Source organism: Pyrus communis, chromosome 2 (assembly GCF_963583255.1).
Source record: "Pyrus communis chromosome 2, drPyrComm1.1, whole genome shotgun sequence".
NCBI lineage: Eukaryota > Viridiplantae > Streptophyta > Magnoliopsida > Rosales > Rosaceae > Pyrus > Pyrus communis.
The window spans coordinates 3,809,155-3,879,638 of NC_084804.1; the positions used below are offsets into that span (position 1 = coordinate 3,809,155).

The 70,484-nt window shown below is 37.6% G+C and overlaps 8 protein-coding genes and 1 pseudogene across 14 annotated transcripts in view; 3 read left to right on the top strand and 6 right to left on the bottom strand.

Annotated features, from left to right (window-relative positions):
• The first annotated feature begins 1,543 nt into the window (after positions 1–1,543).
• Positions 1,544–4,622, top strand: LOC137724819 (low-temperature-induced cysteine proteinase-like). Its single transcript, XM_068463501.1, has 5 exons — positions 1,544–2,093; positions 2,987–3,219; positions 3,312–3,449; positions 3,549–4,073; positions 4,248–4,622. The coding sequence occupies exons 1-5, from the start codon at positions 1,586–1,588 to the stop codon at positions 4,386–4,388; spliced, it is 1,545 nt and encodes a 514-aa protein (XP_068319602.1). The 5' UTR covers positions 1,544–1,585; the 3' UTR covers positions 4,389–4,622.
• Positions 4,623–11,207: 6,585 nt separating this feature from the next.
• Positions 11,208–15,244, bottom strand: LOC137726401 (cyclic nucleotide-gated ion channel 1-like). Its single transcript, XM_068465327.1, has 6 exons — positions 14,176–15,244; positions 13,717–13,932; positions 13,336–13,622; positions 13,075–13,192; positions 12,716–12,982; positions 11,208–12,505 (listed from the first exon to the last, which is right to left on the bottom strand). The coding sequence occupies exons 1-6, from the start codon at positions 14,392–14,394 to the stop codon at positions 11,960–11,962; spliced, it is 1,653 nt and encodes a 550-aa protein (XP_068321428.1). The 5' UTR covers positions 14,395–15,244; the 3' UTR covers positions 11,208–11,959.
• Positions 15,245–22,069: 6,825 nt separating this feature from the next.
• LOC137726575 (uncharacterized) lies at positions 22,070–26,508 on the top strand. Of its 4 annotated transcripts, none has more exons than XR_011067649.1 (5): positions 22,070–22,315; positions 22,721–23,865; positions 23,960–25,846; positions 25,944–26,133; positions 26,410–26,508. XR_011067649.1 is itself a non-coding variant. In XM_068465510.1 (5 exons), exons 3-5 carry the CDS (start codon positions 22,867–22,869, stop codon positions 25,974–25,976), a joined length of 2,919 nt encoding a protein of 972 aa, XP_068321611.1. In that variant the 5' UTR covers positions 22,070–22,315; positions 22,492–22,643; positions 22,721–22,866; the 3' UTR covers positions 25,977–26,508. The 4 variants fall into 4 exon arrangements, 3 of the variants coding, with proteins under 3 accessions (XP_068321611.1, XP_068321610.1, XP_068321612.1); XM_068465510.1 differs by adding an exon at positions 22,492–22,643 and having other exon boundaries at positions 25,944–26,508; XM_068465509.1 differs by having other exon boundaries at positions 25,944–26,508.
• Positions 26,509–34,663: 8,155 nt separating this feature from the next.
• LOC137723013 (secreted RxLR effector protein 161-like) lies at positions 34,664–35,386 on the bottom strand. The gene has a single exon (XM_068462170.1). It carries the CDS (start codon positions 35,384–35,386, stop codon positions 34,664–34,666), a length of 723 nt encoding a protein of 240 aa, XP_068318271.1.
• Positions 35,387–37,169: 1,783 nt separating this feature from the next.
• LOC137723076 (uncharacterized) lies at positions 37,170–37,715 on the bottom strand. Its single transcript, XM_068462232.1, has one exon. It carries the CDS (start codon positions 37,713–37,715, stop codon positions 37,170–37,172), a length of 546 nt encoding a protein of 181 aa, XP_068318333.1.
• Positions 37,716–38,182: 467 nt separating this feature from the next.
• On the bottom strand, positions 38,183–38,764 carry LOC137723093 (uncharacterized). Its single transcript, XM_068462256.1, has one exon. It carries the CDS (start codon positions 38,762–38,764, stop codon positions 38,183–38,185), a length of 582 nt encoding a protein of 193 aa, XP_068318357.1.
• An 861-nt stretch (positions 38,765–39,625) lies between these two features.
• On the bottom strand, positions 39,626–43,370 carry LOC137726827 (myb-related protein 1-like). Its single transcript, XM_068465782.1, has 7 exons — positions 43,197–43,370; positions 41,696–42,071; positions 41,326–41,402; positions 41,166–41,202; positions 40,750–40,930; positions 40,103–40,499; positions 39,626–40,016 (listed from the first exon to the last, which is right to left on the bottom strand). The coding sequence occupies exons 2-7, from the start codon at positions 42,000–42,002 to the stop codon at positions 39,828–39,830; spliced, it is 1,188 nt and encodes a 395-aa protein (XP_068321883.1). The 5' UTR covers positions 42,003–42,071; positions 43,197–43,370; the 3' UTR covers positions 39,626–39,827.
• A 10,867-nt stretch (positions 43,371–54,237) lies between these two features.
• Positions 54,238–56,190, bottom strand: LOC137723152 (plant cysteine oxidase 4-like; annotated as a pseudogene).
• A 10,101-nt stretch (positions 56,191–66,291) lies between these two features.
• Positions 66,292–70,484, top strand: part of LOC137726091 (protein MALE DISCOVERER 1-like) — a 5,566-nt gene continuing 1,373 nt past the window's right edge. The window contains exons 1-10 of one of the 4 annotated variants that reach the window (XM_068464958.1): positions 66,292–66,667; positions 66,829–67,319; positions 67,422–67,554; positions 67,722–67,793; positions 68,425–68,568; positions 68,649–68,825; positions 69,418–69,519; positions 69,616–69,677; positions 69,761–70,174; positions 70,297–70,484. The exon at positions 70,297–70,484 is cut by the window's right edge and continues 3 nt beyond it. In XM_068464958.1, coding sequence (XP_068321059.1) covers positions 67,220–67,319; positions 67,422–67,554; positions 67,722–67,793; positions 68,425–68,568; positions 68,649–68,825; positions 69,418–69,519; positions 69,616–69,677; positions 69,761–70,174; positions 70,297–70,484 — 1,392 coding nt within the window. In that variant the 5' untranslated portion in view covers positions 66,292–66,667; positions 66,829–67,219. The remainder of the gene's footprint in view (positions 66,668–66,828; positions 67,320–67,421; positions 67,555–67,721; positions 67,794–68,424; positions 68,569–68,648; positions 68,826–69,417; positions 69,520–69,615; positions 69,678–69,760; positions 70,175–70,296) is intronic. The other 3 variants (XM_068464959.1, XM_068464960.1, XM_068464961.1) reach the window with 3 other exon arrangements.

The following is a 70,484-nucleotide window of genomic DNA, read 5'->3' on the forward strand; positions in this document are numbered from 1 at the left end:
CTATTCGTCGCTTTTTAAAAGCTATTTTCATGTACCTTTTTTTAGCTTCTTGCCTCGTCTTTCTGCTTTTTTAGACTGTCAGATTAAATAAATTTATCGAAAATATGAGGTTTATTTGCTTAGTTTCGGATTCTAGGATGCTTCGTAATAGAGGAAATTTGATTAAGAAATCACTTGTTAATTTGTTGAGATAGTTGAAGGATCTCGAGTCTGAGTCCTCTTATGATTTTTTCGTTAGGTAGAAGACCTTCGATATCCTTGCTGTCAAAGTGAGTAAGTGCCATTTGGGCATTTTGTTATGGCTAGCTTTGCATCAGCGTTGGAAATTTGTAGTTCTAGAGCCTTGTCGCTTTACGTGTGCAGAGGCACTCATCGTCGGGCGACGATATTTTGGGGAATGAGTGTACTTTTACGTAGCGTTTGAGATTTCTACTCATCGTTCAAACTTAAGAAGACCTAATTTAGACACTTCGGTTGTCAAGAAGTGCTTTTAAACTATTTAGAAAAAGTCTCAAAAGAATGAGAAATTTTTCATTGTGACCAGAATACGGGTGATACACCACGTGTTTTTATACAAGTATTGGAAAACTTTATTTTTTAAGTTATTAACTTTTTAACACACAGATCTCTCCATTTGTATAATGACACGTGGTGTAGCACTCCGTGTTCTCATCACACTAAAAAATGAGTATAACATTCATTATGTCAGAGTGATCGCATGATAACATTGTGAGACAACCTAACCCAAAACTTTCTCCAAAACAGTCTTGCTCTCCCAAGTTTTTTATTTTAAGGACCAAATGCATATTAGCCATAAGTTTGCATTAGTTTAGATCCAAAGGCTGAAAATATTTGATAACTTAATAAAACAAAACCAACTTAAAATTCAAGAACTACTAGAAAACTCTTTTTCTTGTGTTGTTGTGGCAAGATTACATTATTAAGTTGTCAATACTGTAAGCCTTTAAATATTTGACATTCGATACTCACATGTCCTCAAAATGAGGACCTTAAGAGAGCACGATCCTTCTTCAAAATCACAAAATGAGATTGAGCCCTACATCTATTATGGATGGGCCTAAATGTTCTCCTCATTGTACTCCAACCTATATTTGAGTCCTTTTCAATATGGGGTCACAGGACCACATCCAGGCCATTCCAACGTCCAGCACGGATATTACCCACCTATTTTGGTACGGTACACTACACCTTCCCAAGTATCTGGTTGATAGAAATTTTCAACCTTCAGCTTCCAGTCGGGTGTTGCAGACAGTTGAATGGTGGGTCTCTCTCTTCCTTCCAGTCAGCCACTCTCAAGTCAAGGGAGCTGAACAGTAGACGGGTAAATATTTCAACTCCCAGACCACCAACAAAATTTGGTACTTCAACAAATTAAAAAAATATCAAAAAAATATCTCAATAATTCGATTTCTTGTCATCCCTAGAATTAAAGCAGAAGTAATAGTGTTTGTGAATTGACTGGTAGGTTGCGTCTTCAGCAGCTCAGCTGCTCTCACCATATATACGTCTCCATGGATGTGGATGAAAATCAAGCATCTTTAGTGGAAACCCAGTTGAGGAAGTCATGGGTTCCCACAAAATTCAATTGGGTTTGGCTCTTTTCATCTGGGCATCACTGGCGTGCCTTTCTTCTAGTCTCCCAAGTGAATACTCCATTGTTGGGCAAGAAATAGTGGAACACTTTCCTGCAGAGGAGAGAGTTGTGGAGCTTTTCAGGCTGTGGAAGCAGAAGCACAGGAAGGTGTATAGGCATGCTGGAGAGCATGAGAGGAGGTTTGAGCATTTCAAGAAGAATCTCAAGTTTGTGTTGGAGAAGAATGCAAGGAAGAGGGATGCAAAAAATGCCCATCGTAGTCAGAGGGTTGGGTTGAATGGGTTTGCTGACATGAGTAATGAGGAGTTCAGGAAGACTTACTTGTCCAAGAAGGTGCAAATGCCCCTTCTCAAAAGGGAGAATCTTAACCTGGTGAAGAAAATGGGGGGGAAACCGGTGAAGTCATGTGATGCTCCTTCTTCTTTCGATTGGAGGAAGAAGGGAGTTGTGACTGCTGTCAAGGACCAAGGCAGTTGTGGTATGTTTCAAATTCATTTATTTCATTAGGTACTGAGTGCATTTCGATTATTTACAAGTTTATATGAATAGTTCTGAATATTTTGTGGTAAAAGTTTGGACTTTTAGAGGTCAGATATTGCAGATGTGGGTTGGACTAGTAGTGCGATATCTGGGTTAGGTGCGTTGGTCAGCGCAGTGTCATACTGTCATCCCTTACACTCAAGTTCGAATCTCCTTTCCGTAAATTAGTTGGGAAAAAGGGATCAGATATCATTTTAGGATAGATGCACTAGATGAGCATTGGTTCTTCTATCTGGCTTTTGATTGCACATATATGCATAGTTTACTAACTATAAGCTTGTTGACATACATCTTTAATTCTAAAGAGGCTTCACACTTAAAGTTCATGATAACATAATTGGTTAAAAGGGGAGATCTTGGATTCAACCAGTTGAATTGATGAACAATGTTTCTAAAGAAGGCCATCTTTAGTGGTCATCATTCATTGACTTTTTGGTTTCTCACAGTTTCTACTATCAATGATGCTATCAAAAGTCACATGGTCAAAATACTAAAGACGCTTAAGATAGTTAAAAAGGAGTTTGGTTGTAGTAATACATGGTAATAAAATATAATAAGATAACTTTCACTCCTTAGGAGTTGGGATATAAGTTTGCAAATGTCTTGCAGAGCTGGCTTCTGCTGTTTTACTGAATAAACAAGTTTCTTGGGGAAATGATAATAGATAATCTTTTTCTCTTCTTCAACTTTGGAAAAGAACGTTTATAGTGTTCATATGAAATGACATATCATCCGCGGTGCTGCCAAATTGTAAACGTCGCACCCTGCCTAAATTGACATTCATGCTAAGTTTTTCGATCTCTTATACACTTCTGGTTTTTGTGTTCACAGGAAGTTGTTGGGCATTCTCTAGCACTGGAGCTATTGAAGGAGTCAACGCAATAGTCACTGGAGACCTCATTAGCGTTTCAGAACAAGAGCTTGTGGATTGTGACAGCAGTAACGAAGGATGTGACGGAGGCTACATGGACTACGCTTTTGAATGGGTTATTAGCAATGGTGGTATTGATACGGAAACTGATTACCCATACAGCGGTGTGGATGGTACATGCAGCATCACCAAGGTCTGGTTCCTCACTATAGCTTATAATGCTTCTGTCTGGAACAAATTTTATCCACTCTTCATTTGTTCTAATTTGTGTGCTGCCTTACACAGGAGGAAACCAAAGCCGTCTCCATTGACGGATATGAAGATGTGGGAGAAACAGACACTGATCTTTTATGTGCTGCTGTTCAGCAGCCCGTTAGTGTTGGTATGGACGGTTCTGCTTGGGATTTCCAACTTTACACCGGAGTAAGTTGAATTTGTGTTTGCTTTACTTGTTGCTTGGATGTCTGAAACGTTAGCAAGACATAATAGATAAAAATGTAATGTGATTCACCATCCACTCAGGGTATCTACGACGGTGAGTGCTCCTCTGATCCAAACGACATTGACCATGCAGTTCTTATAGTGGGGTATGGTTCTGAAGGTGATGAAGATTACTGGATTGTAAAGAATTCATGGGGGACTAGTTGGGGGATAGACGGATACATTTACATTAGAAGGAACACTAGTTTACCATATGGGGTTTGTGCAATCAACGCCATGGCTTCATATCCTACCAAAGAGTCATCTGCACCTTCCCCAGCCTCTCCACCACCACCTCCTACGCCGCCGTCACCACCGCCACCACCATCACCACCGCCTCCACCACCATCACCACCGCCTCCACCACCATCTCCTTCACCAAGTGATTGTGGGGACTTCTCCTATTGTCCACCTGATCAAACATGCTGTTGCCTCTATGAATTTTATGGCTTCTGCTTCATCTATGGTTGCTGCGACTATCAGAATGCGGTTTGCTGCACTGGAACTGAATACTGCTGCCCGAGTGATTACCCCATTTGTGATGTCTCCGAGGGCCTCTGTCTCAAGGTACAGAAATTCTCCTCATCTTTTATTTCAATAACTCCTCGTTCGACACTGAAAACCAACATTATAGTAGTTGTAAGAAGTTGCAAACTACTACTTAACCAATGTAGCAAGTTGTGAAGCGTATTAAAAAAGAAACAATAAGTGACTGATGTCTCTCGTATTTTCTATACGCAGAGTCACGGAGATTACTTGGGAGTATCTGCAAAGAAGAGAAAAATGGCCCATCACAAGTTCCCATGGACTAAAGAGGAGCAAACAGAGAAGACATACCAACCTCTGCAGTGGAAGATGAACCGGTTCGCTGCAATGCGCTAAGAGCGGGAAGAGAAGTTATTGTTTCTGTGAAGTTTGAAGTTTGCTGTTACTACTGCTATTTATATTTATGTCAAACAGGAATTTGTTCATCCTGTTTTTCTGAGTATGTTCTCATGAACATTGATTCCGTGGAACATAAGCTGTAAGGAAAACCAGAAACCTAAACATTTAGGAGGAAAGTGATTTTTCTCTGCTTGATGCAATGGACACAATAAATTGATTGATTACAGTTAATGTTTGAAATGTGTTTTTTTCTCCCCCAATCTTGTAGAACAAGGTTGAAGGCAGATTGAACAAAGTTGTTGTCCTGGCTTTGGAATATATCTTCTTTAAATTAGGTCGAAAACACTTCAATGAAAAACAGAGTACGGCTGAAAAGAACTCAGCGGCAGACAGGCTTTGCCCTCCTATGTTCTCACTCTGGAAACATGACCATTCTTTGTTGACTGGTTTTCAAATTAACCGTTTTAGTTTTTATTTTAAACAAAATTAAAAACACGAAAATAATTTGACTATTTTCTTTTGTTTTATTGTTGCTTTTTTTATTTTATTTTATTTGTACTTGCGTTTTTTTGGGTCAAATTAGGATGAAAGTGCATGTTACAATAGACCTCATAATACAGACATTTTTGAAATGTTAATGACATCTTCTTTTTTTTTTCCTTACAAAAGATAGGATAATTTACGTATTTGTATTATTGAGATTTTATATTGTTTTTCGAGAAATTATATTAATTTATTTGAATTTAGATTTAATCAAACTAGTTACGAAGTTTGAATTTTGGAAATTAATTATCTAAAATCCGTAGACCTTTCGAGGTCATGATTTATATTTTTGAATAGATCTTGAAAGCATTATCGCATAGGCGAAAATTGTTTGCGAATCTAGATTGTAACGGTATAGTTATGAACCCTTGAAGTCATTTTACAAAACTTTAGATGTTAGATTAAATAAACTCCCACTTTGTGGGAATTTGGCCCTACGAGGTATGACTTAAAATTGGATCCAATCAGACAAATGGATGGAAGGGAGTTCTGACACACCCCGACCCAGAAAGTCCACTTGGACCCTGAATCGAGCTGTGCTGGCCGACACCTGGAAGGTGACGAAGCCATAAAATGTGATAGTGTATAAAAAGTGAATAAATTTGAATCTAAAAGTGTCTAAATACCAGAGTGCGCTACGAGTGGGAGCGAACCCATTTCACACGCGATGTCAGAGCATAAGTAAGGTACAGTAGTGTGGGTAAGAATCATACCCTTAAAAGTAGCCACCAATACTAAGATTAGCTATATATCCTTGTTGATACGAACTCAGCAGTTAAAACCTGAAGGGGTACAAAACAGAAAGTGTGAGTAAGCAGTAAAACCAAGCTTCCCAAAACTATTACCTTTCTAACAGTAATAACCCCTCACTATAATTCCCTTATCGTTTTCTATAGGACAGTACAACATATATACATATGTCCAAACCATACTCAGAAATGACCAAAACCACGGTTTGCCATCAACTCCACCATACATTAATAAGTAGGCCAAATGAACTTAATCAATACAAAGTGATATATCAGTTAGAGTCATCTAAAATGACATGTACAACTTATCTATATCTCATCAATCATGGCTAGCATATAAGTCGGAGTCACCTATAGTGACCTGTACGACTTATCCATATGTCATCAATCATGGCTAGCATATAAGTCGGAGTCACCTATAGTGACATGTACGACTTATCCATATGTCATCAATCATGGCTAGCATATAAGTCGGAGTCACTTATAGTGACATGTACGACTTATCCATATCTCATCAATCATGGCTAGCATATAAGTCGGAGTCACCTATAGTGACCTGTACGACTTATCCATATCTCATCAATCATGGCTAGCCAATAGCTTAATAAGTATACCTGCACACGAGTCGGAACCACCTAAAGTGGTCTGTACGACAGGACTGGGTGTAAATAAATATGCTTAAGTGCTACGATCACGTGAAGACTGTGCGAATAATCGCGGGTCACCTACGAGTCGGAACCACCTAAAGTGGTCTGTACGACAGGACTGTGCACCTACCTTGGATCCAAGGTGAGCGTAAGGTGCAGGAGGTGAACATCACGTGAAGGACTGTGCCCTGGCCACGGGCGGGAGCACTAACACCGGGGTGCAGGTTTATGAGCTCTCAATGCATCTCAATATAACATGTGCAACTCATGGCAACCAGTACGACATTATCGAAGTTGCCTAACAAATAACTGTAGTCATGCTATAACGCAATCGATTCAACTAATACCATAAACTCACCTGAACTTACCTGGGTGTCCTGCGTTCACCTTTGCACTTGAAAGCATTCCCAATAATTATATGCAAGTAATATACATATGGATATACCATGATGCAATCTAATACTCAACCATGTCGTAGCATTTTCAATTATAAACAATACGGTGTGAAGTGTACAATCAATAACGCCATACTCCTGAACTACTTATTTTCAGGGATAATTATCCATGACAACCCAATTAACACTAATTTAACTAACTAATTCACAAAACTAAAACTTGCCTTTACCAATTTCCTTTGCATTACTCAATTTCCCAAACAAGACTTTTGTCTCAAATATTTTATGGTTGCATCTAACGTCTCGTTAGACTGCTTACGTACCCTAAACAGGGATCAAACCATTCGTAGTTCATATAGGTACTTCAAGCATTCACAATAATTATATGAAGGTAATATACCTAATCAATTTAAAAGTGTCGATAGAACTCTCAATAATATGTACGATAAAAAGGAAAAGATCCACTCACCTGGAGTCCACGCTATGATTCTCTAACGCACGCATCGAGACGTCCTGAATGATTGGTCCCTGTGACCAATTATCAAATCACATCTCAGAACTCTTATCCGTAGAATAAGTAATTCACATAAAACACAACCTCAACGACATTCTAAAATAGTTTGAGACCCATTGACCATAAGTCAACAGTCGATCAAAGATTGACGGTAGGGTTTACAACCCTGTATAACTTGACCCGGAAGATCCACATATCAGATTTTCAATCCACAACTCCCAACGATCCACAATATGTTTCTAGAATAACATATTAAAATTTCATTACGATCCAACGGTCAGATCTCCGCCAATTGCCTAAAACAAGTGGCCGTGAACATTTATTTTACTAACTTACAAATCCAATTCAGGAAGATCCGTAAGTCGGATTCCCGATCCATAAATTCCTATGATCTTTAAATATTACGTATTATAATGTATCCAATTTTGGTGATGATCCAACGGTCGGATCATCGATTCACATTTTTATCAAGTAACGTATCGTAACGAATTTAGGTTCCAACGATCAACCTACGTCATTCAAATGACAAAAATGAATTCAAGACATTCGACATAGCCTAAAAATAGCATTGGCGGCCCACTGGCCACGCGCCGCCGCGGGTGGCGGTCCGCCGCCCCGACTCGCCGAAAAATCCAATTATTTCCAAAAATTCTCAAACTTCACAGAAATGAATATCTCAGTGAGTGGAGCAATTTTCATACCTTCCACGAAGTCCAAAAGTGGACGGAAGATGGTCAATTTTGCCCACAAAGCCGACGGGTGCCTAAAACTTCCCGACGTCGATTCATCGTCTACGGTGGTCCAACGGGGTCAAGGTTGGTTGGGTTTTGCTCCTGGGATGATGGGCTACAAAGCCCAAGTGGTGGCATCAGCCATCGCTTTGCCGATTTGCCGGAAAATCGAAAAGGGTGGCCGAAGCACTATTGATTTTCGTCAACTTTCGTGGCCTCAAACCGCCACATACCATGGTTAATCAAGGTGGTTCTTGGGTGGGTTTTGTAGAGGGGAATGAGAGCTTCAAGATGGTGGTGGTGGCATCGAAAAACTCCACCGGAGTTGGCCGGAATCGGCCTTGGAAAATGGGAACTCATGGTGGGTGTGGGTGGACGAGAAAGCCACTTCCTTTTTCCTTTATTTATTTATTTATTTTTTCCTTTTCTTTCTTTCCTCCATTTCTGATTGGGCTTCACCCCACAAAGTGGGAATTTAATTTAATTAACACTAAACCTTGAATAACCAATTTCGAACGTCCGTAACTATACCGTTATAATCCGAACTCGCAAACGGCTTTCGCCTATACGTTCGTACCAACAAGTACTACGAGGATATGCTAAAAGAATAAGTCCCACATCTCTCAAGTCGATGGTCAACGGAAGTCAAAGTCCTTACCTCTAGGGCAATTTCGTAAATTCACGCTTTTAAAATAAAATAAAAACGTAAAATTTGGAACGGGTTGTCACAAATTCCCCCCTCCATTCCCGTGACCCATGTAACCCGGTTTCCACCCGGCTTAATTCCAACGATTCCGCCATTTTTCCCGTTGAATCACCACCATCCAACACATGCAAAACTCTCAGTAACTTCCTATCTTCCATTTCGAAAGGTTTAAGGTCCAATTTCGTGTAGAACTTCACCCGAACATCGAAGGTGCTCGACGGTTATTCTGCCGTTCCGACAAGTTACACCACCTACCACCACCCTTAATCAACTCCCCTTGCACCCAGGAACAAGACCCAATCAGTTGTAGGGGTGTTGGAACATCGAGGAAGTCGAATCGAAGAGCACCCATCTTAGGGTTTCCGGCTGGTTTGAGTGAATTTGGGGCTTTCCCCGGCCAGATTAGACTTGGCCACATGTATGAAACTTGCTCTACTCATCAAGATCTACATTTCTGTGAAATTTGGTAATTTTTGGAGTTAGTCGGAAAATAGGGTTTCCGTTCGCCGGAAACCGCCACACGCGGCGGCGGGTGGCCAGTGGGCCGAAAATGCCTTTCTAAGTTCAATTAGATGTCCTGATTTTGTATTTGATATTCGTATGATGTGGATTGATCGTTTGAACCTAATTTCACTATGATACATTACTTGATTAAAATATGAATCGATGATCCGATTGTTGGATCGTTACCAAACCTTAATACCTTATAATACATAATATTTGAGGACCATAGAAACTTACGGATTGGGGATCCACCGTATGGATCTTCCCGAATTGAATTTCTAAGTTTGTAAAATCAAACGTTGGCCGTCACTTAAATTTGTAATTAGCGGAGATCTGACCGTCGGATCACGATGAAATTTTAGTAGGTTGTTTTAGAAGCATAATGTGGACTTTAAAAAGTTATAGATCCGAAATCCAATGTGCGAATTTTCTAGATCGAATTATGTAGAATTGTGGACCCTACCTTTGACTAAGAGTTGACTTTTGGTCAACATGTCTCGAAACGTTCTGAATACTAAAATTAGTACTACGGGAGACTTAAGTGAAGTCTAATGGGCCTGCATTGGTTAGAGAGTGACTTGAACATATGTGATATGGTTATCACCTTGATTTCTTATGTTGGTATCATCTGTGAATATGACTTGGTTTTATAATGTGATTTCTATAGAAATGTGATTTTATATATATATATATATATATATATATATATATAATGTGATTTCTATAGAAATGTGATTATATATATATATATATAGATATATTTAGCCATAGACCTATGTTTATTAAACATGATTTGGCTTGTGTACTGATGATGATCGTGATATGTGATTTGACGTGCATATTTGAAAGGTGGTTGATTTGCATAGATGGTATGATATGATGAAATGTAAGTGACTTTAATATATGTGAATATGAAATGGTTTTATAATTATGTTTCCTATAAATTGTTAATTTTTATATTTAGCCATCGATGTAGTTTTATGAAGTGGGATTTGACGTGCATATTGGAAATATGGTTTGTTTTGTATGATTGGCTTGATGTGATGAAAGGTGAGGGCTAGTGGTGGACCGTTAACCCATTGTTATGGGGTTTATTGTTTGTTGCTTCAAAACGTGTTTCACCCCTCGTTTCATTATTTCATTTCTTGTTTCGTTGAGCCTTTATAACTTGAGTAACTTGATTCATATGTTGTTTCATTGATTGGTTGTTATGCGTTATACTCCACAATTCTGTTGAGTGATGGTCCGGAATCGTATCCTGGTTTAGATTCCGTTGAGTGATGGTCCGGAATCCTTCCTACTCCACCCCGTGATTTTGTTGAGTGGTGGTCCAGAATCGTATCTTGGTTTGGATTTTGTTGAGTGATGGTCTGGAATCCCTCCTACTCTACTCCACGATTTCATTGAGTGATGGTCCGGAATCATATCCTAGTTTGGATTCTATTGAGTGATGGTCCGGAATCCCTCATACTCTACTCCACGATTCCATTGAGTGATGGTCCGGAATCGTATCCTGGTTTAGGTTCCGTTGAGTGATGGTCCATAATCCCTCATACTCCACTACGCAATTCCGTTGAGTGATGGTCCGGAATCGTATCCTGGTTTGGATTCCGTTGAGTGATGGTCCGAAATTCCTCTTACTTGGTGTTTTGGTTCCGTTGAATGGTCTGAAACCTAATGTTGATGGATTTCGTTGAGTGATTCAAAATCGCATCATTTGACTTATTGGTTCCTTGGATTCGAGTCAGCTTCAAAGTTGTAGGTTTCGACCGAACTGTGTTCCACTAGCCCTGCATTTTGGTGTATTGTGTTTTATTGATGATGTGAATGTGGACTTATGTTGATTGTGATTGTGGGCACTATGAGTAGATTTGTTGATCAATATGGCTAGAGAATATGATTGTGCTTCGTCGTTTGTTCTTTGAAATATTGCATGATATGCATTGTAGTATATTGTTGAGATATAACAATTTATGTGATGAATATTCAAGTGTAGTGAATTGACGAACTACGAATGACTTGATCCCTGTTGAGGGTACGTATGCAGTAGTCTAACGAGGAGGTTAGATGCAACCATAAAATACACGAAAATTACAACGCAATTCGAATATTGAATTATGCTTTGTACATATCCCGGGGGCGGGGTATGTTAGAGATACGGATATTTAGTGATGTCACGTGTTGATCATGAATGTATGTTGAGATCGGGGCATGACAAAATGAGCTACAAGACACTTGCCACTAACATCTCTCTTTTCAGAAACTGAAAATTGTTTACCCAAAAAAACACAAAATAATTCTTCCCGTCCATCCTCATACGAAACTCTCTTCTTTCTACACTCATTCACTCTCTCCAACCCCTAAAAAATAACACCAACTTCATCCTCTTACAGGTTCGTATCCGCGAATTGTCTGGCAAGTTCGGCAGCTACTACCGAAATATTTTTCAACTACCTTCGGCATACACCTCCCGAACCAACCCCACAAGAACCTTTTTGCTAATGCTCGGCAGAAAATAACACAACGAACCTGTGAGAGGATGAATATTGTGTGCTCTTGAAATTCTAATTTGTTACTTATATGGACCTTGTCTTCCTTCGGATGGAAACAAATGATTTAGTTAATCCTCTCCCTTCTTAAATTAGTAAGGAATATTCTGGAGTTCTGAACAGATTTCTGAACGTGAATTCTGCTTAGTTACAAATATAAGTAGATAATATGACACACCATATGTGCTGAAATAATATGCATCAATTTAAGTACACAAGTATTGATCGAACTACTTGAACTGACCTAGAAGAGGTACTTCATCCGTTATCTTTTTATTCCCCATTTCTCTCAGCTGGGCAAGATGCACAGCCCGTGCCTTCTTTTCAAGATGGCGGCGCCAACTTTTTTGAAGCGAAGAAGCTGCAAGATGCTGCTTCTGAGAGGGCGGAGTGAACTTGAAAAAATGCAACCAGTTTTTGGAGACTATAGTTTTCAAGTCGTAAGCCCTTAGAACAAAGGCTTCAACATTTGTGTGGGACTTGACAGACCTGGTCGAGATCGGTAAGGCAGTGAAGTAGCTAACTTTCGATACCCAGTTTAGAAGTTCTTCTCCGTAGAAATCACCTTTCTTAAGACAACGAGTGCTTTCAGTATTATTAGTGTTATTATTATTACTAGATCCGTAGCTCCATACAATGCCTTGCGTGATGAATAACATCTTATCAAGTGGTTTCCCCTCTTTAACAATGTAGGTATCCTCAGTGAACATCACTGGCTCAAGGCTTCGACAAATTTCTTTCAGCACTTTTTCATCCAGGGTTTGAAACATTGGCACCTACAGTAAGATATATTAAGAAAAAATGAAGCGAATAAATACGACAAAATAGCTACTAAGGAACACAAGGGAAATTCTACGGTACCCCTTGAAAACATTGAAGGGTATTAGTAGAGTACTAGTTAACGACACGAGGCTACTAAAGTGATGCTTCCATATTGCATGTATCCAGAACATACTTAATTCAGAGAATTGGAGTAATTAACTTACTTTTTTTAGAATAGACCAGCTTAAATAGAGTTTGATTAATCTTCTATCTTCCACGGAAACAATAGAGATGATACTCTTCATATTAACATCGATGTTTTTGTCTCCTTCTAGATGTATTTGTAGCCTTTGTATCATCACCTTCTTCATACGCTTAGGGATGCCAATGCCATTTTCAGATAACCAGCGTTGGATCTCTAACTTTTTCAATTCCATCTGCCGTAGAACTTTCCTCTTCGCTGATGATTTAGTTACCCTATGCGTCCATATCTATTACACAGTGAGGTCATCAGTTCATTAAATCCTCAAATATCAAAACCAGGAATGAGGGCTAGGGTTCAAAGATGTTATTGGTCACCAACCTGCTGCAAATTTCCACTGAGGTAAAATATAAATAGTAGCAAGCCAAATAAAGAAATAAAAACGGCAAACAGATTTTCCATTGCGTAGTTACTGGTCTCGAGGTTTGATCCGAGAGAACTGCATGCAAAAATCACATAGAAGAAATAATATCTGAAGTATAATTAAATTCAATGATCGCAGAGCCTGGAAGTAAGAAAATCTTCAATAACTTCTTGCGCATCGTTAACGGAAATTCTTTGCTGCCCTATCCATGTACAAACCTTAGATTTCGAAGTCCCCACCAGAAACAATGCAAAATCTTTCTGGGAAAGTCTGTTGACTCCACCACACCAGATTGAAGAGCATCAAGAAATATCCCAAAATTGAAAACCTTTGCATCTGACGGATTTATAGGGCATAAATCATTTAGGGTTGTGATCTTTTGGAACAAACGATCATTGCAATAAAAAGTACTAGGTTTACATCCATTTTGATCACTTTGACAAGCGAGTTGCCAGCAAGTTGACACTCGTTGCATAGCTAAAAAGTACCAAAAAGCTCCAAGTACCTGAAGGACCAACGAGTAGTGCGTGAGTTAATGATTGTACAGGATTTGAGCTGTTTTTGTTTTGAAAAGATTCATATATGTGAACGAAACTTACATGACTAGTAAGGATGTAAAGGAAGAGACTGAATCCACCTTTGAAAAATATCCATATTCTAGTCTCGGTTGTAGGAGTCTTGTTGAATTCTTTACATGCTACGTAGATGCGAAAAACCCGTGGGACATATTGTAACAGAGCAAAAGTAGTCATAAACTCCTTAGCAAGCAAAGAACTTGAACCCCTCGTTTTTGGAAACAATATAAATGTTAAAACCTGGCATAACATTGGATAACCAACAAATATAATCATAATTTGGAATTGAATTAACTAACATATTGGTAAGTCCGAATTTCACATAGATGTACGTGTGTGTGTACTCAGAGAGATCCCTCTTGTGAGTCTGTGAGTATGTTATATCATAAAGGATGAATGTTGCAAGAAAATCTCAGACGGAGCCCGAAATACCATGTTAGGAGCGGCTATTTAGACTCAGTATGTAATAAAGAGTTGTCGTACCTGAGGTGCAGGAAGAATGGCCAAAATGTCCATTATAATGTATGATTTCCAAGCCCACTTGCCCAACATTGCCAAAGGATTACTGACTAATATCCTTCGTTTTGCCAAAATCACGATCCAAATTTGAAGGATAATGTCAATTACATACATGAAATCTGTAAGTAATCGTGATACAAGAGCTATAGTCTTCAACTTTTTATCCAACTCGAAGCACTTCATATTCTTATTGACGAAAGGAATATAGAAGAATAAAGGATCCACCAAGACTCCAAATGCACATGATATTGCAAATATTTTCTTCCACGTTACGAGGAATGTTAGCCCACGTACATCTAGAAATTTTGGATTAATTGGTAGTTCTTTATGGGCTCCATAATATTCTTCATTTGTCTCATGTTCGTACTGTTGTTTAGTACTGGAAAAAAAAACGCTATAAATACATATAATTTCTATGTAAACTAAATTTAAGATTTCTTTCAACTAAGTTGAGACAAATACTGCTACTTGGTAGATGAAAGGCTTAATTGGAGATACGACCCTATTATTTGATGCCACACTTACGTAAAAAGGGAAAAAAGAAATAGAAAACTAGATTTTAATCTCTAAATAAGATGAAGTTTCGGAAAATATCTTATACAAAATTAAAAATTGATTTTAGTCTCTAGACACTATTTGATGCCAGCATACGTATTTAATATCTCTTTTTTTATTTATAATTTTATGAAAATATTATAAATTTTAATTCTCATTATGGTAGCATCTTATATAAGAAAATAGGATAAATTACATTTTACCCCCTCAGGTTTGAGGTTAATTTCAATTCTTTACAACATCTTTAAAATATTTCAATTTCATACATTTACTTATCATTTTATTTCAATTTCATATATCCGTTAGAAAATCTGTTAAGTGATGATGTGGAAAACATATGATCCACATTTGTGCTGACATAGTTGTCACATTTGTGCCACGTGGCAAAAAAATAACTTTTTATGCATTTAAATTATAATAATATTTACCATATTAAAAAAAAAAAAAAACAACCACCAAACAAACCCAGAAAACCCCCCGACCCACTTCTCCATCTCCTCCCTCTTCACCTCCCATCCTTTCTTTCTCCCCAGACCCACTCCTCCCTCTTCGCCACCCCGACCCACCTTCATCTTCGAGGCCCCAGCTGAGACCTTCTAGAGACGACGGCGTCGAAGATCGTGAATCAGGCGAATCTTCGAAAGGGCGTGGGGTCAATCGGTGCTCCGGATGCTGGAGAAAGGTCGGGTTGACTGGATTCCGGTGCTGGTGCGGCGAGCTCTTCTGCTTCGAGCACCAATACTCCGATCCCAAACCTAAGGAGGTAAAATGTAATTTACCCAAGAAAATATTTTCGTATAGATTTTTCGGTACACTTATGTTTTTGCATATTTTCTTATCTGCCACTAATTCATTACAATATGTTCAAGTCCGAACATTTCGGTACACTGGTTAGTATAATATGTTTAGGTACGAAGATTTCAGTACACTAGTTTAATATAATATAATTAGGTACTGACATTTCGGTACACTAGTTTAGTATCATATAGTTAGGTACGGAATTTTCGGCATACTTATGTTTTTACATATTTTCTTATATGTCACTAATTCACTACAATATATTTAGGTATGGACATTTCGATACACTAATTTAGTAAAATATATTATGATACGAACGTTTAGGTACACTAATTAGAGAAAGTTAAATAAAATTAATGAATTAAAATGTGTATAATAATAAATTTAAAATTTTAATATAATAACATTAAATAAGTTATCTATTAAATATAAAAACAAAAATATAATATGAATTTGAATTAAGTACACACATTAAGGAACTAAAATCAATATTCAATCTAACACCTGATTTTTATTAAATTTTAATTTTCCTAAAGATTAAAGTTCAAAAACCCCAAAAAGAAATGCATGGAAGCTGAGCTCACAACTTACCTTTTCGAGTTCTCCACATCAAACGTTACTTTACACTTAGCCATCACTCAGTACCGGGGGCGTTATAGCAGCGATACCCTAGATGGTTGCTTGCATGCCCTTTTACACGCCTTCTACATAACACAGAGAGAGAGAGAGAGAGAGAGAGAGAGAGAGAGAGAGAGAGAGAGAGAGAGAGAGAGAGAGAGAGAGAGGAGGAGGAGGAGGAGGAGGAGGAGGAGGTTGGGGGGTGGGGGGGGGGGGGGGGTGTGGAATTTGGACAAAGTGAAGAGTTGCAGAAACTGAATAAACTTGCTAGCATTCTGGAAATTACCAAGTGATGATCTCGAGACCGAAAAATTAAGACTTTTCTCTTCCACAAATGAAGACAAAGTTGTTCGAATTGACTATAATGGAGACTCTTCTCTTCCATATAAATGAAGACTTTTCTCTTATCGCACGATGCACGATGAACAGATGTGATTGAATGATCTTTGAAATCCTCACAAATAGGATTCGGTGAGAATTAATAAAAGGGGTTAGGTAGTAGTGGTAAAGCCAATCACAATAAAAAATTGGTTGAAATGCAGAAACTGAATAATCTTGCTAGCATTCTGGAAATTAGCAACTGATGATCAGGAGATCCAGAAATTAAGACTTTTTTCTGCCGTATAAATTGAGATAGGCTAGTTGTTCGAATTGACGGAGATAAAAAAACGAAGACCAAGACTTTTCTCTGCAATGGGTCTTCTGATCTGTTCCCAATGGCCAAGTCTTTTTCTAGTCGAAGTAGTGGAGGCTTTACTTCATTGATAGTACTAGTAGAGCGATGCTAGAAGAGGTTACACCGTAAAACTAAGTAATATGGGGAGTTGTCTGACCTTTTATAACTTTATACAAGGTTTCCTTTCAAGGATGTGACTCTTTTATCTTCACATATTAACACGCCCCCTCATGTGTGATGAATTTTCAAACCAAATACGTGAAAGCATCTCCAATGGGAGTCCCTATTTAGGGACTCCCACCACCACCTTTGAGTACTCATTTAAGGACTTAAAGGGAATCTTTGTGTTCCTAAAGGAATATTGCCTCCAATGGGAGAGTCCTTATAATAGAATTCCTAAATTTGAATTTTTTGCAATTTTGTGTGATAATTTGATTAGGTGCACATTTTTTTATTTAATTTAACATTACGTTCTCGTAAAATATTTTTGTGAACATTTTAACAGAAAAAATTTCAAATTCTGAACCAATTTTTTTCTTTACAAAAACGTAACTAGAATGAGTGAATTGAGTGAGTGAATTGAGTACAAGAGATGAAGTTGTGATAAGTTTTGGTTAGATAATTTGGTATTTAGAGGAATGATGAGAGAACAACATGAGAGAGTAACCCAAATTGAAATTATTAATCTTTCAACGGAGACAATATGAAAAGAGAAAAAAAAATTTGAAAACCAACATGAGAGAGTAACCTAAATTAAAATGGTTATCTTTCAATGGTAAAAAAATTTGAAAAACAAGAATCAATTTGAACCCTCCATTTTAAACAGTTGAAATGAAAAAGAAAAAAAAAAAGACAAGGCCATGTGACTGGGACCCACGCCTGCTTTTCCACTTAAATTGTCCTATTGGATCTACCATTTCAATTCCTATAGTCCCTATATGTGAGTACATACACCAAGTATCCGGCGAGTCCCTATACTTTAGGGACTCACTTTCTAATCCATTGGAGATTCATTGTGTCCCTATATTTTTTTTTATACTAATTTTATACGGTGGTTGTCCCTATATAGAGACTGTATTAGAGATGCTCTATGCATCAAGAATTGGGTGGTGTAGAGCACGTGTGGTTGTTGAGCTTCATACGTGGCGAATTTTCAAGTCAAATACATGGGCATCAAGAATTGGATGACTTGGAGCACGTATGGCCGTGGGCTTCACACGTGGTCAACATGACCTGACACCATAAAGAAGTTGATGTTCCACCATAAAACCAATTAACAATATAGGGAGTAGTCCAACCTCTTATAGGCTCTTGCAAGGTTTTTCTTTTCACCAACACGTGACTCTTTTAAGCTTAACAATGAGGCACAAGTCAACGTTATGAGAAGTTGGATCTTTGATTATGTTTTAACTATTAAGATTTTAAAGAGTTAAGTCCCGGCCCACAACTAATGACACTTATCACTTTCAACAACTAGCATTTTACCGTCATGATTTTGTAATAAAAAATCACAGTATAATTAAAAGTGCAACCACAAGATATACGACAATCAATTTGCATTTTCTGATATGAGACTCTTATAATCCTTATACCTTGCAAGTAGCATAACTTGTGTATTGATTGAACCACCACATAATCTTCCCCTTTGTAACAAAAAACAAACACATGGTTGATAAGAGCAATTGCTAGAGTCCCACCTCCATAAAGAGGTCTAATTATCTCACTGCGTACAGTCGATTTAGTTGTGAGACATGCATCTCTCGCTTTCTACAATCTATTAGTGATATCAAAAGTCACACGATCAAAAGCATGAAAAATGCTTTAGAAAGAAGTTAAAAAAGGGTTTAGGTAGTAGTAGTAATGCAAATCACAATCAATTGGTGATAGCTTTCTCACTGTTGAGAATATAAATCTCACATCGGAAAATATGAGTTTTCGTCTTAAAGCTTAATCGGGTTGAGCTTAAATAGGTTTATCTTAGCCAAATCAAGGTTCGGACTTTGGTTTCAACCCTAAGACCCAAGCCCTATGATACCCAGCAACATGTCATGTCTAAACCTTCTCCCTACCCATTTCTAACATGTTCTAACATGACTAGGATTGGCTAGGGACAACAAGTGCAATGCATGGACAGTGAATTGGCATCTTGGAATACTCTGTCATCACCATCACCAGCGCAAACACCATTATTCACTACCACAATTAAAACATATCCAATACTTAAATGGTAACCAACACAAACGCAACCACCGTGAGAACCATTGCCCCATGTCAACCTGTTCTAAAAAAATTACTTTGCCACTTAGTATTATGGTCTAGTGGTATTCCTATTCACTTGTAAGTGAGAGGTCTTATATTCGATTTTCATTAAAGGCGAACTTGAACTGCAATATTGCTAGCTCATTGTGAAGTTTAACCCACATCACTACCCCTTAGTATGGATAATATCTGTGTCGGAAAAATTTTTTTTACTTTAAACAGTAAATTATATTTTATTTATGTAAAATTGTTTCACCCATTAAATTCATCGTTGTACCAAAAGAAATGTGTTGGCATAGATAAAACTGTATGTCCTACATGGCTTGGGTTAGAATCCTTAAGATAGGCCCAAATTTCTTTGTTTGTTAATTTGTCAAATTTGAGGCCTTTAGATAGGCCCAATTTTATGTTTTTCTGTCTTTTTTAAAAAGGCCCATCTCAAACACATTAAACATAAACCGTTTGGCAATTTCATCCTACTTATAAGCTTAATCATTCAATCAGCTTAATCGCAGGTAATTAACTAGAATCTAATCGCTACCTTCAACATATTATTCACATTAAAGAGTATAACCTTTAATTAATTTAAAAGAGTGGTAATCTGTTTCAAAATAATAATAATAATTTTCTCCTTATTTGAGATTTTGTTCTCGCATGATCTTCGTGTAACATAAGGTTTAATAATATTATTAATGTGAGCATTCTGAAAAAACTTTAGTTTAAGTTATGCTATAGAAAGAAAAAAAAAGATGATTATTGAGTTTTTTTATCTCTTGCAAAGTATCCATTCTTTAGTTTCTTTTTTCTTAATCTTGCAATTCTCGATTAGCTCATACGAGTGTTTGAAGTTTACTTATTGTTTTGTGATTAGTGATGTTTTATTGTAATATTTTTTAGATCTAGTTTACAATGACTATTTGCTATTTGAGAGCAGAATTATTCATTATATGTATTTGTGATGCCAATTTTTTAAATGAATGAAATATCTTATTTTGTTTTAGAAAATGTTTTTTGGTATAAATCTTTTATTGATTGTTTGAATAAAAAGAAAAAACCAAATAAATAATAAATAAAAGATTGCTTTTAAAATGCAGTCAAAGTTGGTCTCCGCAATTTAAGGGCAATCAGGAGAAAAGCATTGGTGGTATTATAATTTGATTGACAATCATTTTAGGGTAATGTTGGTGAGATTAAATTTTTAAACGAAATTGTGTAAACTAAATGACTGTTATTAATAAAAAATAAAACGTTAATCGATAATTAATTAATAATTCGATTATCTACAACCACATTATTTGATTTGTAAATTTAATTTAAAAAAATTAATTTCCCTAACATCACTCATCTTTTTAATTAAACCTCCCATGTTAATGTTATGTTATGCATTTTTACTTTTTTGGTGACAAATTTCAAATCCCAACTTTAAAACCTGTCGACAAAATCAAGCATCCGGAGAAAGTGTGAGAGAGAGTTGCATCACATGCAAATGGGTCCAAGTCCTCCACTTTCGCTATGAGTCATCAAGTACTTTAGCCACATCAAATGAAATTGATTTTTTGTTGCATCTTAGGTGTGTATAAACTAAGAATAGTTATAGACAAATTTCAAACCCGTATTTCATACACATTTTGAGTTTGAATTTTGATGATGATGAATCACATGATAGTGACTAGAGGGAGGTTGAAATTCCTCCGTGAGTCTTCCTAACTACTGGAATGATGGAATGCCATGACGAAACCATCAGCCGGTCCCTTAAAAAAAAAAAAAAAAAAAACTAAGAATGGTTAAGCAGTATTAGCACTTGGTAGATCAAGTGATTCTTTAAGAAGCACTTTCAAAGTCATTTTTGTTGAAATTTTGGATTTTTGATAAAAATAATGTTACGATTCTAACAAAAATCTCTTTAAAAAATAAAAAAAACATTTTTATTATGAGCATAAGCGTTATTTACATAAACATTCTCTAGTCAAACTTTATCCGAAAAATCATATTGCAGATTTACTTATTTGACACGAGAAATAAATATTCTGATTTTTTAACTTTTTCAGTGTTTACTAACATATGTAACACCGTATGAGTATTTCAATTATTTCGATTCCTAGACTTCCCCATGATTATTAATACATACATAATAAAAAAAACATGTAACCACCACACTACCACCCTTTGACTCAATAACTCAATCATCAAGAAGTAATTGATCTCGCTCCCATTTATGTTCTTCCCAATTCTTATTTCTCTAATTTAAGGTTTTTTTTTCTTCTAAATAACCCTTAATAAACGGCAATCACTGTGGAAAACATGGAATAATTGCCAAAGATATATAAATGCTACGTGGTGGACGAAGAGTCGTGACTGAATGTTGAATAAACAAGTCGGTCGGTCGGTCCACTAAATTTGGCAGATTTGATGAGTTAAAGGAGCTTTGGATGAGCAAGTAGCAACTGTCACTGTTGCTCAACCGTTACGTCCGTGACCACACCTCCCTCTCCTCCATCGCATGGCCTCTCCAGTCTCCAGTCTCCATCCATCCCTATTCAATTATTTGATTTATACGACTTTCTTTTCATTTTTTGGGTCAAATTAATGCCACTTTCATAAATAACCCAGCAAGAATCAGCAGATGCATAATCCCATATCAAGAAAGATGAAAACTTCAATGGGACCACGCATGGGAAAAAATTTATGAGCGTCGGGAATACAAATTATGTAGTGTATTATGTTACGTATTGTAATAAGAATAAACAATAAAATTGATAAGTTATACTCATAAGTGTAATGATAAGAAAACAAATTTCTAATTAAGTAAAATTATAATTTACGTAACCGTGTTCATAGTACACTGAAAAATGGTATGGGAAGAAGAAGAGAGGAGCGGTATGATCGATCCAACGAAAGTACTGTACAATGTTGTATTTAGTTTTATCCTCTGCATGTGTTTGGTCACATTCCATGTCCGACATTACATACACACTCAATAAGTAAAAAAAAAAAAAAAAAGCACTCTCTCACCTTCTTCCACCTCTCTCTCTCTACTCATTTTCTCTCTCTAACACCTTCCTTTCTTGGCTCTTTTATTTTCTTTGTTTGCACTCATTCCCCACACTAAACGGCATCATTATCGGAGCCCAAATATCATCAGGGCACACAGGCTCGAAGCAATCTCCCTCTGAAGCAAGAGAGTCTCAACTTTCACAGGTACGCCTCCTCTCTTACTTCTTCAATGGAGTTTTTGATAAATTTCACAACTTTTTGATGCACGACTTCAATGTGTAGTGGCAGACGGTGTAAATTATGCGTGATTTTAAATTCTTGGTTTTCTTTGAAACATTCTGGTATTGCTGTTTCCCTTTGTTTTCTTTGATTTGAATTAGGATGATGTTGGAATGAGACAAATTTGGATTGGGATTCACAGTAAAGTTACTTCCTTTGGCACACATTCAAAGTTTGTTCTGTCTTATATTCTGTTTGTTTTTTATTCACCAGAAGTAGTCATTCTTTTGGTTATGGGAGTTTGTCAGAGCAGGTAAAATTCAGCTCATCTACTAAATGCTTATCTGTGAAGTTGTTGAATTTTTCTGAACTTTTTTCTTTTCTTTTCAGAAGTGTTTATATTCGGATAATGCGAACGGATTTACCATCATCTGTTGTGCCACCCCTGTTGTTAGCAATTGGGGTTTTGTTCTCAATCGGTGAACTTTAAGTTTCCGAGGGATTGGACAGAATTGGCTTGATAGAAATCAGGATTCATGGAGGAAAGGAAACTGAACTTGAATGCACCTTTTCTGTCCGTGAGGCGGATTGCTACAACACCGGTGATCGCAGATAGAGAGAAAGAGAAGATAGTGCAGAGGCCCGACGGGCGGCACAGTCTTCCTCCTTATAAATCGGACTTTTGCTTGGAGCAGGTGACAGAACCGGTTGCAGTTCCTTTTCACTGGGAGCACATCCCCGGAAAAGCCAAGGTAGGCAAAGAGGCAGAGGCTACAGAGGAGGTTTCGGTTACTCCTAGGCTTCCACCCGGAAAGCTTATAAATGTTACAAAGCAAAGTTCAGAAAGGGATCATGGAGATCAAAATGGGGCAAGATCACCGCACTTTAATGCGTATTCTACGAAGGAAAATGTGAAGGAATTGAAGTGCTCAAAAGAGGTAATGAACCAGAGAGGAGCCTCGGAATCAGAGGACGAGGATGATATTTATTCGGATGCACTTGAGACAATTTCCCCTACAAAGTCTTTCTCCTTGAACTGTAGTGCAAGTTGTCGGAGTCAATCTCATGGTGCAGATGCAAAGTCATCTATAGCCTCCGCTGTTGATCCACAAACCCGGGACTTCTTGATGAATCGATTCTTACCTGCAGCCAAGGCAATGGCTTTGGAGACACCTCATGCTGCAAAGAAGCAACATACAGCTGCACCTGAACAGCCAAGACAAATCACGAGGGTAATCCGTGAGGATACAAGGCCCTTACCAAAGGAACAAAGGTCTCAAATGGAACTGCAACACAGACAATATGAAGAGGAAGAAGAAAGTGAAGGGGAAGATGACGAGTACGATGCCTCTGGCTCTGTTTCAGCAAAGGGTTGTGGGTTGTTTCCCCGCTTATGCTTGCGAAATTCTTTATGCCTCTTAGGTCCAATTCCAGGGATGAAAGTTAAGACCCGGGCTCTCACGTCTTCATCCTCTGGGGTTGCAAGACCTGAAAAATCTGCTTATGGTCGGTCTCTTAGCCAACCACTCAACAAGGTTATTAAGAAACTATCACATCTCTAGTTTCGTTCATTTATTTTCCTATAACTAAATCATATAAATTACTGACATGTTGTATGGTTTTAATTAGCATGCTTGGGATGCTGCTTATAAGCGCAAATCAAACTGTGGAGTCCAATCAGGTGAATTGCTGAAGTTGGACAATAAGAAGGCTGGTGAGTCCAATCGCTTTACACATTCTGGTGATCTAAAGAAAGGTAGCTCATCTCCCTTCGGGAATTCACGAAGGGCTTGTGTATCCCCCTATCGGAATAGAGCACCTTGTGGAGTCAAATCAGCAGAATTGCAGAAGTTTGACTACAATCAGGCTGGTGAATCCAGTCGCTTTACACTCGTTGGTGATCTAACGAAAGGCAGGTTATCTCCCTTGAGGCATTCACGAAGTGCTTGCATATCCCCCTACCGAAATGGAGCACCTTGTGGAGTCAAATCAGCAGAATTGCAAAAGTTTGACTACAATCAGGCTAGTGAATCCAGTCGCTTGACACTCGTGGGTGATCTAACAAAAGGCAGGTTATCTCCCTTGAGGCATTCACGAAGTGCTTGCATATCCCCCTACCAAAATGGAGCACCTTGTGGAGTCAAATCAGCTGAACTGCAGAAGTTTGAGTATAAGAAGGCCCGTGAATCCAGTCACTTTACACACTCTGGTGATCTCAAGAAAGGTACACTATCTTCCTTGAGGCATTCACGGAGTGCTTGCATATCCCCCTATCGAAATGAGGCCCCTCATGGAGTCCATTCAGCTGAACTGCAGAAGTTTGAGTATAAGCAGGCTTGTGAATCCAGTCGCCGTACACATTCCGGTGATCTGAACAAAGGTAGGTTATCTCCCTTGAAACATTCACGAAGAACTTGCATAACCTCCTATCCAAATGAAGCACCTCGTGGATTCCATTCAGCTGAATTGCAGAAGTTTGAGCATAAGCAGGCTTGTAAATCCAGTTGCCTTACAAATTCTGGTGATCTAAATAAAGGTAGGTCATCTCCCTTCAGGCATTCACGTAGCACTTGCATATCCCCTTACCGAAGTGAAGCACCTCGTGGAGTCCATTCAGCTGAATTGCAGAAGTTTGAGTATAAGCGGGTCGGTGAATCCAGTCGCTTTACACATGCTGGGGATCTAAACAAAAGTAGGTCATCTCCCTTCAGGCATTCACGAAGTGGTTGCATATCCCCCTACCGAAATGAAGCACCTAAATCTCCATTTCCAGTAGCAGGGTTTCTTGGCGTTCCCAGAGAAGAGAATACCAAAGCCAATAGTAAGTTCAATTTGCATAAAAAAGGTGGTCACAGCTCTCAGGAAGTAACAAGCCTTCAAAGAAATAATCAAGGGCCAGGCTCTGAGAGCCCTATCGTTGAGAAGACGCTGTATGTAGATACCGTAAATGTTGCCAAACTATCTTATCTGAATTCCAGTTCTTTCGATATAAAAGAACAAGTAGATTGTGCTGGTGAAGATTTTGAGACCTTATTAAAGAGAAGAGAGATGGAAGAAACTTTTTCTGCAGAATCTCCGTTTCAAGACATCAAATGCCTGAATAATTTCGAGGGTGGTGGCAAATCGGAAACTGAAGTATTCGAGTCTGTTGATGACAAATCATCTTCATTATGTGACATACCCCACTTCAAAGGCCAAATAGTTGCAATGAAGGACTCTCTGCTGGGAATTGGTCAGGAAACTGAGGCATTTAACTATTCAAACTCTGGTGCTAATGGAAACCTGGATACGAAAAGTGGTCAGATTATACCTGTACAGTCTCTTCTTCCCCCACCTCTACCAAGATCACCTTCCGAGTCTTGGCTTTGGTCTACCCTTTCGTCAATTTCTTCGAGAAATTCATTTTCACACGCCCATACGAAAAGGCTGGAATTGGAGACATCCTCCATGAGTACCAAGTGGGAAACCATTGTAAAAACTTCCAATTTGCGTCATGATCATATGCGCTACTCAGAGGTAATAATCTCACCATCTTTCATTGTCACATTATTTTGCATACACTAGAAGTTTTCTGTGACAGACGGAGCTCTAACGTTTTTATCTACCTTGACAGGAATTAATTACTCATTTTTCTCAGCAATCCTAGAGTTAGATTTGCCCCAGTCTTCCAAAATTTTCTTTTCTTTTGCTGGCTTCATTTGAAGAGTTTGTTTGAAGGCGATCGGAGGTAGCTAACACCGGCTGGCCAATTTATTTTTGCGGAGGCTCTCTTCCTCCAATTGCTTTTGCTCATTGTATACTAGGTGAGTGACTTGGTTTTTCCAGATTTTGCATTTGCTTTTTTCTAGCTCCAGTTGAGTTCTTCTCTTACAGATTCCTTGTAATTGAAGTAATTCCCATATCAATAGCATCAAATGTATTGGCTTTGATATTTTTAGCAGGTTAATCACTCTAAAGATGATCATTCATTTACATTTTGCTACTGATCATTAAAAGATTTGTATATTTCAGTTTTGTAGTTTATTTGCTTGTGTAAAAATATTTGTATATCGATCTATTTTGTGATGGCTTGTCCCCAGAGCTGGAAGGCTAGTGAAGTATATAGGATGGGTTTGTCCCTAGAAGGATGAATTCAAAGACATCCTCCCTGTTATGCTATAGAAGCCCCATGTTATTTTGTGGACTGTCCGACAGTGAGACACTTGAAATGAAACCCTTGGGCAACTTTGAGAGCCCATGCTTGAGTGCCTCAAAAGGCTCAAATGGTTTCATTAAAAATATTATTGTATGATCTTCGAACGTAATCATGTGATATACAAATCTGTATTATAATATTATCTAACGGTGTTTCAATGTTTGCAAAATAATTTTTTATTTTATCATTTTAATTGACACGAGAAAGATGGACTTGTCTATGCATGGATTATCTGTTTCCTCAAAAAGGAGTCAATTACTATTTTCAATTTTCAACTTTTTGTACTTCACCTTTTAACTCGCTCTTTAGTCAAGCAACCAAAACATTATAGTACTTTTAATATTTTGATTTAGGTGATATTTACTTTAAAGTTAAACTTTAAAGAGTAGAATATAGTTTGTAATCTCAACTCAATGATGAGCGAGGCATTGAGCATTAATATTTTTAGGAATAATACAAAGCAATCCGTGTGGAAGAGGAATACAGAAAACATAATATACAATCAGAACCAGACTAGAACTAGGAGTAGAACTTGGACTTGGATTAATCTTCAGTATTAGGCGTGTCTATATTGGAGTGTGATTGTTCTGCAACAATTGGAATCAGACTTGGTTTATCACTCCCCTACAAAATGACCGTGTGACCACATACGGGAAGTTTGGACAGGAACGAAAACCGAACAACAGATAAACCCTTTGTAAGGAGATCAGCCAGCTGGTCTGTGGAAGAGACATAGTCGTGGAGGAGCAAGAGGAAGATGTAGTTCACGAAACAAAGTACGATACCAAGAAAGAGCAGCAGTGGTGTATGCAAGTTGGCGATACTCAGCTTCCGTACTTAAACTAGAGACACCAAGTTGTTTCTTTGAGCTCCAGAAGATGAGATTGTCACCTAGGAAAATGCAATAGCCACCAGTAGAGCGTCGATCATCAGGGTCACTAGCATAGTCTGCATCGGCATAGGCAGTGAAATGAAGAGAACTGGGGCAATATATGATGCCATGATTGGGGGTAGCTTTAAGGTAGCGGAGGATTCGCTTAATAGCAACCCGATGAGTTGTGGTTAACTTATGCATAAATTGACAAACCTGATTAACAACGAACGCAATATCGGATCGAGCGTAGAGAAGATATTGCAAGGCGCCCACAACACTACGAAATTCAGTGATGTCAGACAAGGGTTCACCATCACTTAAATTGAGGCGATGTCCATTAATGGCTGGTGTGGAAATCGGTTTACACTCAAACATTTTGGTGCATTTGAGAAAATCAGTCATGTACTTTGTCTGAGTGAGATGAAGACCGGTGCTAGTGCGATGAACTTTCATATCGAGAAAATAATGTAGAGGGCTAAGATCCTTCATTGAAAACACTTGACTCAATTGATGAATTAGACGTGTAATGTGGGGTAAGCTATTTCATGTAATAAGGATGTCGTCCACATAAATCAACAGGTAAATAGCCACATAACCATCAAAGAATGTGAACAAGGACAAATCAGCATGTGACGATATAAAGCCCAAAATTTCCAAATGGTGAGAAAAACACAAAAACCAAGCATGAGGCGTTTGTTTGAGACCGTAGAGGGATTAGTGCAATTTTCAAACATGAGAGGGATGTTGTGGATCGATAAAGCTTGATAGTTGCCGCATATACACCTCTTCATTCAATGTTCCATGTAGAAACGCATTTTGGACATCAAGTTGACGAAGTGGCCAATTAAAGTGAATAGCAATGGGGAGAATTAACCAGATAGTTGCATGATGAACAACAGGACTAAACGTCTCACCGTAGTCCAAGCCTTCTTGTTGATGGAACCCATTAGCCACTAACCATGCCTTGTAATGCTCTATTGAACCATCAGAACGACGCTTGATTTTGTAAACCCATTTGTTGGGAAGAATATTCATATTGGGTTGAAATGGCACCAAAGACCAACGTGCCATTCTTTTGAAAAACATTGAACTCGTCAGCCATCGCCATGCGCCATTCTGAAACCTTATTAGCTTGACTAAAACATGTAGGCTCAACAAAGTCGTGATCAACAGTAGTAGCAAAAGCATATTTCAGATTAGATTTATGAAGAGCAGCTTTGGCCCGAGCAACCGTTGAATGAGTCGAAGCACTTACCTCGGAAGTAGATGGAACCCTTGTACCGGAGGAGTGTGCAAGTGGCAGCAGGTTTGCAGGTGGTGTCTAATTCGGAGAATGAGAAGATAAGGGTGGTGGTTGGGTGGGAAGGACAGGGGGCTGGACTGGAGGCACATGCTTGTTTCTGCATGTATAAACTAGCAAGGAACGCTGAGTTGCAGGCTGTTGGTTAGGGACGGCTGAGACTGCGGGAACAGGCAGTGGGGCTGCGGCATCTGGTTGTGGAGAGGGCGCAAAGGCAGGGACGGGATGATGTGATGGGCCAATGTCAAGGACTGGATCCACAGACGAGGAGAGTAACGATGGCAAAGTAACAATGGGTTCTTTATATGGAAAGCTGTTCTCATCAAACACAACATGGCGAGAAAGAAAGACACGTCTCGTAGAGGGATCCAAACATCGATAACCATGGTGATTCAAAGAATAACCTAAGAAAACACAACGCTTAGAACAAAATTGCAATTTATTATTATTAGACGGACGCAAATGAGGAAAACATGCACAACCAAAAACCTTAAAAAAATTATATTGAGGAGGTTTATTAAACAATTTTTCATACAGAGAGATATGTTGTAAAAGACGAGTGGGCAAACGATTAATTATGTAATTAGCAGTGTGAAAAGATTCGGCCCAATGAGAAGTGGGTAAATCGGATTGGGCTAAGAAAGTAAGTCCAGTTTCAACTAAATGTCGATATTTACATTTGGTCAAGCCGTTTTGTTCAAGATGATGGGGGCATGTGAGTCGATATAAAATGCCATGAAAACCATGATTAACAAATTCACCACCACCATCAGTTTGAAAAGCCTTAATCTTAACACTAAACATATTTTCAACCAAGTTTTTAAAAGTAACAAAGGTGGAGAAAATATCGGATTTTAACCTTAGTGGATAAAGCCAAGTATAACAAGAGAAATCGTCCACAAATGCCACATAATACTTAAAGCTAGAAACTAACAAAGAGGATGAAGACCAAACATCAGAATGAATTAATTCTAAAGGAGAAGAAGACATGGGTGGAGATAAAGAAAATGGTAATGTATGGACAAAATTGACAAAATTTACTAGAAAACAAGCCTTTAATTGGCAATATATTTGCAAAAATTAAATGTTGTAAAATTGAAAATGAAGGATGACCTAACCTAGAATGCCACAAAGCATCAGTTACACGTTTACCTAATAAAGCAAACACACCATGAGTTTGATAAGAGGAACGGCATGGGTAGAGTCCATTGTTACTATCACTTCTCGACCCGTGAATAAAGACTATCCACAAGTTAGGGTGTGAGCCATATATTAGCTATAAAAATAAATTCTACAACCAAGATATGGTGGAAAATAAAATAAAATTACAACGATTATACCGTACAACATATAACAAAATCTTACATAAAATTTTTCGAATACGCAGCAGAATAACAATAATACACAAACTAATTCACAACAAAAAGTACAATAATTAAATTGTAACAATTCTTTCGAATGCATATATGCAAGTGAGATGCATGAAACATATGCAAATGAGATGGATGAATGTACTCACTCCCTTCTAATCCCGTCAACACATACCTAAGGCACCCAAGCCTGCACGTCCCATACCATGCTTATACCACTTGGCTCCGAATACCTTAGAATATGAGTTAACTCCTAGTCATCCCTTAAACCCAAGTTTTATAGTTAAATTCTCAATTTCCACTTTATTATATAGACACTTCTCTCGACGCCCAATTATATATTCAAGCCCTTCCCCCAACGCTTGACATATACAAGATTTCATTATTTTATAATCAACCAATTGCATACTCAAGCCCTTCCCCCGACGCCTGACGTATACAAGGTTTCATTATTTTATATTCAAGGCAAATTTCAGCCCTTAAATATTCTCACAACTCAAACACTTTACACAAGTCAACACTTAACACAACATAACTCTTTTTCTTGCTTTGCAATGCATATGTATATGTATATGTACTGCACATAAAGATTAATAATCACTTACTTACCATATATAAATATAAGCATAGATTAAACTAACTAGTAACAAATGTAATAATATTTGATGTCATCATTTAAAATATTGATCATTTACCACTCCACAGAATTACCATCGTCTTGTTCACTTTCTTCTTGCTAGTACCTGTTATTAGTTTAGACAAGAATTAGACATCCATGTTAGTGAAAAAAATTGAAAGTGAAATAAGTATCTCAAAAGCAACAAGGCATGAAACTCTACTTCTCGCTTTTCCCCTTCCAAACCTCTTTATATATATATATATATATATATATATATATATATATTTCAACCCACCACTTCTACTTCTTCTTACCTCATTTCCTCTATTTTCTCACCCACAAACCGGATCATTTTCTTCTACCCGACTCTCATCTTCCTCCCACATGACACTCTACACTTTAATGTCTTTTTATCATCTTTTTGCTTCTCCTTTTATTCCCTCAAGCACCACTGCTTAATCCTTTTCTTTCAAATTTCTATCTCCTTTCTTTTCTACAAATCTACCATCCTCCTCTTCTTCCTCCTCTCTCTCTCTCTCTCCACAAAACATCATCATTTCTCTCCATCAACTCCACAATTAAAGGTATGGTACTAGACACTTTGGATGGAACAGATGCCTGGATTGTTTATGTATAAAGTTGTAGTTCATTTTGAAACTCAGTATTGTTCTATTAATATTGGTTTGTTAGAATTTTGGTTTGGAATTTGAAGTGAAGAATTGTCTTCGAGATTAAGATGAAAGCTTGCAAATACTATAATAATGGACACAAAGATTTAAGTGGTTCACCAAATCAGCTACGTCCACTAGAGTTGCATATGCATTAGTGTTTTCCCTATTTAAGAGAGATTTACAAAAAACATTGAAGATGACCTAGAGCCTTTACATAAGGCAAAAGAAAGGGATGGTGGGGAGAGCGGTCTGAGAAGGAGAGATCTTTCTTGTTGTTGCTAAGTTCTTGCTGGTGTATCTTTTTCCCTTCCGTGTTCTTTCCTCCATCTGTCTTTATGGAGAAAGAAATGGAATCCTCAATTAAGCATTTAATGACACGTTTCACTTGTTTTGCAACACTTGGACATCAATCATTGGAAACATTAGTAATTGATCATCATTACAATGCATGTGGACAAATACATAAAGGCCACATCCAAACTCTAAGGGATGTAGAATCCCACCTCTCCAAATTTGGGGGATGAATCATCACCAATCATTACCCATGATATGTGGTCCAATAGAAAGAAAACAAATGTTAAGCTAATCATTAGCCCTATTATGTGTTCCAATAGAAACACACCAAATGTTAACCTAATCATTGATAATGGTATGTGTTCAAATGGCAAAGAGACATGTGTTAAGTTAATCAATATCATGCAAGGTGGATACAAGCATCTAAGGCCACATTGAGCTTTAGCTTAAGTTTTATTCCTAGATCAAAACACATGGGTAAATCTACAATCAATAGGCATACAAATGGAGTTTGATAAAAGCTTCAATCTCATTGGAGTATTTGGAATCTTGGTTGAGTAACACTGAGGATAGAAATATTTTTCAAATGATTGAGATTCCCCTAGGCTAGTGAGTAAGCACTCCTAATACCACAAAATATTGCCTCATGCATGCTAAGAAGCCAATGTATACATTCTATAGACTTCCTACCTCCACATTTAGAGTGGTGAATAATCACCAAATCATTAACTCCTAATGATTACAAACTTGCCAACTCATCTTTAAGAGAAAATATCAAGATAAAACTATTCATTTAGTCCAACCTCAAACTCTCGACCCTTTGTGAGAAAATCAAGCCATACTCATCATAATCATCTTCTCCAACTCAAACTAAAAACATCTCTAATCACATATGAACATGAAATAAATACTAGCTAGTTTTTGAAATAATTTGTAGCAAAAAGGATTTTACATTGAAACTATTTTACATATCGAAAGTAGGTTCTTGCATAAAATAAATCTAATAAAATCATTACATAAAAATAATTACCCACACACACACACACACACACACACACACACACACATATATAACCATTTTTCTTTTTTAAATACTGGGTATTACAGTTACTCCGGCCTTGTAAAAGGGTCATCCCCGTTCGTGAATCCTGCACACGATAAAAACGGGGATGTAAGGTAAAGAAACAATTATTATCATCTGTAAAACAGTTCAAAGAAATTACGTCAGTGGAGTCTTGAGGACAAAAAAGAGTATTAGGCAAACGAAAGAAAGCAGTTTTAGTGTGAAGAAACAAGTCACCAATTTTGGAGATTTGCAAACCTGGACCACCATGCACACCACGAATTTGATCAGTTCCATAATACTCACGAGGATTGTGAAGTTGTCCCACGTTATTGGTTATGTGGGAATTGGCGTCGAAGTCAAAGAGCCATTGTTATACAGACGGGGCAACATGAGCAGTGGTAGAACCACAAGACGAGGGGGCAACCGCATAAGCTTGAATACGAGACGAATGAACCCTACCTTCATATGACATGTTGAGGTGATTGAAGCAATCAATAGCCGAGTGACCATAAAGTTGACAAAGCTGACACTGAATACATCCAGATGAGGAGAAGGCCAGTGATGCTAGAGTAAACCCACTATAACCAGGAGCAGGGTCGAGGATGCCATTGGAGGAAAAAGGGTAACCACGGGAAGGGGCTGCAAAAAAAGAAGAAGATTGAGAAAAAATTGAGTCACCATTATAGTTGCGGGAATAGCCACCTCCACGAGAATAGCCACCACCACAACCACTACAAAGCGAACTACTGCGGCTGCGGGAGGCACCACGCACAATATTAAAAGCAGAGGTGCCGACATAAGAGGGAAGAGAGAAAACGTTGTGACGTTGTTCTGCACTCAAGAGTAAAGCTTCCAGGGCATCGTAGGTGATGAGAGTGTCACGAACTTGTGAGGAAGCAATGGTGGTCTCATACTAAGGACCTACCTTGCTCATAATAATGGCAACTAAATCAGATTCAGAAACGGGGGCCCCAGAGAGAGCAAGATTGTCGGCAATCACATTAACTTTGTCGAGATAATCAGCAATAGAGAGATCACCACGAGAGGTTTTCATTAATTAAGTACGCATTTGAATAATACGATTCTGAGACGTAGAAGCATATCGTTCTTGAAGAGACGACAAGCAGAGGCCGAATCAATTTTGTTGACAATTGTAGAAAGACCTTTGGGAGTAAGAGAACTAGTAATCCAGGAGAGAATCATCTGATCATTTTGTATCAATTCACCATACAATGAATTGACTTTGGCAGTGATTTTACAGTTGGCATCAAGAAGAAACACAGCAGGGCAGGGAGATTCGCTAGTAACATAGGACAACAAATTACGGTTGTGCAGCAAGGGAAGAAACTGGGCACGCCATAGGGTGTAGTTGTTGCGGTTAAGCTTGATCGTGAGAAAATTTGTGACAGAAGGAGCAGCAACAGAGGAAGAAGACGTCATAGCTGTAGAAAGAAAAAAAATTAATTTGAACCTTTGTCGTTAGATGCTGGCTCTTGATACCATGAAAGACAATAGAATATAGTTTGTAATCTCAACTCAATAATGAGCAAGGCATTGAGCACTAATATTTATAGGAATAATACAAAGCAATCCATGTGGAAGAGGAATACAGAAACATAATATACAATCAGAACTAGACTACAACTAGGAGTAGAACTTTGACTTGGATTAATCTGATAAATTATGAGAATGTTTTGAAGTTGATATTTTTGGGGGAATGTCAAACACACAGAAGAAGAAAAGGTTTTCAGAGGAATGTGCAGAGCTCTCACAGAGAGCAAACACATATTTTTTTATTAAAATATCAGCACAACACTTTCCTTACAAGCTATATCAGCCCTTGATTCATAAAACAGAAATCTAAGCATACACTTGTCCTATGAGACTAAGCATTCTCTTAACTGTTGGTTCCTTCCTTCTCAGCCATTAGATCAAAACCAAATTTCATTTAATTCCAACACTCCCCTTCAAATGAATTCTGGTTTTGATCCCAAACATTTCTCTGAGATAGACAAATCTTTCTTTTGGTAGAGCTTTGGTGAAGATGTCTGCCATTTGATCCTGAGACTTGCAGTAGATCAGTTCAATGGTATTCTCCTGCAATGCTTCCCTTATGAAATGAAACTTCCTTTTGATATGTTTAGTTTTCTGGTGAAAAATAGGATTCTTAGTCATAGCTATTGCTAATGTGTTGTCACACATAAGTGGTGTAACATCCACTTGCATTTCACCAAAATCCTTTAACACAAACCTCAACCATATAGCTTGAGAGGTAGCCATTGCAGCACTCACATACTCTGCCTCAGCCGTAGACAGTGCAACACTTTGTTGCTTGACGGAGGCCCAAGAAAATATTCCAGAACCAAATGCAAATGCATATCCTGAAGTACTTCTCATGTCATCTTCACTGCCACCCCAATCACTGTCACAGAAGCCTACTAGGATTGCTTCTTCTCCCTTCTCATACTTGATTCCATAGTCCAAGGTCCCTGAGATATACCTGAGTACTCTCTTAGCAGTTCCCATGTGAATTCTTGTGGGATTATGCATGAACCTTGATAAGAGACTGGCTGCATACATAATGTCAGGCCTTGTGGCAGTCAAGTAAAGTAGACTCCCAACCATTTTTCTGTATAGACTTTCATCAGCAGGTTCAGAACCATCCATTTTACAAAGTTTCTCATTTGTGATCAATGGTGTTGTCACATATTTACATCCTTCCAGATTGAATCTTCCAAGCAATGATTGTGCATACTTCTATTGATGTATGAAGATTCCAGTAACATCTTGTATTACTCCAATTCCCAAGAAGTGATGCAACAAGCCAAGATCCGTCATCTCATATTGTCTCATCATGCCTTTTCTGAATTCTTCAATCATTTCTTCACAATTGCCAGTAAAGACCACATCATCAACATATATGGACACAATAAACATATCAGAATTCTCACCAGTTTTTGTATACAAGGTAGCTTCACTAGGACTTTTGTTAAATCCACTTTTGTTGAAACATGAGTCTATCTCACTGTACCAAGCCCTGGGGGCTTGTTTGAGTCCATACAGAGCCTTGTTTAACTTATACACACTCTCTTCTTCATTTGGAACTTCAAAACCTTGTGGTTGATCCACGTACACTTCTTCCTCCAAAGTGCCATTTAGAAAGGCTGATTTAACATCTAATTGATGAAGTTTCCATCCCTTTTGAGCAGCAAGATCAACCAAGATTCTGATGGTGTCTAACCTTGCCACTGGGCCAAAGGTTTCATTGAAATATACCCCCGGTTGTTGTGAGTAGCCTTTGGCAACCAATCTTGCTTTGTTCTTCTTTATAGATCCATCCAGATTCAGTTTGGTATTGTAGATCCATTTCACACCTATCACAGGTTTATCACTCGGTCTATTTACTAATTTCCAGGTAGAGTTTTTCACAATCATAACAATTTCTTCACTCATTGCTTTCTGCCAAGATTGATCCATTTCAGCTTCTTCAAAACTCTCTGGTTCAGCAATACAATAGTTACAAACTGCATTGATCTCATCTAAACTCCTCATTTTTAATGGAGTTGTTCTTGGGGAAGAACCCTGCAGTTCTTGTCCTTCTGCATTTGAAGTAGTGGACTGAGATCCTTGTGTTGGTGTTGAAAAATCATTTTGACTTCCACCTTGTATAACAGGTTCATTCTCAATTTGCACATCAGCTTGTGCTTTTTCCATTGTTAATGGAAATGAGATGGTGTCAATGTTCTTGGTTTCCCAATTCCATGCTTCATTTTCTTTGAACACCACATCTCTTGAGATAATTACTTTATGTGACTCAATATTGTAGAGCCTATAGCCCTTCTCACAGCTTCCATAGCCTACAAAGACACACTTGATACTGTTGATTTCAAGCTTGTGTCTTAATTGAGATGGTATCTATGGATAGCAGATTGATCCGAACACCTTCAAGTGCTTCACACTTGGTTTTCTGCCACTAAATGCCTCAAATGGTGTTTTCTTCTCAAGTGCTTTAGTTGGACACCTGTTTAGAAGATACACAGATGCATTGACTGCCTCACCCCAAAAGGAAAATGGCATTTTCTTATCATGCAACATTGACTTGGTCATTTCAACCACAGTCCTGTTCTTCTTCTCAGTTACACCATTCTGTTGTGGTGTAGGCCACAGTCAGTTGCTTCTGTAATCCTGCCCCTTCACAGAATTCTTGGAACTCAATGGAAGTGAACTCACCACTTTTGTCACTTCTTAGTCTTTTGATCTTGAGACCACTCTGAAGTTCAACCATCACTTTGAATTTCTTGAAGATTGTAAAAACTTCACTCTTGTTTCTCATGAAGTATACCCAAACCATCCTGGTGCAGTCATCAATGAATAACAGAAAATATCTGTTCCCACTGAGTGTAGGTGTTTTCATTGGACCACACACATCTGTGTGAATGAGTTCTAGAGGTTAGCTTGCTTTCCATGCATTTCCAATTTCGAAAGAGTCCCTGTGATGCTTCCCCAGTATGCAACCTTCATAAGTTTCTTTAGTTTCTTGTAACTCAGGAAGTCCAGTCACCATTTGTAATCTCTCCAATCTCTTTAAACTGTGAAAGTTGAGATGTCCAAACCTCTTGTGCCATAACCAAGAATTCTCTGCAACGCTTGCTTTTAGAGCAATTGAGTCATTGTACTCTAGCATAAGTGGAAAACTTTTGTTTTCAGTCATGCCAACTTGTGTTACCAAGTTTTGGAGACTTCTGTCATCAAAGATCTCCACCATATCGTCCCCAAAGAGTAAGAAGTAGCCATGAGCAATCATTTGTCCCACACTAAGGAGATTTTCATCAAGGCCAAGTACAAGTATCACATCCTTGATGAATCTTCTTCCACCTTTTGTCTCTAGAACAAGAGTTCCTTTTCCAGTAGCTTCCACAAGTTGTCCATTCCCTATTTTAACTCTGCAATTGAAGCTTCTGTCAATGTTGATTAACAGGGATTCATATGCAGTCATATGGTTACTACATCCACTGTCAATGTACCAGATTCCTCCCTTATTTTCAGTTCTTGCAACACTACAAGCATAAAAGACATTTACTTCATCTTCTTCTGCTCTATGTGCATAGTTGACAGCTTGGTTCCTTCTTGGATTACAATCTTTTGCTAGATGACCAAACCTATCACACTTGGTGCATTAGGGTTTTCCCTTGAACCAGTAAACACCATAGTGTAATTTGTCACAGATTTTACCTTGGTTTTAGTAGAATCACTGCTAGTTTCTGATTTTGATTGTGGAGTATACTTGTTATCCCATTTCTTCCCTTTTCCTTTCTAGAATTTCTTTTGATTTGAGTTGTTCCCTTGAGCCTTGTAACTGCTATCTCTCTTAGTCACACTTAGGCTAAAAAAAGCCTTTTCAGCTAAGCTTTCAGAGTGCATGTTTAACCTCTGCTCATATCCTTTCAATGTGCCGATCACATCCTAAACCTCAATAGAGTCAAGGTCCTTAGTTTCTTCTATAATAGATGCGATGGAATCATAGGATTTAGGCAGGCTAATATGTATCTTCTGCACTAATCTTTGGTTTGATAGTTCTTCACCAAGAGTTTTCATTTGATTCACAATGTCAGTCATCCTTGTTAAATAAGCAGATAGAGCTTCACCATCATTCATTCTAGTGTACTCAAAATCTCTCCTTAAACATTGTAGTTTGACAGATCTAACCTTTTTGTCACCACGAAATTCTTGTTGAAGAACATCCCACGCAGTCTTGGAGGTTTCAAAGTTTGAGATTCGAGGAAAGATCTCGTCAGACACTGCCCCTTGAATGATACCTAGAGCTTTTGCATCTCTGGTTTCATTAATCTTCATTGAGCTCTTCACCGACTTTTGATCTTCATCACTAGAATCATCTCCAGATTCTGCGCTTTCAATACCCTTGTCCACCAAATTCCAGAGATCATATGATTTGAATATGGTCTTCATCTTGATGGACCAAAAATCGTAGTTGGACCCGTTAAAGATAAGAGCCCTCAGATCTCCTCCATTACTCGAAGTAGCCATGCGAGACCTTGTAAGAACAAATGAGGTTTTCAAAAATTCTGGGATTGAGTTTCCCTCCTTTTTTCAGAAGTACGAAGCACACAAAACGCCCAGTCCTGAAATTGATCAGAACCTAAGCTCTGAGGCCATGATAAATTCTGAGAATGTTTTGAAGTTGATATTTTCGGGGGAATGTCAAACACACAGAAGAAGAAAAGGTTTTCAGAGGAATGTCTAGAGCTCTCACAGAGAGCAAATATAGATATTTTTTATTAAAATATCAGCACAACACTTTCCTTACAAGCTATATCAGCCCTTGATTCATAAAACAGAAATCTAAGCATATACTTGTCCTATGAGACTAAGCATTCTCTTAACTGTTGGTTCCTTCCTTCTCAGCCATTAGATCAAAACCAAATTTCATTTACTTCCAACATAATCTTCAGTATTAGGCGTCTCCATATTGGAGTGTGATTGTTCTGCAACAATTGGAATCAGACTTGGTTTATCAAATCTAATTTAAACTATGAGTATGAGAAGAATAAGAACTCTGTGTGTAGGGGACCCTATCATCTGTAGCCAACATGCACAATACTTTTTTTTGTTTTTGTTAATTAAATTTGGAAGTTTTTGTGATTTGCTACCCACCTATTGGAGGTGGGGTGCCTAGTACTCTTTAGAATGAAAAGAAGAAAATTAAATTCGCGGGGCTCGTAAAGTTTTTACCCTTTCTTTCATGCATGAAAAACCTTGTTACCATAATACCATTGAGGGTTTAAGGAATGAAAACCGAAAGCACCACCAAAAAAAGAGAAAGGAAAACCCTAAGCTTCTAATGCTTTTAGATCAACAAGTATTTCACAAGATTTCTCGCTCGTAACATTTTTTTTTTTTTTTTAATTTTATTTTCATCACATACCCAGGCATACGTTGAGAACTTTAGCCTCCTCAATGACAATGAAGCCTGGGCTGGCTACATGACATAAATTTGTATAGACTGGAAATTTGTTTGGAATACCTCTATATTCACTATTTGCACCTCACTATATATGTGGGGTCGACCAGACTAGGTCGACTACAAGGATTAAAGAGAAAGAGAAAGTTTAGTGCTAATTTCCTGTTTAACTCTTTGCCCAGTTCCATAAAGTTCTTCACCAACCATACGATGTCTGGAAATAATCTTCTTTTCCTCATAATTCTCAACACTTTGACTCAGACCCAACTCCAGTTGTGGCATCCACTCTTTGTACTTCGATATTTTTTCTTCATTTAACTGTAACGAAATTCAGGTAGTAATTAAGATGAATAAGAAATAACTTGTATATGTCCGTAGACTAATCTGCAGACTGTAAAGCATACCTCAAACCCAAATGGCGGCTCGAATTCAGTTTTGTAGCAACTGGAATTGGTGATAGAATTGTGTGAGTTTGATGGAAACTGCCTTGTGTTTCTGCTCTCTCCAAGGTTCCAGTTTGGTGGCCTTATATTGTGGGATTCCCTTATCAACCTCGGTGTGGTGTGCATATGATGCATTAGATGGTCAGATTGGGAGCCATTACAATCATCTGACCAACTGATTTTGGCAGCAGGTATTCTTTTAGCCCTCCATTGTTGTTGGTTAATCGTTTCTGATGGAGGCCACCTCTTGTCCTCCAGAAACCGGCTAGGGTTTATTGGTACAGTTTGCAAGATTTTACCCATAGAATTGTTGGAGTTGTTGCCATGTACAAGTTCTTTGTTTAGTAGAGAACTTGACCTAATTATAACAACAATAGAAGCGTGATGTTAGTGCCTATGGCTAGATCAAAGAGAAGAATAGTTACACTACAAGAATACATACATCACTACGACATGAGGTGGCTAAAGTCACTATCAATGCCTAATGATCGTTACCGGGCATGTTTATTATAAGTAGCTAACGGCTTTAGCTACCTCATTCTGTGCCAACAATGTCCGTGACAGTTGATCTTGATTTCTTGTAGTGTTAGTGTGTAATGTATATATACCTTGAGACAGCTTTAAAATCTGGCTGTGGTTGGCTCTGACAGTCGTGTGGATTTGTTGTTACAACAATGCCACCGTTGTCCATTCCAAAGTATACATGTCGACAAGGCTGGTTGATTGTTTGGTGCACCATGCAAGATATGTTATCCCTTCCGCGCTTGGATTCGTGTTTTTCAGATAATACTGCATAAAAAATAGGAGTTGCATGGATGAATAAATTGTTTCACTTTCCTTTCCATGAACAATACTTATCACATATGAACATAATGACTTTTATAAAGGACTATTTCCTGAAATTTTTGTTTGATAATTTGGACAGTTATTTAAGATATTATTTTGAACATAAAAGTTGTTAAATAACATAATCTAGCTAATGTTATACCAAACAGCACAAAGATGATATTAGATCAATCTTTACCTTGGCCATTCCCGTCAAGCTTCTTACTTCTATACATCTGACAATTGGAAAATGCATGATTGGGAGGAATTAGATTGGAAAAAAAGAGAAAATTAATTCTATCAGAATCTGATTTAATTATAAGGATACGATTATTTTGACAAAAGAATTATTTCCGAACCTGCAAGTGACTCTTTACATGAGAAATGCTAAGTCCTCTCACATTCATTAGCTGAAGAATTAACTTGGGAGTTGCTCCTGCATCGATAAGAAAACAACAGAAACATTATTAATGTAAAGAGGACGTAATTAAAACAAGTAATAACAATACTTTAACTTGATCTTAATGTTCCCATATAGTACATGGTATTTATTTTTAAGTATTAAAAACGATTTCAAGTTTGAATCCCTCCTCTCGATGAAAATCTATCTACTTATAAACCTTAATTACTATTGATCAAGAGCGCATATTTAGGGCAAGAAATTACTGTTCATCTTGATGTAAAAGGACGTACATGTATATATATGTATGTATCTAGCTAGAAACTTACTATCTTGGCCACCCAGTCGTTCAACAGCATGCACAAAAGAAAGATGGAGTTGAGGAGTCCACCGTAGACGAGGCATTTTTGATCTCACATATTGCCTTACTTTAACCCTCCGCCTTTCATTTCCCTCACTATCATTATATGCAGCATTATTCCCTTTGCCTCTTTCTTCACTGTCACTACTTGCTTCTTCATTCAAATCGAAGGATGAGCATTTCTGGGATGATCCCACTGATCCGTTTTCTACTTGTTCCTCGCTGATCTCGTTACTCTTCTCAACTTCCTGATCACCAAATTCTAGCTCATCCATTATTGCTATCTAGCTGCTTAGTTCCCTAGAATGATTAGTTTCCTCTTTATCAGCTAGGTCCGTGCGTTGCTGAAAATTAACACCACCAACCAGGATTTAAATTACAGTGGATTTCAAAAGAAAAGAAAAGGGAAACTATTGTTAATTGGTAGTTTAGCAGTATTTTTTTCTGCCACAGTGAGATACAACTACTGATATATTCCCAACTCTTCTGGTTGTACTATATGTTGCCATCTTGCAAACTTATTTGGTAAGATGGGAATAGAGAGAATAACGTTTTTCAAGCATAACTTAAACAGCAACGTACCCTAAGTGGTGGACATGATTAAGAAAATAAAGATGGAAGTTATTAGTAATCATCAACATGTTGACATGAGTTCAGCTATTATCTGCCCATCTGGAATCAATTAACAAACAAGAAAGAAATTAAAGCTTTACCTCTTAATTATGTTCTAATATTTAATGAATCCCCCATTTCATAATATCCATACAAAAAATGGGGTTTTATTATGATTAATCCTTGGGAGATAGAGACAGAGAGAGATCTTAAATACTAGCAGTAGATCGACAATTATATTTTACCGGAAAAGAATGTTTCTTGCAAATAATGATCCTATGGAGGTATAGTATATATCTATCCGGTGAAAATAAGCTGATGACAATCAACTTGTGCGATTAATTAAAGGTTAGTTCTCAAAGAAAACATGCTGTTTGTCATCCCCATAAACTAGGGATCCAGAGACTATGATCGAAAAAAGAAGAAAAATAAGAGAATAATAGAGACAAATGAATCACGAATCGCAATCAAGTAATGTCTTCTTGAGTGACTATACCCATCAATATATCAGTACTTTGAAAAATTTGGAATCGATGAGAATTTAAAGGAGAAAGCAATCAAGTATACTAGGTTAGGTAAGGAGTACTTTGTAAATCAGTTTCTTTCCCCCAAAATATAAACACCATATTGATGGTGAGAGTAGTACTTGCCTCAATCCTTCTTCCAAGTACTCAAACATTTTCCTATAACCGAGATGCCGTGAGAGAGGGGATCGAAGGAGATGCAAAAGTGTTTCTTAGTTGCTTCTGAGAAGTTTTTGTTTGGTTCCAAAGAATCCAAACCATGGAATTAAAGTCATCCAAACGTAGATATTCCAAGACTTTCATGGCATAAGAAAGTTAATACCTAATACTCACATTATGGATACAGATCATGCCAGTGCTGCAACTTCCGTGGAATATTGTTGGAAATCATGTGAGCCCTCTTCTACCTTTTTCTTTTTTGCCTCTCGATCTCCTTTTTCCAGTTTTCACACTTGTGTCCTTTTAATATCCCTCTCTCTCTCCAAGCTGTGTGTTTGTGTGTGTGTGTGTGTCTTTCTCTCTCTAGCTCTCTCATACACGCACAAAATGCTCGTGCTTATCTTAATTGTCTTGTACTTGACCCGGAGGAGACACCTCTCTAATCTATCGGTTTATAAATGAATCAAAATTTTGTTTTGTTCAGCAAGTTTCATCTTGGTTAATGGAATCAACTAATTATTGATTGTTTAAGAAAGAGTGGGACCTCTATATGTCATCACTCTCCATTTTCTTTCCCACCTAAAATTGGACTTTTTCCCAATATCAACAAGCACCTGTTTTCCTGTGTCGTTCGTCCCTAGGTTTTTCGATTTCCTTTCATTATTATTGAGTTGGTAAGGTTGGTCCATATAAACACTGGAATTTTGTGGGGGCCACATGCATGGTGAGTGAGAATTCTTGAGATTGAATATTGGTCAATTTTGGTGGGACTTCATGCGCCTAATTAATCAAAGCTAAAACAAATGGCAGGCATCGGTCAATACTCCTTCCTGCAACCTAATTTCCAATTGTGCATATTGATTTCACACTGGTTAATCAAAGAAAGTTGAGAGGCAATACGAAGAGTAACTCATCTCTGAATAAGTTTATGCAAAGTTTTTAATATGAAATATGTACTATCAACATGTCACATTTTGCGTGAGTTTGTTTAAGTCTAACACGAAAATAACACATATGAGGAGACATGGGAGCAAGTGAACTGTTGACTCAACACATGGATAACATGCCCAGATGCCATGAAAAAAAATTGAAATTCTAATATAAATCTAATTGACAATATGAGAAGTAACCCACTTCTTTACAACATAACAAAATCCCTTAGTACCTCAACTTGAAATTAAACATTAATATATCGTACATATATGCATGCACATCTGCAGACAAACTAAATATACTTTTAACCAAAATGAATGAATATTCTAGAAGTTGAAAAAATGACTTCAAATTGTACGTATATATTACTATAAAACTAAGAACATGAAAGAATATATCACTGGTATGATGACTTCAAATTGTACGTATATATTACTATAAAACTAAGAACATGAAAGAATATATCACTGGTATGATGTATGTCTTTGCATTAGTAAAGAGAAATGAATCGCCTTAGGGGCATCATCTAGTCAAAACAATTTGGCATTACTTGAACGGAAGATAATGAAGCATAATTTCATGGATGCTGATATCAAGGGAAAGGGGGTTAATTAATTATCACCTACCTATTTGACTAATTGCACTTGCCCTTATAAGAAATATCTGTTAGTGGAAGAAGCTAGTCTCACTACTAACTCTGTTGACTAATTATATTACCCTATAGCTAAAAGCCATTTCTGTTGTCTTCTAGTAGAGGTTAAAAGTCACATTTGTCACTATTTCATGATACAAAATAATGCTTACAGCACGCTCCAATTGGCAAAAAAGCTAATTGTTTAAACAGATATGATGTAATTTTAATTTACATACATCAATTTCATTTTCCCTACCATCCAAAGTAGTTTACTTTCCGAGGCGTGCAGATGGAAAGTTGGACTGTTGTGTGACAAAGAGGAATATCATCTCAAGGAATTGGTTAATTTGACTGTTTAACCAAACAGAATTTGGGTCAAGTTAGCTAATCAATCGATTAAAATGTATTTAATCGAATAAAACAAACCAGTCATCTGTTTCTGAATTAACTTAATGGGATGGTCGTCCAGTCCGATTTTCAACACTAGGAAAAATAAATGGAGTTTTAACGAAAAACTCACAGTACTGTTTATTTTAACGAAAAATCACATTTTTATACTAAAAAGTTAATCATGGTACTATTCATTTTACCCTTTATTTTGTCTTTATCATTAAAACTCAAAGTTTTCAAGCCATTTTCATTAGTTTTCCTAAAAATAAAGGGAATTTTAACTAAACACTATTGGTACTGTTCACTTTTAACGAAAAATCACATTTTAACTTTTTCTTGATACTATTCACAACACATTTATTTATCATTTTTCATTAAAACTAAAACTTTTTTTTTAACTTTTCGTTAGTTTAAAAGCATGCGCTCTCTTGTCTTCACGTATGCATGGCATGTTGACAATTTCAATTTCTTTTAATCTTTAGAAAAGAATCTTTCAATTAATTTAATTTATCTACTATATTCCAACACAATAGAGACGTGCAACGGACCTAGCTAATTATGCTAGTATCACTGCAATTAAAAATAGCTAATGGGTCTTATTTTTAATTAAACCAGAAAGGAGAATCATGTCTGGTTATACTATTTTAAGTTTTAGTGGGGGTTTAATATGGGAAAGATATCCTCTCCGGATTCCTTCCACCAAATTCACTCAATTAATCAATTTGAACCTTTGAAATTTGATTCAACAGCTACAAATAGGGAGCTCATTTAAAAGTTATAATAATTTTAACCATTGGATTAAATTTCAAAAATATGAATTAAGTGATTAGATAGATTTGGTTGAAGGGATCCGAAGTTTTCCTTTAATATTTTTTAATGTATGCCCGGTGATTAATTAGATTGTTTCTTATGATTGTTTGAAGATCGATGTCTCGTTTCAAAACTTTATTTATGGATATGGGAATGGACCATTGACTGGAGAATAAGTGAAAACTGGCTGACCAAAATAATACTGTTTTCATGCAAATGCCTTTTTCTCACCGTTTCCATTAATTTAAGAGGAATTTCTACGTAACTTTGTTCAACGACGTGCAAATTAAAGAAACCATTTTTCTCATACATGTGGTTGGACCCACATGTGGCATTCCATTAATTGATTAGCTATGTGTTCACACAAATTTGATGCAACTTTGTCTGGTGATTGGATAGTCAGAATATAATTACTGTAGTCTAAATGAATAAAGTTTTGAAGGTGATCGATGTCATGCGGTGCATCAAATCACTTGTGTTATAATATGTATATTGATGAGAAATGATTTATGAAAGTTTTTTTTTTTTTTTTTATATATTTCTGTTTATTTATATACTTTGATTTTTATATTTGATTTATTCAATTTAATAGCTAGAAATAAACATGAGTGTGCATGAGGAAAAAATAAGTATAGAATAAATTCTCTATTTTATTTATTATACTAGATATGTCTTAAATCATAAATTTGTTGTACATTCATATATTATAACACGTAAATTAATAACAACATATAAAGATGTTACAAACATAACCAAAATCTTATGAAGGGGCCGCATACTACAAGCTAAAAGGACATACATCTTGCCCTAAATGGCATCATATATGCAATGTGAAAACAAGTCCTATTTCTGAAGCTATTTAGTACTACAGTTTCATAGTATTCCTCTTTATTTGTAAATAAGAATAAATTTTTCAGTGGCAAGACAATCCAGTACACCAAGTGCCATAATACAAGTGGTCAAAATTTTTTTGCAAGCATTCAACTACTTGTATTATGACACTTTGTGTACTGAACTGTGTTTCCGACACATTAAAAAAATCTCTTATGAGAAGAAAGTCTTAAATTTGAATTTCGAGTATAATGATTTAATTTACAGCCAATTATTGCCTCATACCCTTAATGTAAATATATCTTTATATAAAATAAAAAAATTCGTATACCTGTTTATATCTCGTTTAATTGTTGCAAGGCCGTTTGTAAAGGCTGTTATTGAGCAATAATATCTGATTCCGAGTTAATTCTTGTAATACATGATGACATTTGACAGCCTTAATGTAGCTGACCACCTGACATACAGCTTCATCAACTTCATAAATCGGATAAAAATTCGGATCCGGTTTCTCTTCCCTTCCATTCCAAACACTTCATTTCCCTTCTATTTTGTATAGTCACGATTAAGTCACGTCAATATTTTATATTGAATTTTTTTTTTTATAGAGATAATAAGACAAAAAATAATATTGATATAAAATGTTGCCATAATTTAAATGTGATTGTACAAATAGAAGGAGATAGAAGTGTATGGAACTGCAGACAAGGCAAGTCCTAAGAATTCTATCAAGATGGTGCCTTTCTTGTCGTCGTACGTAGATATATCAAAGTTCAATGGACTGGGATTTGGATCCTCTCCAAAGCTCAAGGAGAGGTCCTTTTATCCAACATACGTGGACCGTTGGATTTTCATACAACAATTATAATTATTATAATTTTAAAGAAATCTTCTAGTTTATAACCGTTGAATAAAAATCTAACGATCCACATATGTTGGTAAGGAGAATCCTCTCTTTGGGCTTAGGAAAGGATCCAAATCCAATGGACTGATATGAAGAATCTAACTGTGTAGATCTATGAACTATTGGCACAAGAACCGCTGCCAACATGGGTCATGATCAGAGAGTGAGAAAGAGAGAGGTGACATTCTGACAGACATGTGGGAAACAACTTTGTGTTTCCCTTCGGTTTTCTTTTTCTTCCTTTATAATTTACCACTATTTATATCTGGAAATTCTGGATAGTTGTCAATAGTCCAGACTGTGGTAGATTGTCACAACTGCCCCCCACTTGTGAAATTTTTTTAGGCTTTCTTTGCTCTTTGTTTCTGGTTTCTTAATGAATAATCATTGGCTCTGCAAAGAGAACCAAAAGAAACTATCATACGTAGTGAGATTACTAACAACCACGTACTAAATACTCTAAATTATGACAGATATGATGAAATTGAGGTTCCACCATAAAACCAATTGGCTATATGGGGAGTAGCCCAAGACCATATAAGCACATAGCAAACCTTGTCCCTCACCAATGTGGGACAACTCTCAACACGCCCCCGCACGTGTGGCGGATTTTCAAGCCTACACGTGGACAACAACTGGGTGACGTGGAGCGTGTGTGGCCGTTTGGCTTCACACAAGGACAACCCGCTCTGATACCATGATGAAATTGAGGTTCCACCATAAAACCAATTGGCTATATGGGGAGTAGCCCAAGACCATATAAGCACATCTTATATATCTACTACAAAAAGGACAGTTAGATGTTTTATATACATCTTACACACACACACACACAATAAACTAAAAACAGGCGTGCTTGCTGCCCATGCTGTCAAGGAATATTGCAGCCAGTGCAGTATTCCTTCTGTCCAGGTTACTGCCCTCCCTGCTGTCCATGAGTCAGCAATCACATGTCCACTATAGTTGTAATGATGGCAGGCACTTTAGAGTTTAAACATGAGCTGGATGACTTGGTCTAACAGCCCCCCGCAAGCTGACAGGCCGAGAAACAACTGGAAGCTTGGACACCAAAAGCTTGAAACGCGAGGAGGACAAGCCCTTTGTAAACATATCAGCGAGTTGATCTTGAGAACAAATAAAATGTATCAGAAGCTGCTTTCGAACCACCTTCTCACGGACATAGTGATAATCGACCTCTAAGTGTTTTGTCCGTGAATGAAATACTGGATTGGAAGCTAAGGCTATGGAAGAGACATTATCGCACCATATGTGGGGAAGAAGAAGATGCAGATGAAGGTCTTTGAATAGTGACCTGAACCAAGATAGCTCAGCAGCCGTGTAGGCTAATTGCCTATATTCAGCTTCTGTACTTGACCGAGAGACAGTCTTCTGTTTCTTTGAGCTCCAAGACACCAGATTGGACCCCAAATAAATACAAAAACCTCCTGTAGAGTGACGGGTATCAGGATTGCCCGCATAGTCGGCATCAGAAAAAGCATGCAGTTGCATATCTCCAGGTTTATAGACAAGACCATGATCATACGTGGCCTTTAAATATCGCAGGATACGTTTCACTGCCATCCAATGAGTGTCCTTGGGGGAGTGCATAAATTGGCACACCTGGTTAACAGCATATGAGAGATCCGGTCTCGTGATGGTTAAATATTGCAACGCACCAACGACACTACGATATTGCTCAGGATGTTTGTAGGGTTCACCAACATAAGCACTCAATTTTTTGCCTGTAGAAACTGGAGTGGAAATTGGCTTGGCATCTTTAAACTTCGTTCGCTCAAGCAAGTCCAGAGCATACTTGGATTGAGTCAAATGCAGGTTGTGACCAACGTAAGTGGCTTCAACGCCCAAGAAATAACTAAGGGGACCCAAGTCTTTCATGGAAAACAAGGTGCTAAGCTTCGTGATCAACCATGCCATTTGAGTAGTGTTGTTTCCTGTGAGCAATATGTCATCCACATAAATAAGCAAAATCAAATAAACTCCTCTTTGATTAAAAACAAACAAGGAGTAGTCACACATGGATTCTTGGAACCCTAACTGAAGGAGAAACTCAGAAAATCGTTGAAACCAGGCCCTAGGCGCCTGTTTTAAACCATATAAACTACGTTGTAGTTTACAAACATAGTTAGGATACTGGTTATCAACAAAACCTGGTGGTTGCTTCATGTACACATCCTCATTCAAATACCCATGCAAAAATGCATTCTGAACGTCCAATTGTCGAACGTGCCACCTCCGTGAAACTGCCAGACTCAACACAAGTCTAATGGTACTATGCTTGACAACTGGACTAAAGGTCTCCGTATAGTCGATCCCGGATTGTTGATGAAAGCCATTAGCCACAAGCCTAGCCTTATGGCGCTCAATCGAGCCATCTGCACGTCGTTTAATCTTGAAAACCCACTTGTTTGGCAATAAGTTCATGGCACGATGGTAAGGCACAAGAGTCCACGTACCACAGCGCTGCAAGGCACTGAATTCTTGAGCCATTGCATTCCTCCATTCTTTATGCTTTATGGCCTGACTAAAACATGTTGGTTCTGCCACCAGAGTGTCAGTATTAACATACAAAGCATATTTCGGGTTTGGCTTTTGTATCCCAGCTTTAGACCGAGTGGTCATAGGATGGATGAGAGGGGGGTCAGGAATCAGCACGGGATCACAGGGTTGTAACGGAGTTGGGTTCACAGGGACAGCAGCAACTATTTCTTGCTCATCTTGGTTTGGGAGAGGTTCACGAGAACTGGTAATGGGGGCAAGATTGGGAGTAGGAGCAGGTGGTTCATTTAGTGGTGGAGTATCTGGGAACCTAGTTGTAGTGGCGGGTTGGACATTGGGTGGGGCTAGACTGTGGTTAGTTGGTGTACCAGGGAGAGGATCTGAAAAATGAAAGAGAAGCTCAGAGGGTGGAGAGATACCTTTTGTGCAGACGTTTTCCTTGAGAGATGTAAGTTCCTGGAAGGGAAAGGAATCCTCATCGAATAATACATGGCGAGACAAATACACTCGTCTCGTGGATAAATCCAAACACTTGTATCCTTGGTGATTCAACGAATATCCTAAGAAAACACAAGACTTAGACTTGGGTTGAAGTTTGTGTTTGGCATAGGGTGTCAACCAAGGAAAACATTTACACCCAAAGACTTTAAAGGATACATAAATCGGTTTTCGATGAAATAGCTTTTCATATGGAGATTTGTTTGACAAAACCTTAGTTGGTAACCTATTAATTAGATATGTGGCTGTCAAACAGGCATCAAACCAATATTTGTCAGGGATGTGGGCATGAGAAAGCATGACAACACTAGTTTCGACTATGTGGCGATGTTTTCGTTCCGCCATTCCATTTTGCTCAGGATGTTTAGGGCATGAAAACCGTTGGGAAATACCTTGAGTCGCAAGAAACTGTTTAAAGGCTTGACTCTTATACTCACCACCTTCATCACATTGAAGGGTTTTAATGAATGTGTTAAACATTTTTTCAACATGCGCCTTAAATGTGACAAAAATGCCAAATACTTCAGATTTGTGTTTCATGGGAAAAATCCAAGAATAGCGAGAAAAATCATCGACAAACAAAACATAATAACGAAAACCTTCAATTGATATAACTGGTGAACACCACACATCGGAATGCAAAAGTTCCAAAGGAGAGTGAGACACAGACTCGGACTTGCTAAAAGGAAGTTTGGTACTCTTGCCCAAAGGACAAGAATCACAAAACAGTACATCGGCAGTACCATGACTTGGTACTTGATTATTTGAAATTAAAAGCTTAATAATTGAAGACGCAGGATGACCAAGACGAGAATGCCATTTTTTGGCTGAGACTCTAACACCTAAGAATGTTGACATAGGATACTGGGGTAAACCACCGCCACCTGGAAATGGGTATAACCCATTCTCACATCTCCCTTGGAAAAGCGTCTTCTGGGTCTTGAGGTCCTTGACAAGGAAAAAATGAGGAAATATTAGTAGGTAGCAATGGTTATCAAGAGTGAATTTATGGGCAGAAATAAGGCTAGTGGAGGCGGATGGACAATGAAGGATATTGTTTAGTTCAAATGAGCAAGCCTTAGTACTGATTTTATTTGAACCATAATGTTTAATGGAAAGGCCAGTATCATTACCTACACCACCGATATTCTCATTACCATTGTACTCCTTTGGATTTACCAAATTTTGAATATCAGGAGTGACATGGGCATTAGCTCCTGTGTCCAATAACCAGGTGCCATTTTGTTGTCGATTCAAAGTAATGGGTGAAGAGGCCATAGCAGTAAGACGTTTGGTTGGAATACGTCCTTCATAAGCACCATTCATGCGCTGATAACAATCTAAAGCAGGATGGCCAGGCTTACCACAAATTTGACAAGTGATTCGCTCTCCACTTGTATTGAAGCGTTCCCCATTAATGGCAGGATTACGCTGATTAGTGTTGCGAGGAAAGAAACCTCGCTGGTTGATAGGCGAAGCACCACCTCGATTGGACGGAAAACCACCACGTCCATTTCCACGAGAACGTCCACCACGTCCTCTTGCAGCTACAAAAGCATTGACTGGAGTAGCTTCCACCATAGGTACAGTTTGTTCCATCATGCGCCTCTCCGTGGTCAAAAGGAGGGCTTCAAGGGTTGGATACGTGATCGGAGTATCACGTGCCTGAGCTGCATTGACAGTCATCTCGAATGCAGGTCCAAGGTTATTAAGAATAATTTGAACCAGTTCATTATCACTTACTGGTTGTCCGGCGAGGGCAAGATTATCGGAAATAGCATTGACACGATCCAAGTAATCAGCTACTGAGAGATCGCCTTTTTTGGTCAGGAGCAATTCATTGCGCAGAAAGAGAATGCGATTCTGAGAAGTGGATGCGTAACGCTGCTCAAGAGCCTCCCATGACGCACGAGATGTGCGTTTGCTGGCAACAGTTGCTAGAACGGAAGCAGTCAGCGAGCCATTGATCCAACTCAGAACCATTTGATCGCGTTGCACCCATGTAACATACTCCGGATTGACAGCAGTATTTCCAGCCAAGTGTTTCGGAGGACAGTCCAGAGAGCCGTCGACGTAACCCATCAGGTCACGACTCTTCAGTATTGGCAAAATCTGCGCCAACCATAGAGGATAGTTGGCACGATCAAGCTTAATATTCACTATGGTAGTCATGGAAGAGGAGAAGGGATTGACGGATGAAGTTGCAGGAGGGGGAAAAATAGGGTTGACATTATTAGTTTCAGCCATGGAAACAGTGATGCGGAAGAGAAAAAAAAACAAGGATCTTTTGTCGTTAGACAGAAAGGCTCAGTATACCATGTTATAATTTCTGATCTCAATAAATCATTCACTCATACATGTTCGGCCTTACAGGAAGGATCTTATATATCTACTACAAAAAGGACAGTTAGATGTTTTATATACATCTTACACACACACACACACAATAAACTAAAAACAGGCGTGCTTGCTGCCCATGCTGTCAAGGAATATTGCAGCCAGTGCAGTATTCCTTCTGTCCAGGTTACTGCCCTCCCTGCTGTCCATGAGTCAGCAATCACATGTCCACTATAGTTGTAATGATGGCAGGCACTTTAGAGTTTAAACATGAGCTGGATGACTTGGTCTAACAAGATACTGCTTCTCTAACATCAGAAGAATTATTGTGTGTAACTTAGAAATATCCAATTTGTATTTCTTCCACCGTGATAGATCACGTAATAAAATATATACGAATAAGAGATATATAAACAGTTGCATGTTAAAATCAGCTCTATCCAAATGTAAAGTCATCCTCTCTTTTCACTTTCCTCACATGGCTGTTGGCAAAGATACTCTCCTATCCCACGTAATATCCTCTTTATGTCACTTGAGGAGAGGACAGGAGAATTTACCTCAAAATAGGAGAAATTGTGTCTTGTAACTAAGACAGTATCTTAATGACACCATCATTATTACAGGACACTATTTAGTGACACTACTATCCAATAATTGCATACCACTGGTCCAAAAACTTAGAAGGAGATAAATTATCTTCGAAATATATATGCATTAAGGGGACACTGTAAGGTAGTGGTGCTACTATGATGGTTTCTTAGACTAGTTGCACAGTGAATTGATTGCCTATGATCAACTCTTTCGCCTAATTATATATAGACACAAGCAAACATTACAATTTGATTGCCCATATCAACTCTTTGTCCTATGAGAAGCACAAAGAAATTTACTTGATGATTAGCATTTTATAAACTTTGGGACTTCGATTGTCTAGTTCAGCTTCTGGGCACTGATTAGAGAAGCCATGAAAAAAGGGAAATTAGTACGAGGGGCCAATTAAAAGGGAAGACGAAAGAAAAATATTAATGAAATACAAGTAGAAGTAATTCATATATTATTGCAAGGCTAATTAACAATGTATCTTATCTTGAAAACAAGAATCAACAAAATTATTTCAAGCCAAGATTGAGATTGAAAGAAATAAAAAATGTGAAGCTGGCTATTATCGATAAAAGATCAATTACCGAAAGGATTTGTAGGATTCAGATTTATAGGATTTACGGTCTTTCGATTAGCCTTCACCACCAAGCCACTGTCATGGCAGTTGCCTACCGGTGTTCCGCCTATCTCCTCCGAGCTCCTCCCTTTTTTCTGAGCCAAGACACTAATGATCATGATATATCCGGTGGAAAAAACACTCTTCAACGTCTAATGGCGGGACCCTTGTACAGCCCTCTGCGGACAACAAAGTTCTCAGAAGGTTGAAGCTCTTCCAGCCAAGCTACAAACAATTAGTTCTAGAAAGCAAAAGTGTGTGCGTGCGCGTAAGCAATGTGTGAGTGCAAAGAACAGAAGATACTTGGAAGATCTCTACTAGGGGGCTTCTGGAAATAAGATAAGTGTCGCCCACTTCTGAAGAGTAAGGAGGTGAAAGAATGTCAAGGAGAGTGCAGGGACTACGTTATGGCTTTGAAACAATGAATGTTGCCCCCGCTATTTGGAATAAAGAACTGTCGTGCCTCAAGGTGCGCTCATTTCACAAACTCGTACAATCTTTGCAGGTCTTGCTGTAAATTTCGTCAAATGTTTTACAATTATACGACTGATTTCAATAATATTAGACTGACATATAGACAAGAGATATATTTCAGCCAGCAATAAAGCTGTAGGCCATTTATACTTGTTAAGTAAAGGATATTGAAGCAAAGATTCACTTCAAAATTTTGACAGTTTAATGCATTAAACTATAGATCATTAGTTGATTGATTATCCCATAATTAAAAAAGTTTATTGACAAATGGAAGGAGGATGATGTCCTGTTTACGAATGAAATTTAAACTGGAGAGAAATAAATCTGCAAAAACATTGAAAAAAAAAAGAAAAAAAAGAAAAGAAAAGAAGAAGAAGTCGAGGTTCAATCCACTTGAGAAGCTAGTCGCTAGAAAGAAGCGACGAGGAAGCGAAGCTGTACATTCATGACAATAATTAATATTTATGAAGCAAGCCTTACACTATGTTTGGACAAGGGAAATAAATTTGGAATTTGGATAAAAGTCAGAATTTATAAATTGACATATACCAAATGCTACTCTCCAGACCAAATGCTTCACACCTTCAAAAGTTCTTGCTGGATAAATATCAACAATCTGTGACAAACTTATATATGCTAATAATGAATGCAATAATGAATGCGAATAAATATTTTACAGAATATAAACAGAATGCAATAATAATTAAGCAGATAAACAGAAGATCGAGGCTTGTGTACCGTAACGTCCTTGAAACAGAAATTTTGAGTAGGATCGAGGCTTGTGTACCGTAATGTTCTTGAAATAGAAATTTTGTCCCTACTCAATGCTTGTAGTTCTACTATGTTTTTTTGTGTTATTCTCCAAGGTCCATCACTTCAATCATTTTTTATAATGGGATAAAGCCTTATAAAGTGAGGAAACCTTCTAGTTATGATCAATGTAGGACAAATAAATTTCTACTCAAAATTTCCAACAGTTCTATCATCCATGTACGCTAAAACAAACATAGCAATGAAGCTATCGAAATCACAAAACGACCATTCCAAGATACAGGGCTCGACTATCAGTAGTGACTTGTGAGTTAATCTTCTTACAATTTCTTACATGACAGTCATGCATTAAGGTCCCGATGCATGGACATCCTATAATTTTAAGGGTTTCCCGTGTGTCTTTATTTCTAGGAATTTTCCTTGACGATGAAAAATGATTGGAATTTTTCCCCGCCACGATCTGGTAGAAACTTGAAATAAAAAGAAATTCCGAATAAAGAAAGCATGTACCCTTTTGCGGATGTAAGTTCCAATCACCGGTTTGAGTGGACTGCACAAAGGTAGATAGACCAGCACATCTTGAGATGGATCAGAACAGTCAGGTAAATCAAGCCAATCATATGATTTCGCGTCTAATACACCGTAAAGAAGCTTGCTCAAGACAGTTAAACCAATAGACATACACTAAGCAAGGTACCAATCCAAGTTCATGATCACCAAAATGTGTAAAGACCAAAAACATGTAGCAACCCTCCAACCATGCACGAACTTTCGCTAGAGCTTCTTCGGATATTGGACCATCACTAGAAAAGGAAGCCTTGCAAGCATTATACCAGTTCTGAACCACAGGCATGGCGTCAAGAATCGGGTTTTTTAACCAATATGATCAATCAGAGTGTGCAGTATATATGAATGCGAATCAGATCGAACTCCTAAAAACTAATCGGGTTTTTCTGTTTTTCTCTTTCTACAAGATAGCATCGAAAAGTAGCTTCCTTTCTCGGCGTCAATTCCAGAATCCAGCTCTGCGCGAACCCAAGGGACAGCAATACATATGCATGGTAGTTTCCCCTCTAAATTTAGCTTTTGCTTCAGTACTTAAACCTATTAACACAGCATAAGCTTCATGTTTGAGAACAATTCATAAATAAATAAAAATAACAGAAAAAATAAAACTTGAAATTCTAATACTTTATTAACCACAAATACTTGCTATACAGAATGAAATACAAAAATAAATACAGGAATTAAAATAGCACTAACTTGATTAACCACAGGTAGAGGCTAGCAAAAAGTTATGTCCATTAAACAGTATTTCCGTCCTACTCTTATGCTTGTGGTTCTACAACGTTTGCTCGACCAAGATACAACTACATAATTCTACAACCCGCACTGGATTATAGAATTCTAGCAAATTTGGTTTGTGTGTTTGCTCTCTGGAAAGTTCGTACGGAAGTGGAGGAAGAAAGATCAAATTACTTGGAAATTGTGATTGCAGATATATAGGTTGTTTCTGATATAAAACTTATGATTCCATTTCTTAATCAATAAGATTACAACTGATGGTTATATATACAATCAAATAAACCTATGAAAAATGACAGCTCACCTAACTAATTACACCACAAGATAAAACTAATTATATTCTAAGTTTTATCTTTTACAATATGAGCTTTAATATCACACTCCCCCCCCCCCTAACCCCCTAAAACTAAACTAAGGATGTTGAAGGGCTAGTTTGTGCCTAAGAAGCTGAAATCGAGCTTTGGACAAAAATTTTGTGCAAATATCAGCAATTTGGTCCTATGTGTAGATGAAGTAGACTGAAATTGCTTTGGATAAAACCTTCTCCCGAATATAATGATAATCAATTTCAACATGCTTGGTTCGAGCATGAAAGACAGGATTCTTAGCTAACTGAATTGCTGAGATGTTGTCACACCAGAGCTTAGGAGAGGAAGGAAGTTGCAGACCAATGTCAACTAAGAGCTTGCAAATCCATGTAATCTCAATAGCATAATTTTTCAAAGAGCTATACTCAACTTCAGTTGAAGATCGAGCCATAGTGAGTTGTTTCTTAGCACTTCAACTAATTAGAGAATTGCCTAGAAAGATGCAAAAACCACCGGTGGATCTTCTGTCTAAGTGGCAGCCTGCCCAATCAGCATAAGAGAATGCATTGATGATGAGAGATGTTGCAGTTTTAGGAAACCATAGACCAAGTTCAAGAGTACCTTTCAGGTACCTAAGAATTCTCTTTGCAGCTTAGAGATGTGATTCTCTTGGTTGATGCATAAACTGGCACACCAAGTTGACTGCAAATGAAAGGTTAGGCCTAAACCAAGTGATGTACTGCAATCCACCAACAAGTGATTGATATTCAGTAGGGTCTGATAATAATGGAGAGTCATGATCCATTTTGGCTTTTTGAAGCATATCCAAGATATATTTGGTCTGAGAGATAAAAATGCCAGAGGATGACATTTTGACTTCAATGCCAAGAAAATAATGAAATGGTCCCAAATCTTTGATAGGAAACAACTAACTAAGCTGAGAGATTGTAGCTTTACAAGCTTGAGGATCAGGACCTGTAACTAGTATATCATCAACATATACTAGAATGAACACCAAGGTAGGATCTTTTTTAACAAAGAGGGAATGATCATTTTGTGAACCATGAAACCCAAGTGAAGAAATAGCAGTATGAAGCTTGTCATACCAGGCCCGAGGGGCTTGTTTGAGTCCATACAATGATTTGTGCAGTTGGCAAACATAACTTGGCTTGGTGAGATTTTCAAATCCTGGGGGCTGAACCATGCATGAAGGCATTGCTAATATCCAATTGATTGAGAAACCAATCGAATGTAATTGCCATAGTAAGAAGTAACCTAATAGTGACAGGCTTGGCAACTGGACTGAATGTCTCTGTATAATCCAGTCTATGTTGCTAATGAAACCCTTTTGCTACTAGCCAAGCCTTGTACCATGCGATAATGCCATCTGGGTTTCTCTTGATTCGAAAAACCCATTTGGAACCTACCAGGTTTTGAAAGGGCTGAGATGGAACAAGTGACCAAGTCCCAGTATTGAGCAATGCATTGTACTTCTCCTGTATTAGTTGTCTCCATTGAGAATGCTTGGAGGCTTGTAAGTAGGTATGGGGAATATAGTCTTGGGAGATATGAGATGGAAAATAATGTTTGGTGGCAATGTAAGCTTTAGGCTTGTGAATACCAAATTTTGATCTAGTTTGCATATGGTGAATATTAATCTATGTTGAAGGGGGTAAAGGAACTGAAGACTGCAGAGAAGAATTAAGAGGTGATGAGGAAGGGATGGAGGTGGTTGTAGTAGTAAGTGAGCGAGAGACAGAGGGATAACAACTAGGTGCAGGATTAATGAAGGTTAAGGATGTGGGAATGAGATTGAAATAGGTACTTGTAAAAGGAGATGGAGATAGAAAAGTTGTGATGTGATGAAAAGAAAATTGAAGCTCATCAAAAAGTACATGTCTGGAGATATAAATTCGTTTGGTGACAATGTCTAGGCACTTGTAACCTTTATGCTACGAACTGTATCCCAAAAACACACAGGACTGACTTTTTGGATCAAGTTTAGAGTGAGCATTGGGTTTTAACCAGGGAAAACATTTGCAGCCAAATACTTTGAGTGTATGATAATCTGGAGTTTTATGAAAGAAAGACTCCTATGGAGAATACTTGAGAGCAGTGGGAAGTCTATTAATCAAGTATACAGATGTAGCAAAGGCATCAACCCAAAATTCATGTGGAACTTTGGAAGCTGTAAGAAGAGTCATTGTTGTCTCAACTAGGTGTTTGTGCTTCCTTTTAGCACAACCGTTCTGTTCTGGGGTGTGAGGACATGTAAGTTGATGTGTGATATCATTTGTTCTCAAGAAACTAGAAAATTGAGTACCAGTAAACTCTTCACCAGAGTCAGACCTTAAGGTAACAATCTTAGTACACAGAAGATACTCAACCATAGACTTGAATTGAGTGAACACAATGAAAGCTTTAGAATTGTATTTAAGAGGATAGAACCAACAGTATTTAGTGAAATCATCAACAAAAATGATGTAATATTGGAAACCTTGCACAAAAGCAATAGGTGATGTTCCTCATACATCAATGTGTAAAAGCTCAAAGTGTTTGCTTGATGAACAAGAAATATAAGTAAATGGTAATTTTGAACATTTACCCATTGCACAACTTGAACACAGAGATTTATGTGAACTACCAGGGAAAGAAATACAAGAAGTTGATGCAATCTTATTTAGTATTCTAGATGAAGGATGACCTAATCTTTGATGACATATGTCATTAGATGCCTTTGATGCCGCTACATAGGCATGTTGAGTACTAGCAATTGGGATTGTAGTGTGAAATGGATAGAAACCTTCACTCACATGTCCTTTAAAAGCACTTTCTCCAAATAAAGATCCTTGACAATAAAGTGAAAAAGATATAAATGAACTAAGCATTGATTATCAAGAATGAACTTGTTTGCAGAAAGTAAATCTTACTTTAATGCAAGAACATGTAAAACATTCTTAAGATCAAAACAGTGAGTAGTAACAGGTATACTAGAAGAACCAAGATGGTGAATGGGCAAACATTTGCCATCTCTAATGTAGACCTGCTCAGGACCATTGTAGGTGTCAAGATTTTGCAGTTTGGCATAAGAATTAGTCATGTGGGATGAAGCTCCAGAATCAAGTAACCAGGTGTGTTGAGGTGCAGATGCAATAGCACAAAAAGCATATTGAGATGGAGTACCAAAGTTAGGATTAAGGCGATGAGAGCACTCAATGGCTTCATGATCAAATTGCTTGTAAATTTGACAAATCAGTCTGCTGCTAGAATTGTAGGAGCCAGAATTGGTGTTGGATCGAAACCACGATTCTGATAATACCTCTGATTATTAGACCGTTTGTAGTTGTTGCGTTGATTGTTACCCCTAAAATTTTCTCGATTCTGCGAATTTCTAGGGTTTGAGAAGGGACGATATGAGCCACGACCTTGATTAGATGTAAATTTGGGGAAATTCTGAGCAATGTAGGCCTGAGAAGGAGGATGATCAGTAAGGGTAGGTAAAATTCCAGTGGAAGTATTGAAAGCTTGAACTGGTGCAGAAGAGACTTTCTTCCGATTTTCGATTTGAATTTCTTTGCTCAGCAAAAGACCATGGAGTTCGTCAAGATTTGTGGATCCGACACGAAATTGAATCACATCAACGAATGAATCAAATTCAGGAGGTAAACCATGAAGCGTGATAGAGATCAACTCAGAACCATCAACCAGAGAACCGACGCTGGCCAAAGCATCAACAATTTCTTCAATTTGTTGAAGATACAAGGCGGCGGAGGAATCGCCTTTGGTTATGGTGCGAAGTCGAGATCGAAGCTCATGAATGTGAGAGTGCGATGCCGTCGCAAGTCTTGATTCCAGTTTTGACCAGAGTCCTCGAGAAGAATTGACACCAATGGTGTAAGGAATCAAAGAATCAGAGAGAGTTGAATTGATCCAGATTAGGATGTTTTGATCATTTTCATACCAAGAAACAAATGCAGGATTCAAGGTAGAGGTGCGATTGCAAAATGAATCACAGAGATACTTGAGCGAAGCTACTTAAGATCCATCAACAATTTCGATAAGATTGTAACGCCTGAAGATCGGAGCAAATAGCACACTCCAGGTGAGATAGTTGGTGGTGGTGAGCTTGATCGGCACCATTGAACCAATATTCTGGATTGTAATGGATGAAGTGGTCAGAGAGATGACTGGAGAGGGAGGAGAAAGAAATGCATTTTCTGAGGAACGAGATGCAGATGCCACCATTGATGAGAATTAGGGTTTGGGTGAGAAAGATTGGAGAAAGGCTATGCAAACAGGTGGTACGGAAGCAGTTATGTGGAGGATCGAGAAAGAGTCGATAGATATATTGCAAGAGATACCATGATATAAAACTTATGATTGCATTTCTTAATCAATAAGATTACAACTGATGGTTATATATACAACCAAATAAACCTATGAAAAACGACAGCTCACCTATCTAATTACACCACAAGATAAAACTAACTATATTCTAAGTTTCATCTTTTACAATATTAGCTTTAATAGTTTCACACCTTTTCAAATACATGTTCAGCGTATTTGAAAATACACAACTCTTTCTAAAAGCTGTGTCTCTTAATCAAAACGGTTTTTAATTAATAAATTAATTAAAAACTTAATCCAAAATTAAAATTAATGAATCTGATTAATTTTAATATTCAAGGCCCAAGACCCTTGTCTTGATTAATTAATATTAATGTATTAGACTATATTACACAACCCAATTCACACACAACCATAAGGCCCAAGCCTTCAATTCAAATGGTCTAAATCCTAACTGTTATTGTAGAAGACAAAACATATGTAAAGGTCCTTGGGTATCCTATGTTCCTCGATGTTCGACAAGGAGTCTCAAAACTCCCAACACTTCAAAATACACAAAATTCAAGTGCCCATTTTTGAATAAATAAAATCTATACATTTTTTGAGTCTTAAGAATTCAGATGAACAAAGTAAACCACTGATAGGAAAACGACTTTAATTTCCAAAATTCAAACTTTTCTCAGTGATCCATCAGAATCAAATTAACCATCCACCCAATTCAGCTTTCAGATTAAACATAATTAACATATCAATTAAAGTAGAAGGGAGAAAAAAAAAATTGATTAGTGAATATTAGTGTCCGATATGGAATTTATGAAGAATCAGATAAAAACTGTGTAGCCAAGATAATTGAGAAATGGTTCTTCAACTTTTGCTCCATTGGAGTTTTGGTTTCTGAACTAAAACTTTCTAAGTAATGGTCCTAAACTATAATAATGTGGATCAATGATTGTTTTGGCTAACTCCGTTATAACTTATATCTATTTTTTGCCCCTTTCAACTCTTTACTTTTCATGAAAGTTTGAAATGAGTTAGTGAAAAGAACTGTTGCTTCACATTATAACAAGTTTGGGAATCAATACTCGCAAATTTTTAATTCAAATACTAAGTTTCAATAAGGTCAAAGTTCAAGGATTATTACTCTATTTTTCTCAAGTAGCATTTAGGTTGTTGTTACATGGATATTTGGACAACTCAATAGACAGTAAGCCCTCTACACATTGAGAATTTGGACTTTCAATCGACCCTACAAAGCCAATCCAATGCTGATTCTCAGATGAGAGTGTAATTAATTAATTAATTAATTAATTAATGAGAGTGTAATTAATTAATTTGTTTATTTATGCTTAACTTGTCATTAGTTTAAGGATAATGCAAGGAACACCAAAATTTTAAATTAAATTTTGTAAATCATATAACCTGCTTATTTTCTACTAGTGACACATCATATAATTTGTAAATTTGGTCCCAAAAAATTAGTGTACTTAGCATTACTCTTATTTAATTAACACATGATGATATGGCATCGTATGTGTTATTAACAATTATCATGATATATAATGCATATGCCCGTGTCTCGAACACATTAAAAATTCTCTTATCTCACACCATCCTAATTCAAAGAGGAAAATTCGAATTTTAAGAATAACGATAAACATTCTCTATCACTAGGCTACAACATTCTTTTTTCCACCACCAAATTTATGATTGTAATCTCAAGGCTATAAAAAGATTCACCAAATAAAAGGATAGACAACGTCAGCTTAATGGAGGATTGTATTGTTGTGGATTGAGGTTAATTTTCATGTTTGGGTGGCCAACAAACGAACAAATTATGACTCACGATGACCTAAATTTGAACTATACTCTTATTAGTAACAATGATTGCAACGTACATGCAAAGATCAGAAACTACCTCACCCTACCTAGTTCAAAAAATCCAACCTTTTAATATGTTGAACGTCATCTTAAACTAATAGTACGTTTGGATTTTTTTACAACCGATAGCGTTAGTGAGTTAAATTGTTAATTGTTAGAGAGAAGAAAGTCAATGAAAATCGAACCCACACTAGAATACATAAGCATAATTAATTTTTGCCGCTACGGTAAAACGCAATATGCAATAGTATGTTTGGATTGAGAGGTCATAAATGATTATGAGATGACTTTAATAAAAGATTTATTTCTGTTTTTTTTTTCGAGTAAAATCTTTCTCCCTCTTATTATATGGAAGTTTCCTCTTAAAGTTATTGTGAGTACCCACTTTAGCACCAATTTAACAATTTGGTGAGGTCGTTAGGAGAATGAGGGATTTAAAAGGAAGAAAAAACTGCACTATCCATGTAAAATGTTTTGTTTGGTATTATTTTGTTGTTAATTCATAAAGCACTGAATCCATTGGTAAATTGGCCAATGGTTTAGGGTTTCAAAATGCACACTTAAGTGCAACATATTCATTGACCAATGCACTCAAGGTCCTAATTTGATTATCTTTTCGTTGCTATCATTTGTATTGAAAAAACAACGCACAATGGTACTGCAGTTTAGTGGTATTCTTTTTCATTGGTAAGTAAGAGGTTTGATTCTCATCAAAAACGAATTTGAACCACTTTATTCCTAACCTATTACGAGGCTTAGCCCACTCTCACACCCCTTTAATGTAGATAATATCGTTTGTTAAAAAAAAAAAAATTACAACGCACAATAAGTAACTCATTCGTAACAATTTTGAATTATACATGTGTTTACTTACATCTAATATTAGGAAAGATAACTTGCTCTCAATTGTTCACTCTATCAAAATTCAAAATTGGTATAAACGTGTTTGGGCTTAAAATATTAGGTATGAGCCGAATGAAGTTATAAGTTTGATACGAGTTGGGGATTCTCGGCCCAAATCTTAATCCTTTAAATCAGATCAAGTCTAGCCCATAATATAACGGCCGAGTTCTAAGAGGAGAATGACTCTTAAGGGGTCGAGTTGAAGAATGATTCGGCCGAGTTTAAATGAATGTAAAATTATCAAGGATTAGGATGAGTTTTGATAAGATTCGTCATATTCCAAGAATCAAGGCTTGTTGCTGATCAGATTAGGATTGAATCAAATGTTGAAGAAGAATTGGGTTCAGAATCCTAGTTGTAGTTGGAGTGGGCGAAATTGTGTGTAGATTAGTTTTGGCTAGTGATGAGATAATGTTGAGAATATCCAGAAAGATACCGAGGAAGGATAAGTCAAATAGGACTCTACTTTAGTGTGAGTGATCCGCATGGAATTCACTCCTATAAATAGAAGTGATTCTGTAACAAAGAAAGGACCTTCAACTCAGCACACACAAACGCCTTGCACAATCTCGCTCTACGAAAACCTTTCATACTCTGAGAAACCATTAACTTTAACTTCGTCAATACATCTTCAGTTTGGATTAACAATATTGTGTTGGCAATCGACGACATATTCAGTTTGGATTAACAGCACTAGAGATGTAGAATCAGGTCACCGAGGAGTACCTTCAGTTTGGAGTAACAACATTGCTTTAAACTCGGCTGGTTATTTATCCAAGTCTCTACTAGTGAGAAATATTGTGTCTTCTTATTGAAAAAGATCATCTCATTAGCGTTCTAGGCGAATAGAGGAGTTACCAGGTTACTCAGTGTTCGCCACATTGAACGTCGAACCTTATTTGAACTTCACAGTGACTAGAAGTACTGTCTTCAGGCTCTAAAACTTAGATGCTGAGACGGGTTACTTCCTCGGCCGTGATTGCTCAAATACAGGAGTCAGAAGCGCATTCGACACCCTCACCAAATCCATCTTACTCGCCAATCGAGCTTAGTGGCGAATTAACACTCGCATTCACCAGAAAGACGTAGTCACTAGTTACTCAGTTTGCACACCACGTAGGCTAAATAGTTTTTAAGTTCAACAAAACATTATAGGACAAATATGTGGAAGAGGATCATCTCCATATCCACTTTGTAGGGATCCTATCCCTATATCTTAGTCATTTATCGTACATCGTGCAGCCAGTTTTTGTCCGATATTATTTATGTTTAGTTTTAAATAAAAAAAATCAAATAATTTTTTATCACACTATGCATGATAAATACCTAAGATGTGAGAATTCTTAAGATTTCCAAATTTGGATGCGAATGGAATCCAAATCCCAAATATGTGACATCATCTTAAATGGATTGAATTTGTTTGGTGGATTCTTAAATAGTACACTATGAAAAACAGATATTGGGAAGGGAAATGGTGGTGGCAGTCCATTGTTTATCACCCCACATGCTAACTGACTACGTGGCCAAAATTGATTGGCCAGTGGAAAACATAATATCTGATTAAAGGATTTTGTAATCTAATTTTCTCGAATACTAAATAAGAACAAAGGCAGAGAGGCAAGCACGCTATAAAGGTGGGCCCGTTCAACCGCTTAAAAGAAAAGAGAGAACCGCGTCCGAGTACACCGGAAGTGGGGGCCCTCACCACCAATCAATCCCATGAAATACCCAAAATACCCCTCTCGGCTTCTGTTTCCCGGTTCTGTGTCTCGCGTGCCGCCGGTTCACCACAGTTTCGATTTCCCGCCAAACACTTAACCGAACAAAGCATGATTAACCACCAACTGTAATCCTAATGTGGGGCCCACCCTTTTTATTAACACTCTCTCACAAACACCATCCAAAAAACGGAGACAAAAAGAGAACATGGGAAAAAATGGTAATAGTCGGAAGACTCACATGTTTTATTTGGCCTTATCTTTATTAAGAGATTGTATAATAAAAATACAAATAAGCGGTAAAAATAATAATTTTGAAAAAATTGGAAAAAAAAAAACATTCACTGGAACCCACCGTCATACCCCACCAAAGCTTTGAAGTTAAAAAAAAAAAAAAAAAAAAAAAAAAAAAAAAAAAAGGGAAAACAGAAAAACAGCTTTGAAGGGGGGTGGCTGGCTGGTGGTGGGGGGTTAGAGAGAGAGAGTCTAGAGAGAGAAAGAGAAAAACTGGGAAAGAAAGAGAGAGAGAAAAAAAAAAGACACAATTGGGAAGGGAGAAGAAAGCTCCTCTGGTTCTGAGAAGAGAGACCCAAAAGATGGTCCAAGGGAGGGTCCTCTGAGATCATCCTGAAATGGGCAGTAATAGAAGAAAAAAAAAACTTTCAATTCTTTCAAGCCTTTTCTGTTCAGTCAAAAAGTGAAAAAAAATCAAATAATTAATTAACTTCTGGTGTGTTTTTTTCTGTGCTGCCTTTTCAAGTTTTGAGTCTCAAATCCCCCCCCACCTATCCACCTCCTTTTACTTCTGGCTTTCCAAGGAGTAACAAGAAAACCCAACTCTCCAATACCCCTTTTGCCCCTCTTCTTTTTGGTAAAGTCTCTCACTTTCTCTCTTTTTCTGCTTTATTCTTTCTGGGTTTTGCTTTTCTGATGCATTGCTTGCCCACAACGGCATTCCCCTGCAATTTATAGATTTCAGGGGATTATTTGTTAATTCATGTTAATTTCTGTGGATTTTGTTGAATTTTTCAGCTCAGCTCAATGAGAAGAAGGTTGTAATCTGCAGAAGCAGCTGGGGTTTTGAGTGCATTGATCAAAGGGGTGTTCTAACCTCCAATTAAAAGAGTCAAATTATCATGAGGGACCCTGATACGGTGGTGGGTGTGCGTTTTTTGTAGCCTAGTTTTTTCTGGTTGCATATAGTTAGAATTTTGGTTTTGTTTTTGTTTGTTTTGTTTGCTGTGAGCGGGGGAAAAAAAGAAGGATTGAAATTTGGATTTTTGGGGTTTTGAGCATGGTGGAAGGGGTTGCTCGTATAAAAAAACCTGGCGATTTTGTATAGTAATTTGCTTAGCTTCGTGGCTGTCGGCAGATATAGTTACTACCACCAATACTGCTGCTGCAGCTTTTCGTTCGTCAGGCAATGGGGGATAGATGGAACCCTCTCGGGTTCCCGTTGCTATCTCTCCTGGTTTTGATTCTTGTTTTGAGGTTTCGGGGCTGTTGGTGTCTCAATGATGAAGGTACATTCTTGTTTTCCTTTAGTTTTTGATGTTATGGAATGAATGGCATTTGTAATTTTGAAAATTGGATTGCATTTTTTTGCAATTGGTGTGGAAATGCAGGATTGATTCTGTTGTCATTCCGTGAAAATATCAAGTTCGATCCTTTTGGTGCTTTGGAGAATTGGAGTCCTAATGATGGCGATCCTTGCCCGTGGAATGGTGTTCATTGTGTGGACGGTAAAGTGCATATGCTGTAAGTCCCTTCTGAATTTCTTCTAAATTCCCCAGTTAGATAATTACTAGAGATTGCTTTTTGTTTTCGGGGATAAGTCTCATTTTTGAAGGTACCAATCTATTGTTTATCAATTACTGCAGTTAACTGGTTTGATGTTTTGATGCCTTTTAATTGATTTATTGTAGGAATCTGACGGATTTTTCTCTGGAAGGGACGTTGGTACCTGAACTTTGGAAACTTAATCACTTAAGATCTCTGTAAGGACTCTCATCGTCACCGGTTCTTTGTGGCTAAAGTTTAGTTTTTTGGATGTTGAGATTTTGGTATTTAACGAACTGTTTGGGGCACCCAAATGTCGTTTCTTAAACATTTAAAACTTGGTACCGTAGAATGAAACTACATATAGAATTAAGCATAATCAGGGTTTATGCATCTCCATTGAAAAAGATTGCTCGTTTTCATAGCTCATCTTCATCTCCGTGTGAATTCATTTTTCAACCCCCAATCTGACCAGAGACTGTACAAAACTATCACAAAATCTCAAATTTATTAATCATAAATCAATTTAGCATGTTAAGAATGCATGATACTGTACCCTTCTTATCACAAAACCTAAATTTTCTGGGCTAAATATTTTTAGGTTTTAGGTTGCCATTGGAGATGGTCTTAGGGACTTATCAAGCTTTCTTTGGCTTGGCCTAATTAGTTTTGTGATGGTAGGTCTTCATTGACATTGTGGACCTTGATTGAATCTCTAAGCATATAAGAGTTTAAATGGGAATTCTTATTATATGGATTTGAACAAACGATAGACAATAAAACCAGGGTCTTGTGGAAATTTAGTTCTTTTGTGACCTTATGGAGTTTTTTGCTTCCTCTGAATAACAGTGTGTTATACAAGAATCGTTTATCTGGTGTAATTCCTAAAGAGATTGGGGGGCTCACAAGGTTGGAGCTGCTGGATTTGAGGAACAATAACTTGAATGGGATGATTCCAGTTGAGTTAGGCAGTATGCTGTCACTGAAATGCTTGTGAGTTAGCTGCTGCATGTTTGATCTCTATTTCATTCTATAACTTTCGAGTCCCTGCATTAACTCATTTTGAACCGCAGGATGCTCTGTGACAATAGATTCGAAGGCACCATTCCTCTAGAGCTCACTCGTCTCAGCTCGCTCTGCGAATTGCAATTTGATGATTACCTTTCATCTAGTGAAACCACTGGATTTGGCTGTGTGAACAGAAAGTTTGGCCATTGGTATAATACTGTTTACACATACAAATCACTCCCGTGAGTCTCACAAATACACAGTAGGATGACTTAGTTCACAAGAAGAAATTTATTTCATTGTTGATGACTTCTTTCTTTCCTTTTAATTTTATTTTCAATTTCATAATTTACAGTTGATGTCTACGATGCAAATATCTAGTCGTATTAACTGTAGCATCATTTAGTGTACCCAGGAATGCGTAGTGTAAATCTTGTTTCAGACAGATAGTTAATAAAAAGAGAATCTGGGACTTCTATAGTTTTATCTTTAGGACCTTGAATGACAAAAAAATCTTACGTTTTTCAGGCTTTCAGTTGTTTTTAATTTGAGCTATCGGAACTACTACATGCTAGACTTTGTAACATGAGTTGATAGGAAGTACATATGTTCACACCTCGATTTATCAGCTAACAGAATTGATCTGATTTTAGTCTCACGGTACCATTTTTTATGCTCCAACTACTTTCAGAATGAACTGGCATTGCCTTCTCAAATTTATGTGATAGATAATGTAATTGTTATGTTTGTATTGGAGTATTAATTTGTTGGTATAGAAGCATTTCGTATTCTCATAACTATCGTGTTTGTAATTTTCGTGCATTTCTTGGGCAGCATCTGGCAGAGCAATTTAGAACATGTGAATACTGTGGAATCCTTGGTATTATTTCTTAAAGGAGCTTTTAAGAACTATCTCAACTACTTGTCACTGCCTCGGTAAGGAACCAACTTTCATTGTATGGCATCCTAAGTTATGTTTGGTTTGTTTCCATCATGTTCAATTTGTTGAAAAATGTTTGCTTTTATTTCAAGGTTCAGTTACAGAAAGGATCCTCTGCCAATTGATGGAGATAATTGCTGTGATAGTTTATCTAGTAAGTAAGAAGGCGTTTACACATGTAGTATTGCAATACATCATCCTGAAAAATACATTGATGTTGTGTCTTGCATTAAGCAGGTTTTTTTGAGTCACACATGGCCTTTGCTCGCCGTAGACTACTTGCACAAGCCAGTAACCTACCAGCTGTACCCGTTACTGATACGGATCCAACTGGACAGGTCATTGCTCTTCCAACTACCCGAAGTAGTGGTGCTTTCCCAGCCGTGCCAAAAGATAAAAAGAAAAATTCTCCTCCGCCTGCACCTGCACCGCAGCCTTCGCCTGAACCTCACGAGGCTTCAAAACATGATGGACAATCTTCCCAAAAATCAAATGGCAATATGTGGAAGTATCTCATTATTGGTTTCAGTGTGCTTATCTTGCTCCTTGTTCTTATGGCCATGGTCTTCATGTGTCGAAGCCAAGTGGCTAAAACTGTAGGTCCCTGGAAGACTGGATTGAGTGGGCAGTTGCAGAAAGCATTTATATCAGGTGATTTTATTGTGTGAATATTGACATGCCTTCTAATTTCGATGTAGACATTGAAAGCTTCATGTATTAAGATGGTCGATATGTAAAAATGAAAATTGAATTACGTTTTTTATGAGTTGCAGGAGTTCCCAAGTTGAACCGATCAGAACTGGAAACCGCATGTGAAGATTTCAGTAACATTATTAGCACACTTGAAGGTTGCATTGTGTACAAGGGAACATTGTCCAGTGGAGTTGAGATTGCTGTTGCATCAACTACAATATCGTCTTTGAAAGACTGGTCCAAGCTTGCAGAGAATTGTTACCGAAAA

What these genes read in the sequence shown, in the direction of transcription:
- LOC137724819 (XM_068463501.1), top strand. Translation starts at nt 1,586, where the DNA reads ATGGGTTCCCACAAAATTCAATTGGGTTTGGCTCTTTTCATCTGGGCA. An exon ending in CAAGGACCAAGGCAGTTGTG is followed by an intron (nt 2,094 to 2,986) that starts GTATGTTTCAAA and finishes TTGTGTTCACAG; the next exon opens with GAAGTTGTTGGGCATTCTCT. An exon ending in GTACATGCAGCATCACCAAG is followed by an intron (nt 3,220 to 3,311) that starts GTCTGGTTCCTC and finishes TGCCTTACACAG; the next exon opens with GAGGAAACCAAAGCCGTCTC.
- LOC137726401 (XM_068465327.1), bottom strand. Translation starts at nt 14,394, where the DNA reads ATGAAGTGCTTCGAGTTGGATAAAAAGTTGAAGACTATAGCTCTTGTA. An exon ending in TTTACATCCTTACTAGTCAT is followed by an intron (nt 13,623 to 13,716) that starts GTAAGTTTCGTT and finishes TTGGTCCTTCAG; the next exon opens with GTACTTGGAGCTTTTTGGTA. An exon ending in TGGGGACTTCGAAATCTAAG is followed by an intron (nt 13,193 to 13,335) that starts GTTTGTACATGG and finishes TTTTGCATGCAG; the next exon opens with TTCTCTCGGATCAAACCTCG.
- LOC137726575 (XM_068465510.1), top strand. Translation starts at nt 22,867, where the DNA reads ATGGAGGAAAGGAAACTGAACTTGAATGCACCTTTTCTGTCCGTGAGG. An exon ending in TTAGCCAACCACTCAACAAG is followed by an intron (nt 23,866 to 23,959) that starts GTTATTAAGAAA and finishes GGTTTTAATTAG; the next exon opens with CATGCTTGGGATGCTGCTTA. An exon ending in ATCATATGCGCTACTCAGAG is followed by an intron (nt 25,847 to 25,943) that starts GTAATAATCTCA and finishes CTACCTTGACAG; the next exon opens with GAATTAATTACTCATTTTTC.
- LOC137723013 (XM_068462170.1), bottom strand. Translation starts at nt 35,386, where the DNA reads ATGGATGGTTCTGAACCTGCTGATGAAAGTCTATACAGAAAAATGGTT.
- LOC137723076 (XM_068462232.1), bottom strand. Translation starts at nt 37,715, where the DNA reads ATGACTGCATATGAATCCCTGTTAATCAACATTGACAGAAGCTTCAAT.
- LOC137723093 (XM_068462256.1), bottom strand. Translation starts at nt 38,764, where the DNA reads ATGGCTACTTCGAGTAATGGAGGAGATCTGAGGGCTCTTATCTTTAAC.
- LOC137726827 (XM_068465782.1), bottom strand. Translation starts at nt 42,002, where the DNA reads ATGGATGAGCTAGAATTTGGTGATCAGGAAGTTGAGAAGAGTAACGAG. An exon ending in GCTTGACGGGAATGGCCAAG is followed by an intron (nt 40,931 to 41,165) that starts GTAAAGATTGAT and finishes TTTTTTATGCAG; the next exon opens with TATTATCTGAAAAACACGAA. An exon ending in AGCCGCCATTTGGGTTTGAG is followed by an intron (nt 40,017 to 40,102) that starts GTATGCTTTACA and finishes ATTTCGTTACAG; the next exon opens with TTAAATGAAGAAAAAATATC.